The sequence below is a fragment of the Phodopus roborovskii genome, unplaced genomic scaffold (genome assembly GCF_943737965.1).
Source record: "Phodopus roborovskii unplaced genomic scaffold, PHOROB, whole genome shotgun sequence".
NCBI classification, from domain to species: domain Eukaryota; kingdom Metazoa; phylum Chordata; class Mammalia; order Rodentia; family Cricetidae; genus Phodopus; species Phodopus roborovskii.
This window is the reverse complement of record NW_026126599.1, coordinates 7,210,029-7,281,896: the sequence shown is the minus strand read 5'-3', so window position 1 is coordinate 7,281,896 and position 71,868 is coordinate 7,210,029. Positions and strand designations below refer to the sequence as shown.

The window sequence follows — 71,868 nt, the reverse complement described above, 5'->3', positions numbered from 1 at the left end:
GCAAGTAACAAGACAAAGCCATGGAAACCACAGAATGTTCCCTCTCAGCACTAACCAAAGAGAATAATTGATACATAGGTATTTCATGCCAAAAAATGACTTTGAGAATTTCTCCTGATTGTTCCCCAAATGTCAACCAATCAGAAACCAACCCGTGCCTACTGATGGAATCCTGTGATTTTTGCCTTTGAAAACCTGACAGTAGACAGGGAACTCAGTGGGTCTGTCCCCTGGTGGTCTCTTTGTGGATCTTTACAACTTGGGCACAACATTCATAGGTAGGTAGGCATACAAATGCCACAGTGCTAGAGAGGTCAGAGGACAACTTTGGGAGTTTTTTTTCCCTTCCCCCATGTGGGTCCTGGGGATTGAACTCAGGCCATCAGGCATGGTGTCAAGGTGCTTATAGCACTGGGCTAGCTGCTGGGTCCCAGGCTTTCTGAACTTATTATGCCTTTTCTTTGGGCTTCTGGAGAGAATATTTCAGCTCCAGCCTTGTTGGCCTGAGGTGATATGGCCCAGGAGTCACCTGTCTGTCCCAGTGTCTGTCAAAGAATATGGCATGGAGCAATACTTGGAAAATAACCATGTTTTTAAAAAGAATGTATGAGAGGCTACGCTGTCCCTTGTGGTCTTTTTGACATTTTAAAAGACTGAGCAAGGCTTTGCCCTGGGATGCTCCTGTGCCAACAGAGGAGGCAGAACCCATACAGTAGGAAAGTGAGGTTACATTTTATCCCAAGTTCACACAGGGAGGGCCCACCCACCCTGAAGTGGTACCCACACAGAGAGTACTTGCACAGCAATTTCTGGTGAGTCCCTGGGAAGTGAGGCACACAGCTTTTGGGTGAGTTGGGGAGGAGGAGAGAGGCATGTGATGGGGATATTGTTTTAGAGGGGGTGAGGGATAAAGAAGGAGTTAAGGAGTCACATGAGCTGAGGAAAACCAGAAGCCTGGGAGGAGAGCAGGTGCTTCCCTGGGTCCTCACAGGGATCTGTACCTTCATGACCTTGTTGCTTCGTTCCCTCGCAATTCAGAGTCTGAGGATAATTCTGGTCCCGTGCAATTCTCTAAGCAGTGGCCTTACTATATACGGTGCTTTGGTGCTCTTCTGTTCCTAGTGACTGGTAAGTATCCTGGACTGTAGCCCTTCTCTTTTGAATTTTTGCTGGTGTGTGTGTGTGTGTGTGTGTGTGTGTGTGTGTGTGTGTGTGTGTCCTGCACTTTGAAGATGCAGTCTGCCTTCACTGCTATTTCTTGACAATGCCTAAGAATACTGAGGGGGTACAAGGAGTCTTCTACCCAGAGAATTTGGACAATGTGGGCAGAGAACTCAGCTTGGTGCAGGAGACACTACTCAAGAAACAGTCATCGAGACAGGAAACCTGAGTTTTGTCCCCATCTATCTGTGTGAGTGCCTAAGTACACCCTACCATGACAGTCTTTACTGCCTTGGAGGGGCTTCATGGTGGGCCCGCTCTGTGTAAACTTGGCAGAACTTGGCAGTGATTGTGCCTCAGTTGCAGCTGGAATAAGATTAGAGGTCCTTGAACTACTGGTTGCTCAATTTCTTTTTTTTTTTTTTTAATCTTTTGTTTTTTTCTATTTTTGCAGATGTTTCTTAAAAAAAAAAAAAAAAAACAGAAGGAGAACCACTCTGTTGAACTGTTCTTCAAAATCCAAACCCAGAAGCCAGCGGAGAGAATGTATTACATAATCGAATGAAGGAAAATTTTTAAAGACTATAATCACAGTAGATATTTAAATTAATGACATTAAAGAGTTACATTCCAAGCTGGGTGGTGGTGGCACATCCCTTTGATTCCAGCACTTGGAAGGCAGAGGCAGGCAGACTTCTGAGTTCAAGGCCAGTCTTGTCTACAAATCTACTTCCAGAAGAGCCAGAGTTACGCAGAAAAATCCTGTCTCACAAATACCAAACCAACAAATAAAACAAAACCCCAAAAGTTACATTTCTGGATGAAGAGTGACTTGGTATCAAAAACATTTCTCATGGGTTTGGGGGAAGGGATGGGGGGAGGGGGACCTTCTCCAAGACTGAGCTTTGATTCAGCTGTGACACTGAGAGCCTCTGGAGAGACAGACAGGTCAGATACCAGTCTGTCAGCACTGCCTCATCTTATCCTGAAGTCAGAGGCCTCCTGAGTAAGTGGGTTCTATCTGCCTGTCATCTATCTATCTATCTATCTATCTATCTATCTATCTATCATTTATCTCTCTTCCTCTCCTCATTCTATGTAACCCACACTGGCCTTAAACCCACTATGTAGTCCAGGCTGAATCTGATCCCACTATATACCTTAGGAGTCTGAGCTCATTGGGATTACAGGCATACAATACCATGCCCAGGCTTCCTACTCCACTGATGAGTTTGGGGCACACAAAGTACATCAGCAATCTTCTAACATACCATCTCCTTCAAATATTGATGCTTTTCCAAGCACTGTTCTCTTTTCATTTTATTATTTATTTCTTGTTTACTTATTTACTTAATGTTTGAGACAGGGTCTCACTATATAGTTCTGGATGGCCTGAAACTATGTAGACCAGGTTGGCCTTGAACTGAGATCACAGAGATCTGCCTGCCTCTGCCTCCTGATTACTAATATTAAAGATGTGTACCACCACATCTGGCCTGAGCACCAGTTTCTGGTTCCAATACTCTTCTCTGTCTTTTCCTGAAAGGGAAAATCCCTTATATCTAATCCCAACAGTAATGTCACTTGCTCTAAGACAAACCTCTTATCACAAAATGTATCTGTTTTCCCGGAAAATCCAATATACATGTCTTTTAGAGTAATTCTGTTATATTAATTCTGTTAAAACATTAAACCACATAGTGGTGATATATGCTTTAAATCCAAGCACTCGGGAGGCAGAGGCTGGTGGATCTCTATGAGTTTGATTGAGGACAGCCTGGTCTACAGAGAGAGATGCAGGACAGCCAGGGCTGTTACACAGAGAAACCCTATCTCAAAAAAAAAAAAAAAAATCAAACAAACAAGTCATTACCCAGGCATGGCAGTGGTAGTATTTAATCCTAGCACAGAGAGACAGAGGCAGGCAGATCTCTGTAAGTTTCAGGCCAGCCTATTCTACATAGCAAGTTCCTGAACAACCAGGGCTACACAGAGAAAATTTGTCAAGCAAAAAGATCTTTCAGGGGATTGTGTTTATTTTAGCTCACAATTCCAGGTTACACTCCTTACTGTAGGGAAGTTGAGGCAGCAGGAACTTGGAGCAGCTGCTCACATCACAGGCACAGTCAAGAGCAGGGAGAGATGAATTAATGCATGCTTGCTCACCACTCAGCTCCCCCTTTCCCACTCTTTCACAGTCCAAAGCCCAAACCCAGGGAATGGTGCCACTCACAGCAGGCTGAGTCTTCCCCACATCATGCCCACAGGCCATCCTGACAGGGAGAGACTGTCAAACCGCTCACCGAGACTCTCTTCCTAAGTGATGCTAGATTGTCAACGTGACAGTTAAAACTAACCATCGCGTTTCCTTAAGGAATATATTGTCAAATCGCCTTCTAAATATTTATGTTCAGAGCCACTGATGGTTCAGCCCGATGGTCTGAGTTCTATCCCTGGGACCTACATGGTAGAAAGTGAGAGAACTGACTCCTCAGGTTGTCCTGACAAACACTAAATAAATACATAGAAAATGTTAAAATATTTATGTTTATACGCACAGACTAATGCATCTCTTAGCCTAGTTCAGAGAAGCTCCTTTTTGTAGAGATTCATTAAAATTATTTTTAATAAAAACGTTTGGCGGCAAGTATAGATGAGGAGGCTGGCACTGACCATGACCGACCATAGAGATACAACTTCTTCTGAGACCTCCGAGCTTCCTAGAGAGAAACCGGACACGGACCCTTTCCATAGGGCACCTGCCTGACAGCATCCGCCACCCACTTCCGGTCCGCGCAGGCCGGGGCAGGTGCTGAGCGCGCAGTCAAGGCCGCGGCCCGGTCTGGGCGTGTCGGGACGGAGCAGGCTGCAGCTTGGCCGGGAGCCTGCGGCCCGGAGGTCGCCTCTCCACGCACAGCCGTGGTCTCAGGTAAGATCCACGCTGATCGCGGCCGGGCCAGGCGAGGGTCCTAACGCCGGGTGTCCACGATCCGCGGGAAGACCTTGACCCTGCGACTCTGAAAAGCGACACGCAGCTTTTAGAGGCAGATGCAGGACAGTCAGTGGAAGAATAGGCACGCGGCACCTTCTGTCTGCCAGAGGCCTGCGGGGAAAGATCCACGAGGGCCTCTTGCCCCCAGGGCACCGGCAAAACGAGCTGGGCAATAGCCAGGACGTTCGAGAAAGCTTGGTGCAGCAGAGAGGCGAGTGCTATAGACGGACGATGAGGAGTCGGTTTAAGAGGCGTGTAGAGAAAACCACAAACATCCGATAGAATCTGTAGCAGAAGGTCATGGCCTCTCTCGCCCGCTAGTTGCGCCAACAATCTGAGCGCCTTAGTGCTTTGGGCTTGGGGCCTGTTTCTCCAGCCTGCCCGCCCGGAAGTAAACAAGACTCATTTTACGAGCTGCAGCGTCTTTTTCCCCAGGTGCAATGTTTGCTTCCCACCAGTTATTCCCTCCCGCCCTTCCTGTTTCTCCTCTCCTTTTCTTCCAGCCAGATTGGTCTGGAACTCACCATCTTCCAGCCTAAGCCAGGTTCCGGGATTACAGGCAACTCCTGTCATGGCTGTTAATCTTCCTTTCTTTTCGAGACAGGATCTCACTGTGTAAGTGTGACTGTCCTGGAACTCACTCTGTAGACCAGGCTGACCCCGAACTCACAGACAACCGCTTGCCTCTTCGTCCCAGTGCTGAGATTAAAGATGTGTGTGTGCCACTACACATAACTCGTTCTTTTTTAAAAAATGTATTTTTATTTTATGTGTATGGTTGTCCCCCCCCCCCCCCGCATATTTGTCTATGTACCACATGCATGCCCACAGTGTCCTGAAGACACCACAGACCTTCTGGAACTGGAGTTACAGATGGTTGTGAGCCACCATCAGTGTGCTGGGAACTGAACCCAGGTCCTCTGCAAGAGCAGTGGGTGCTCTTAATCACCGAGCTGCCTCTCCAGCCCCATCTTTCTTCTGTTTAAACCTTCCATGTTTTGGGAGGGAGACAGCTGTATATGCATGCTGCTTGCATGTCCTGTCCGTGCCTCCGCTTTTACTTACTCTCTTGACTATACCTACCATACCTCCCCTCCCTCACCCCTCCCAGGGACACCCAGACACCCCACTCCTATTTTCAGTCCTCTTCTTTTTTGTTGGGATGCTGACTGATTTTGCCGGCTTAGTCCCAGGCAGGACTTATGCAGGAGACCATGGGAAGTGACCATGTTGTATCCAGAAGACAGCATTTGACAGTACTATCTCCCGCCCACCTTCTGCCTCTTACATTCTTGCTGTCCCCTCTTCCACTATGTTCCCTGAGCCTCAGACATCCCATTTAGGGAAGAACACTCAGCAGTCACTTCTCAGCCCTTTGGCCAGTTATAAGTCTCTGCATTAACTGTAAGCACAAAGAGGCTTCCTTGACCAGTGTTGGGAGCAGCATAAATACTTAGCAGGTGGTTTGATACCATGTCTATTTCAGCAAAACCACAGTAGTAGGTTCTCCCTTAGGTCCGTAACCTCCCTGGCTATGGATTGTTGGCCAGGTTTACAGTACCAGGCATGGATTTCTTCTTGTGGAGCAAGCCACATAGAGTCAGAAAGCAGTTGGTTACCTCCATGCCAACCACTGTTACACCATTGGACATACTTTGTCTGGCAGGTCATTTGTGATTGTAGCATGCAAGCTTCACTGCTAGGTAATGCCAGCAGTGCGTTTTCTCCTGCAGTGGTCTATAGAGCCCCTTCCAGCACTGTGAAAACTCACTAACACGAAGTTTCCGGGTCTCTTCCAGCTTGATTTCCGAGTCCTGCTACCAAACTGTGTTGTGTTTTCCGCAGGAATGCTTTACCATCTAGTTACATGGGCCATCAGGAGCAGTGGCAATGGCCTGTGCGGCATTGTCCCTAGACTGAGCACACCATCACAGTCAACCCACAAGTGAATTTGTTGGTTTTGGCCACAAAGTTTGCCTCGATTTTCTCTGCTTCATTGTCTCTACCCTGACTAACCTAAGCCCAGGTCAGCTGATAAGATTTAGAGGGTGTATATTAGCTTCCTGAGAAGAGTTGCCGGTGCAGAAACAGCTGGGTGGGTTGACCTCCTGTGTGTCCTCTGTTCTCAGAATGAGACTCTCTGTTGTCACCCTTAGTTTTGCTGGAGCTTGAAGATGCTGAAAGAGCGTCTGGAGATGACAGATCCTCAGCAACAGATGGATGCTCCAGTAGTGAAGCTGGAGAAGGAGCTGCCATGGGGCCGGGCAGGGGAGGACTCAAGTCCTGAGGCATTCCGGCTAAGGTTTCGTCAGTTCCGCTACCAAGAGGCCGCTGGTCCCCAGGAAGCCCTCAGGGAGCTCCAAGAGCTGTGTCGGCGGTGGCTGAGGCCCGAGCTGCACACCAAAGAGCAGATCCTGGAGCTGCTGGTGCTGGAGCAGTTCCTCACCATCCTGCCCCGAGAGTTCTACACCTGGATCCGAGAACACAGCCCAGACAGCAGCAAGGCTCTGGCAGCCATGGTGGAGGACCTGATGGAGAGCACACCGGAGGCCAAGGCGGTGGGTGAGAAGAGGGTGTCCAGGCCTTGCGCGGTTGGTGTGGGAATTGAAAACAGAGAGATTAGGAAGTGGTGGGAGTGGATGAGACATAGAGCCTGCTCCATCGTCCCCCCGGCCCCAAAGGAGCTTTCCAGAAAATGGCTGCAGTTTTAGCAAAAAGAGTCGAGTTGAGATGGCACACTAGGTGAAGCGCTTGCCATGCAAGCACGAGGACCCGAGTTCGGATCTCTGAGGTCTATGTAAAAGCCACATGAGGTAGTGTGCATGTGTAATCCTAGTGGTGAGATGGGAGGCAGAGAGAGGAGAAGTCCCAGCAGTTTGCAGTCCAGTTAGCCAGGCATCCTCAGCAGGGTCAGCAAGAGTCCCTGTTACAAGATAGAAGGTGAGAACCAACACTGGACGTTGTCCTCTGCTCGCCACACATGCCCATACTCACATACATGGTCACACATACACAGCATGTACACTTAGAACATGTTTTTTAAGAGAGCCATCTTTAGGGAAGACATCTATGGGCAGGACGGCCCGATGCCATGGTTTTGGGCATTAGGCCCCCCTGGTGAGCCTCAAATCCAGTGAGAGCAGTTTTGATGGTTTTGGGTCCACTGTGAGCTCTGCATAACCTTGAGGAAGGGGCTAATGTCAGTGCTTCTGACAGTGGCACCTGGGATTCCTTATTCACCTTTAAGAACCTCTGCTCAGGCAACACCAGACTTGTGGCTTCACTTTGTTACAGAAAAGCAGTTTTAGGAAGAGCAGAATGCTGGGTAGCATGGTGGTCTACCCAGGAGATGGAGTTGGCATCCACTGAGTGAGCTGGGTAGATAGACAGTGAAATCAGCAAGCAACAAATCAGGTGACAGACTTTGCCTAAATACATTTAAGGTGCAGAGTGATAAAGGAAGATACTGAGATCACCCAATGTTCTCTACATATGATGCACATGCACCCACACACATGTGCAGACACCACACGTACCCATGCCATAAAAAAGACATTTTAAATATCTTTTAGATTTTTATTTTATTATGTGTGGGTGTTTTGCTGCAAGCGTGTCTGCCTCTAATGTCCAGATCCCTCAGAACTGGAGTTAGGACTAGTTATTAGCTGCCATGTGGATGCTGCAAATTGAACCAGGGTCCTCTGGAAGAGCAGCCAATGCTCTTAACCACTGAGCCATCTCTCCAGCCCTTAAATAAATACCTTCAGGCCAGGAGTTAGTAGAGAAAGAGAGATGCTCTCATTGTGGCTCACAGTTGGTTTAGAAAGTGTGTTGGCAAGAGAGCGAAACCTCTGTCCCCGCTACCTCCACCTTCAGGGAGCAGTGATAATGCTGATGCTCCCCTCACTTTCTCCCTTTTGTTTTAAAGATTCAAGCATACACGTCTTTGTGTTGTGTGTCTGTGTTAGCATGTGCACATATATTCACATATCCACAGGGGCTGGGAAAGGGCGTTGGATCCCCTGGAGCTAGAGTTCCAAGCGCTTGTGAGCTGCCTGGTGGGGGTACTGGGAACCGAACTTGGGTCCTCTGCAAAGGCAGTATGCACTCTGAGCTCCCTCTCCAGCCCCCACTCTCCTTTGATTGATTGTAGGGCCTCGGTGCATGGGATAGTGCCATCTGCATTTAGGGTGTGACTTCCTGCCTCAGCTAACCAAATCTAGACACATACCTTCACAGATATGCTTAGAGGTTTGTCTCTTGAGTGACTCTAGGTCAGTGTTAATTGTCAGTGTTAAAAACTAGGGGAGAGAAGAAAGGGGAATAGGCAGGGCTTTGTTTCTAGGAGAACGTCTCTGCAGAGTCCCACTTTCTGTAGAGCAGCTGTTTCTCATTTGCTAGTTCACTTGGGGAGAGTTTAGGGTTCTTCGTGTGGAAGAGGTCAGCAGCTTCTCTTTCCTCTTCCTTCTACCCTCTCCCCCTTCTCCCTCCCTCCCCCTCCTTTCCCTCTCTTCTTTCTTTTCTTTTTTAAACAGGGTCTACTATGTAGCCCTGGTTGGTCTGCAGTTCACAATTAGACAAGGCTTGCTTTGAACCTAGAGACAGAGAGAGAGAGAGAGAGAGAGAGAGAGAGAGAGAGAGAGAGAGAGAGAGAGAGAGAGAGAGAGAACCTCTTCCTTCTACTGAGTGCTAGGATTACAGGCTTGGAGCACCATACCGGGTTTAGTGGTGCTGGGAATCGAACCCAGGGCTTCGGGGCTTTATGCATTTGAGGTGAGCACCTCCAGCCTTGCTTTCTTTTTCAGTTTTAATTCGGCTCTCTTTCACAGCCTCCCACAGGTCCCATTCTAATTGGTGTGGGGTTCTTCTTAGGTTCCATGCCATGCCCAGGGAGAGCCGCTGGTCACAGCCCTTGGTGGAGGATCTTGGCAATCAGGCATCCCTTTAGGACCAGTGGAAGTCAAACCTGAGTGGGGGATACTTCAAGGAGAAGGAGTTCAAAGCCTGGGCCCAAGCACGGCAGGACAGCTGAGCCAGGGCCCTGGAGACGGGACACAGGCCTTCCAGGAGCAAGGTAAGATGCCAGTCATGAGATGGAAGGTCCCTTCCACGAGAGACTTTGTCATTATGAGCGTCTCAGAAGTGTGTTTAACTCTGAGAGGACAGGGCTGGGACAGTCTTCTCAGCCAGAACGGGACAGAGGACACCCAGACTCCTAGCTGTGGGTCATTGTGGTACTGAAGTCATTCTCTCTCTGTCTCCGTCTATGCCTATGTGTGTCTCTCTCTCCCGAGATAACATCTCTCTGTGTAGCCCTAGCTGTGCTGTGCTGGAACTCAGTCTGTAGACCATACTGGCCTCGAACTCAGAGATTCAGCTGCCTCTGCCTCCTGAGTGCTGGGTTAAAGGTGTGCTCCACCACTGCCTGTCCCTGAAGTAATTTTCTGTGGTTCTGAGAGCATGTGTGTTGGGGTGCAGTGCTTTTGAATTGTTGGACAACAGCCCTGATGCTTCTCTGTATTCTGCTCAGCACTGCCCATTCTTCATGGGGGTCCAGCTCTTCCCTCTGTGAGCACCAGAGACCAAGAGATTGCTGCTGGGTTCCTTGCAGCCACATCCCAGGTGAGCTAACATACCTGTTTGGGAGATTTTGCTGATTTGTTTATCTTTTGAGATGGGATCTTATGTAGTTCAGGCTACCCTCAAACTCAGCATGTAGCTGATGGGGTCAGAGAGATGGCTCAGCAGTTGAAAGTGTCTCCTGGGTCCACAGAACACGAGGTAGGGTTACAACATTCATGGCAGGTGGATCATAGCTTCCTGTAGTTCTAGCTCAGAGGAGCTGAGGCTCTTTTTCTGGCCTCCCTGAGGGCTGTACATATGTCTACCTCTCTCTCACACACACACAAAAGTAAACCATTTAAAAAAAAAAAAAAAAAAGAGCCTAGGAGGTCTTTAAGCTCTGGATCCTTGTGTTCCCACACACATCCGGAGTCTAGGTGCTGGGATTATGGGCGCGTGATACTGGTTTGTGTGATACTGAGGATGGAGCCCAGGGCTTTAGACATTCTAGGCAAGCACTCTACCAGCTAGCTCATCCTTATTGCTAAGCACCATACGCCCTTGTGCTTATTAAGCATGGCTTTATTCTTTCCCTTAATTAAAATGTATTATTTATCTTCATTGTGTGCATGTGTATACGATGGGTATGAGGGTGCCTGTGCCACTGCCTGTGGGAGGTCCGAGGACAACACTGTGTTGGTTTCCCACTTCCTTGGGGCTTGTCAGGCTTTACCTACTGGACAGTTCTTTAGGAAAGCATAGCCTTAAGGTGGGGCTTGAGGGGACAGTTCCCCCAGCGAGTCCAGGGTCCAGGTCCTTCCGTCTTTGCTGTGCTTGAGCCTTTTTTCAGTGTATTTAATGTGGTGGGGATGTACCACAGTGTTCATGTAGAGGCCAGAGGACAGCTTGCTGGCTCCGTCCTCTCCTCCCACCCTTGCACTTCTAAGAACTGTACTGAGGTCGTCTTGCTTGGCAGCAAGCACCTTAACCCACTGAGCTATTGCACCAGCTCTAGGGCTCTTACTTTTTTTTTTCTCTCTTATTTTTACTTTTCAGGTGTATGAATGTTTTGCCTGCGTGTATGTATGTGCATCACATGTGTGCCTGGTACACTCAGAGTCCAGAAGATGGCATCCGATGCCCTGAATCTGTAGTTACAGGCAGTTATTAACTGTGTGTGGGTACTGGGAACTGACCCCCCAGTCCCCTACAGGAGCAGCTTTCTTTATCTACAGCAATCCTGTCGTTTCAGGGCCTGGGGCCATTTAAAGACATGGCCCTGGCTTTCCCTGAGGAGGAGTGGAGGCATGTGGCCCCAGCGCAGATTGACTGCTTCGGGGAATACGTGGAATCACAGGACTGTGGGGTCCTTCCAGGTAAGACTGTTGCCTGCATGGGTGCTGCAGTTTTAGGAGTCTTGCCCTAGCCATGCTGCTGACAGGGTAGTGTGGGGAGTGTGGGCGAGTCTTGGAGAAGTGTGCCCCTGACGAATGGACATCGAGGGCTGCAGAGAAAGGAACTAGCAGAAAAGGAGTGTTTGACCTGGGTCATCCAGCAGATGGCTACTTAACAGTCACTGCTTGCAGGCCTGTGTGGCAGCCTTGTGTTGGACAGGGATGTGCTGGATGAGAGAATGCAGAGTGCGTGTGTACAAGCTAATAAGTGTAGTCTAGAGAGGGCTCACTGGCTACATCAACATAAAGAGACCAGGGGAAGAGAATCACCAGGGTGTGCTCTCATAGAAACCTCTGAGTTAGGTGTCTGTGTGTGCTGTATGTGCATACGTGTCTATGGATGCACATTATCTGTGCTCATGCCCAGAGGACAGAAGAGGTTATCAGGTTTCTCCCTTTGTCAGTCTGCCTTATTTCTTTGAGGCAGACTGGAGAGTGACTTTTTCAGCTGGACTGACAGTCCTAGTGATCTTGCTGTCTCTGCCACCCACAATGGTGGTGTTACAGGCATGCCTGAGACCACACTGTCCTTGTTTTATGCATGCTTCGATCTGAACTCGGGCCTCTGTTTGCTCAAATGCTTTTGACCACTGAGCCATCTCTCCAGCCCCACTGACTTAGATTTTGAAGGAACTGAAAAGTCTGAATTAGCAATACGTTAAGTGGGAGGGGATTTAAATCTGTCATGCAGTTCAGTATCAGGCAGGGAGGTGGTAAGGAATAAAGAAAGGTCAGAGTTCAGGGTTCATGGACATGAAAGGTGTTGAGGTTGTTGACCAAAGGAAAAGGAAAGGAGCCATTAATGAACATACCAGGAGGCTGAGTGTGGTTGTGCAGGACTGTGATTTCCCCCTTCAGGATTGCATGAGTTCAAGACCAGCCTGGATTACTATCTCAGAAAGCCAAATCACCACCACTACCACCAAGATAAAGGGATGCATTTGGAGAAGAAGACATAGTGCATGAAGTTCCTTGAGTGGTCACTATTAGAATGAGAGGAAGGCAGAAAAGGAAGTAAGAAGAGTCTCCTTTCAGACATGCCTTTCCAGGGGGCCACAGCATCACAGTGAGCAAGGAGGCCTCAGGCTGAGGAGGGGCGGCATTACACAGAACCATAGATATAACATCTATAACATGATGGAGCCTGAAAATGTAGGCAGCCATGGGGGTCTGGAGAAGAGAGATGGCAGCCTGTAGATCTATCTCTCAGTTCCTTTCAGATCCCCACAAAGAAGGAAGTTCAGTTTGTGTAGGTTTGGGGGATGGTGGGGGAAGCCCACGCCTTGTCTCCTCGACTGACCTAGCCCACCTGGCCTGTGGCATGCAGGAAACCCTAGAGAAGAGTGTAAAGATACAACAGGTGATTGCCTCTGTCTGCCTGTGTGTGAAAGGAGCTGGTCTTGCTCACATCTGCAAGTGGGAGAGAGGGTGGGGCTGAAAGGTCACAGCAGCTCTCTGGAGCTAGCAGAGAAACAAGGACAGAGAAAGGATGGTGCCTGGTTTCTGGGCATGAAGGAAAGCAGCAGTTGGAGGGTCTATGCTGGAAAGTCATCACCGTGTTGACCTCTTTTGCCACACAGGTGCTGGGAACAAGGAGAAGGAAGCCAAACCCCAGCAGGAAGACCTGAAAAGAGCATTTGTTGGGTTGACTTCTGATGGGTTTGGAGAAGCAGCCATCCAGGTTCCTGGGCCAGGGGGTGCCTGTGAGCAGGAACCTGGGGCCTCTGGGACCAATTTACCTGGGCTCCCTGCTCCCCAGCATGGGGTCCCCCTGCCCGATGCCCTCAACACTCACAATTCTTTCTGGAAGCCTTTCCAGTGCCCTGAATGTGGAAAAGGCTTTAGTCGCAGCTCCAACCTTGTCAGGCACCAGCGAACCCATGAAGAGGAGAAGTCCTTTGGCTGCGTGGAGTGCGGGAAAGGTTTCACTCTGAGGGAGTACCTCACAAAGCATCAGAGGACCCATCTGGGCAAGAGGCCCTATGTGTGTGGTGAGTGCTGGAAGACCTTCAGCCAGAGGCATCACCTGGAGGTGCACCAGCGTAGCCACACGGGGGAGAAACCCTACAAGTGTGCAGACTGCTGGAAGGGCTTCAGCCGGAGGCAGCACCTGCTGGTGCACCGCAGGACACACACTGGGGAGAAGCCCTACACCTGTGAGTGCGGCAAGAGCTTCAGTAGGAATGCCAACCTGGCGGTGCACCGGCGTGCGCACACTGGGGAGAAGCCCTATGGCTGCCAGGTGTGCGGCAAACGCTTCAGCAAGGGGGAGCGCCTGGTGCGGCACCAGAGGATCCACACCGGCGAGAAGCCCTACCACTGCCCTGCCTGCGGCCGCAGCTTCAACCAGAGGTCCATCCTCAACCGGCACCAGAAGACTCAGCATCGCCAGGAGCCCCCAGTGCAGTGAGCCTACCATGGGGACAGCTCTGTCTCGGCACAACTTGCATTATTCCAAGTGGCCTGGGCCTTGCCCAGTGAGGAACAGCAGAATATGTCCAAGCAGGAGGAGGGCAGAGCGTAGTGTATGGAGGGCTTCCAAAGAGCCCGGCTTCCTTCACCTGTTGTAGGGAAACACAATCCTGAGCTTCAGGTTTTTGTTTTTTGTTTTTTCCTCCCATAGCGGGATTTGGGAACCCACCTCCTGAGCAAGTTTGGAGGGAAGGGCAGAGTTTTGTTGTACATTGTCAGCTTGAAGCTCGTTTTTCTTTTTGAGGTAAGGTCTTGCGTTAGCTAAGATGATCTTGAACTTCTCATCCTCCTGCCTCCTTCTTCCCAGTGCTGGGACTACAGGAGTGTGCCACCGTGCCTGGTTTATGCTATTTTGGAGATGAACCCAGGCTTTGTGCATGCTAGGTGGGCTACTCTACTGACTGAGGTATGTGACCATCTTTGAAGTTCAATTTTTTGGAGAGAGCTCTCTCTTGCCTGTGAGATTATTAGCTCTGGCCTGCCCTCCCTCCATCTGTTTTTCATTTGCAAATATTTATTAAGCACCTATTATGCTCCTGGCTCTGAGAATACCCTGGTGATTGGGACCAGTGAGATCTTGGAGCTTGTGAGCAAAGCTGACTCAGTAGCTTGTAAGTATCCCAAAGCACGTGTTGTTGCAAGTGCCACATCCTGTGCCAGACTGTCCCTGTGTGGGAATCTCACATGCCCTCCACCTCAGGTGGGGCCTTCTCTCATGCAGCCTGTTTAATTTTCCTCTCTTGGCAGCCTTATTGTTGTGGACTAGAACATCTTACCCTTATCTGTAAAGTCTCCCTGTCCCATTACTCCTGCACACTGTAACCACAGCTACTAGAAAATTAATATTTTGCTACTGATCGTTGAATAAATGTGGAAATATTTTAAAACAATTAGTAACTTCCCTGAAAATAACTGATGAATTAATCTGAAAGACAGACTAGTTTTGCACTATATTTGATGGTACTTTAGTATATATAAGACCTCTGAGAGTGAGAGTTGGGGGGATTGCTGAGGTTTGAACCTATGGCCTGACACATGCTAAGCAAGCATCTTGTCACTGAACTATATCTCCAGCTCTATCCCTCCCCTTGTTTAGAAATTAATGTTGAGGCAAGGTTTTCATAAGTTACTTAGGCTGGCTTTGGAATTATTTTGTAGCCCATGCAAGCCTTGAACCCTCGCACTCTATCCCTCTGGAGTAGCTGGAACTGCACATCTGCTCCAGCAGGCTGGCTGTTCTCTTTGTTCTCACCTCTTTTATCCTATAAGTTTTATTGAGGTCCTGCAGTGCGGGTGGGAGTATTTCTGAAAGCTAAGGATGCATCAGTAAATCAAACGGGCCATCACTGAGCTTGGGCTGGAGAGATGGCCCCATAGTTAGAGAGTTGCTACTCTTGGAGAAGACCCAGGTTTGGTCCTGTCAGCTCACACCAGACTGTAACTGCAGCTTCAGGGGATCCAACACACTCTTGCAGGCTTCTGTCTCCTAACCCCTTCGGGCACCTTCACTGCCATACACAGACCTATGAATATGAACATAATTAAAAATAAGTCTTCACAGGCTGGAAAGATTGTAAAGCTATTAAGAGGGCATGCTGCTCTTGCAGAAGACCTGAGTCTGATTCCAAGCACCCACATTGAATGGCTCAGTACTTCTGTAACTCCTCTTCTGGCCTCTGCACACAGTGCATACCCACGCACACACACATATACTTGTAAATAACATTTTTGAGAAATCCCTGAGCTTGTAGGGCTTACATCTTAGTGGATAAACTTGATCTTCAGAGCCCATGGATAGCCTCTGGGTCTGAGGAATTTTTGTTGGTTGTATTTTTAAGATATGGTTTCACTATGTAAGCCAGGCTGGCCTCCAACTCAGAGAAATCTGGCTGCCTTTGCTTCCCAAATGCTGGGGTACAGAGTAGGGCTTATGCCCCATCAGCTTCTTGCTCTGAGTTACATTTCCCACCCACCTTATGAATAATCCCTCTCCACCAGCACTTGGACTCTTGTCATCAGATATGAGCACCAACTCTTCTATTTTCATTTCTGTTACTGTGATCAAATAATTTGACCAAAAAAAGGCAGGGGGGTGGGGAGGGATTTGGGTTACAGCTCCAGGTTATAGTCGGTTCCAATGGAAAGTTGCAGTAGGAGCTGGAAGCACTTGGTCTCATCCACAGTCGTGATGAAAGAGCTGGAGAGGTGGCTGTGGTTGACATCTGCTCTCAGAGGAGCAGAATTTGGGTCCCAGTAGCCTTTGTTGACCTTTGCAAGTACCTGACTACACACAGAGTGCTTTTTTTTTTTTTTTTTTTTAAACAAATCATAGAATAAAGAGCAAATAAGTTTAAGGCCAGCCTGGCCTAAAAAGTAAGTTCCAGAATAGCCAGTCTTGAAACCCTGTCTTAAAAAAAAAAAAAAAAAAAAAAAAAACAGAGGAATTCTCATCCAACACAGGCCCAGATCCTCTGACCAGGTAACAGTGTGGGCCACTGTGGCTTGCATTGTCCCATGTCAATTAATGTGTTATCAAGACAGTTCCCCACAGATATGAATACAGGCCAATCTGATCTAATTGAAACTTCCCATGAGACTACACTTGTCAGGTTGACAGAAATGGCACAGCAAGGGTGAGTCGAAACCCATTTTTCTTGTGTGCTGGCTCAGCAAATTTAGGTTGTCTGTAGACATTGAGAACATTTCCTTGTTTTTAGGGAGTCCTGGGAATCTCCCTAGCACTAGGCTTCTTCCTAACCCATAATGACTCCCTCCATCAAGACACCTCTTTAACTGCTCTCCCTCTCTGTCCCTCCCCCAACTCAACTGTCCAGTTCCCACATGCTTTCCTCCCCTCTCCCCTCACCCTCGATTTACTCAGGAGATCTTGTCTATTTCCCCTTCCCAGGGAGATCCATGTATGTGTCCTTTTGGGTCTTTGCTACCTAGCTACTCTGGGGTTATTATAGACTGTAGATTGACTGGCCATCCTTTTCTTTATGTCTATTATCTACTTATGAGTGGGTACCTACTGTTTGTCTTCTGAGTCTGGGTTACCTCACTCAGGATGATTTTATTTTCTAGTTCCATCCATTTGCCTGCAAATTTCATGATGTCATTTGTGGTGATATCTCTCTTGGACAAATAAAGTTTGCCACTAGCTGACCATAGAGGTCTGGAGGTCTGTACAGACAGACAGGAAGTGAGGTACCTGGGCAGAAACAGGATATAAGCAGGGAGAAAAGGGAAATCACTCTTCTCTGCTGAGATGCTTAGGAGGTAAGGTGTGCTGTGGCTTGCGCCTTCTCTCGGATTTTTCAGCATTTCCCTCTATATCTGACTCTGGCCTTTTATTATATAGACCAATTAAGAATTCCTTTTACATATTGGCACCCAACATGGGGCATGAACCCATGACCCTGATTATAAGAGTCTCATGCTCTACTGACTGAGCTAGCTTGTTTGTCTGTATAGACCTCCAGACCTGTGTCCTTAGCTAGAGGCAAGCTCCAATCTCTGACCCCCAGACAGGCTTTATTTGTGCAAGAAAGATATCACCACAGTAATTGGTTTTTATAGCTGAATAATACTCCATTGTGTAAATGTGCCTCATTTTCTTCATCCATTCTTCAGTTGAGAATCATCTAGGCAACCTGAGGCTGGAGATGTGACCCAGTAGGTAAATATTTGCTGTGTAAGCATCAGGAATAACGTTCAGATCTATCAATTTCCTGGAACGAAAGGATTTTCCTGCTGTTAAAGTCTTTGAATTTTGCTTTTACATTTATTCATGATTGCCAAGGTGCACATGTATCAAAGTCAGAGGACGGTTTTTAGGAATCGGTAAGTTTTGGGAATTGAATTCGCTGTTCACCAGGCTTGGTGGCAAGTACCTTTACCTGTCGAGCCATTTTTTGGCTCTTGCTGTTCATAAATTTGAGAACTGTAGATAGCATGAATAGCCCTTGTGCCATGGCTTTGACTGTGGACTGCTGAGACAGTCTCTCGTTAAGTGTGCTGTTACAATTGCAATCTATAGTTTTGCTCAGGGTGTCTCCTGATACCTTTTTACTGAGACTTCTCTTCCATTTTGAATTATAAATAAAATATGTAGAGGTAGGGAAATGGCTCAGTTGGAAAAGTATTTGCTGTGCAAGCATGAGGACCTTGGTTCAATCTTAAGAACCCACATATAAACCTTAGCTTGGTGGAGCTTACTGGCCAACCAGCTTAGTTAATAGATGAGATCCAGACTACTGAGTTACCATGTCTTAAAATACAAGGTGGGTTCCATGAGGAATGACTCCTGAGGTTAACCTCTGGCCCCTATACATATGTACATATGCACATGTATCCCTACACACATGAATGTGTGTGCCAAAGATAAATGGTCATGACTAACAGTTACATGTGATTTTATTTTCCATTTTCTTGGCAGGCAATGGCAGCATTTAATTTTTTAATTATTTGTATGCTGTGACACTTTGTGTGTGTGCGCGCGCGCATGTGTGTGTGCACACGCACACGAGCGCTGTGATACTATTCCTGAGAAGATGTAAACTAATGTCTACTCACCCCAGATAGGGAACCAACAACAGACCATAGTACCATTACCACCAAGGCCCAACCTGCCAAACAAATGAACTTACTGGGGTTACTTATAATATGGGGGAGGGGTGATTTCCATGAACAGTTACATCTCTGAAGCCTACCCCAGCATGGGTGAGGGATCATGAAGGTTTATCCATAGAGCTCACTGCAGGACTTGCAGGCATTTTGACAGACTGGAGAATTGCCTCTCTGCATTCCTTAAACTGAGTCTATAAGTTTGGGGAGCTAGGACTCTTGTGGATCTGGTCCATTTCAGGGACTTCCTGAGACTTTTGAGTTGCTTACTGAGTTTTAACCAGCTTCCCCTTAGAACTTCCTTAATCTCAATAAGCTTCTATCTGAGGTGGCATGTTCCATTTGGAGGTAATTGCTACACAACAGTATGTGCAGGCACACATATTTCACAACACCTGCTCAGAGGGCAGAGGATAATTTGTGGGAAATGGTGCTTTCTTTTACTATGAGACTAACAGATTAGACTCTAGTCAGTCTTGGTAGCAAGTACCTTTATCTAAAAACCATTTCACCAGCACCTTCAAATTTTAAATTTGTTAATTAATTTTATGCATATAAGTGTTTTGTCTGCATATGTGTCTGTGTACCATGTGCATACCTGGTTTCCTCAGATCCCTGAGGACTAGCATCGTTATAGGTGGTTTTGAGCCACCATTTAGATGCATGGAACTAAACCTGGGTCCTCTGGAAGAGCAGAGAGTGTTTTTAACTACTGAGCAATCTCTCCAGCCCTGCTCCCATTATTATTATGTATATGAGTGCTTTGAATGTATATATGTGCCCCGCATGCATGTCTGGTGCCCACGGAGGTCAGAAGAATGCACCAGATCCCCTGGGACTAGTGATATAGCTGTCTGGATGCTGGGAAGAACGTTACTTAGCCACTGAGCAACCTCTCCAGCTCCCATCATTGAATTTTTGTTCAGCAAACCCCATTCCTACCTTGTTTGCTGTGTCCACAGTCCATGTTAAGCAAGTGCAAACTTTATCTGAGATGCCCACAGCAAGCAATGCTGGAGTCTGTACAAAGGCAGTTCTTTCTGTTCCTGAGTCAGATTAGGCAATGCAGGTGGCTTCCTGCCACTCAAGCCCAGTGGCAGGCTTCTGATGGCAGGGCTGAACTGAACCTCTGTGAGACCTTCTTTATATTTCAAAGCCAGGCAGGGAGCAGGGCTTTATATACTAAACATAACTGTTGTATGTTTCTCTGAATGAATCATAATAACAATCAAAAATAATGTGTGGACACCAGAGGACAACCTTGCCTGTTGTTCCTCAGGTGGCCATCCAGCCATCCATCTTTTTTTTTTTTTTTAATAAAAAATACATTTGTTTATTTTGCATGTGTCTAAGTTAAAGGACAGCTTGAAGAAGTTGGTTTTTTCACTGTGTAGTAGTGGGGATCGAATTCAGGTTATGAAGGCTTGGAGGCAAGCACCTTTACTGCTGAGCCATCTTGATTTTCCCATCTTGTTGAACAAAAATCTATTTTTACATTTATCTTTATGGGTGTATATGTTTCTCCTGCCTTTATTGTATGTTCACGTGTGTTCCTGGCACCTCTGGAGGGCAGAAGAAGATGTTGACTCCCCTGAAACTGAGGTCATGAACAATTATGAGCTGTCCTGTAGGTTTGAAATTGAACCTGGGTCATCTTCTAGAACAATAAGTGTTTTTAACCACTGAGCAATCCAACTCTCCATTTTAGGATTGTAAGACGGCCTTTGACTGGTCAGGAACTCAACAAATAGGCTAAGCTGGCTTGCCAGCAAGCTCCAGGAGTCTTCCTGTTTCCCCTGTACCACAGCACTCTGGTTACAAATGTGTATGGAGTGATGCTCAGCTCTTTACCTGCATGTTGGGGTTTTGAACTCAGGTCCTGATGCTTACACAGCCAGGGCTCTTACCTGCTGAGCCATCTCTCCAGCCCCTACATTCAGTTCTTTCAAGAAATGCAAGATGTGGAGCTGGAGAAATGGTTCAGCAGTTAAGAGTTCTTGTTGCTTTTCCAGAGAATGTTCAGTTCCCAGCACCCACTGTAACTCCAGATCGGGGCTCTGATGCCTCCACAGGTACCACACATATGTGTGCCACTCAACACACAACTAAAAATAAATCTTTTAAAAGAAAACTGTGGACTGAGTGTTTGACTTCTTACCCTTTCTGGCCTGTTCTCACAGTAATCAACTTCCTGTGTAGGCAGTAAGTTTTTGTTTAGTACTTAGAATGGAATCCATACCTTGTTCATATTTGGTATTGCTACACTTGTAGTGCTAGGCCATAATTTATTTAAAAAATTATAGTGCATTCATGGATTTAAACATTTGATAGTGAACAGTCCACAGGGTTATAGAATTTGATCCTCAATATATTTCATCTTTGGCCAATGGATGGAAGCCTCTTTAATTTTGCTTTATAAAAAAATTTGTGTGTGCATGTGTGTTTATATGTGCATGTGTGTGTAGGCCTGAAGTTGCTATTATCTGTCTTGGTTCCTTTCCACCTTTATCATACTGAGGCAGGGTCCTCTACTGAACCCAGAGTTTACAAATCTGGCTAGCCTCAGCTACACAGCTTTCCCAGGGGTCCTCCACCTCTGCCTCCTGGGCTTTTTTTTTTTTTTTTTTTTTTTTTCCATTAAAGTTCCCCAGGTAAATAATTTCTTTTTTGAGGCAAGGCTTCTTTGTCCTGGAACTTGCTCTATTCCAGGCTAACTCCAAACTCAGTAGATCTGCCTGCTTCTGTCTCTTAAGTACTGGAATTAAAGGCAACTGTCCCAACACCAGACTCTCTGGATGACTTAATATGTGCAAATCTATTATTTTTTCCAGAAGCTTTCACAGAATGTCTTCTTTGGTAAATACATTTTTGTGTAAAGTGATTCCTTAAGATCACAGCTACTTTGTGTCTAGTCCTGCACTCTTGAGGAGAGCCCACTTCATGACCTTAACTTTCCTCAAATAGTCTATCAGCTGCACTTTGTAAGTTCCCTGTGGTCAGTTAAGGTCTTTGTTTAATAAGTATTAAAACATCAAAGCAATGCTGGGGAAACATCCTATACCCACCCTCCTTGGCATGAAAGCAACTGCCATGCAGGCTCCTGTGTGAAGAATAGAACCTGTTAGTGACATGTCAACATTTTCTGATAGGTATGAGGCTGTTCCTAACAGTATATTCCTGAAGTCTGGCAAAGTGTTGTTATTTGCCTGAAGTTGCCTGAGTGTAGTCTGAACATCCTAAAGTTAATGGGGTCGGATTGTAAGGAAACAGGGTATGTGTCATCATTGTTTTGTTGTTGTTTTGGTTTTTCCCTGTGAATCAATCACCAGCCCTGCCTTCAGTTTATCTTCTGTGTTAGCAATATTGGAAGTTTTCTGTTTGGCTCACAGAATGCTAATCTGCAAGCCAAGAGTATGTACTTCTGAGTGCCAGGTCAGATAACCAAGACTGCACTCAAGGGAATGGGAGGCAGGACTGGGGAGATGGAGCGGCCTATGAGATTAACATCACTTGCTTCTCTTCTAGAGGCTCCAGGTTTGGTTCCCAACATCTGCTTCCCATGGCTCACAACTGCGGGGAATGTGATGCCCTCTTCTGACCTCTGTGGGGAACAGCATCACACACACACACACACACACACACACACACACTAATACACATAAATAAAATTTTAAAGTCTTTATACATATATTTATTATTTTTTCTTATTTTACATATCGATCCCAGTTCCCTTTCACCCCATCCCACCACTACCCCACTCCACAGGGAGGATGATGCCTTCCAAGAGGGATCATCAAAATCTGCCCAGTCATTTGGAGTAGGGTCTAGGCCCTCCCTCCTGCCTCTAGGCTAAGGGAGTATCCCTCCGTGGGGAATGTGCTCCCAAAGCCCTTTTGTGCACCAAAGATACATCCTGGTTCCACTGTCAGAGGTCCCTTAGACTGCCCAGGGTCAATCCAATGCTGATTTCCCAGCTATCAGTCTGGGGCTCCGTGAGCTCCCCCTTATGCAGGTCAGCTGTCTCTGTGGATTTCTGTAGCCTGGTCTTGATCCCTTTTCTTATCACTTCTCCATCTCTGCAACTGGATTCCAGTTCAGCTCAGTATTTAGCTGTGTCTGCTTCTGTTTCCATCAGCTACTAGATGAGGGCTCTATGATGGCAGATATGGTAGTCATCAATCTCATTATCAGGGAAGGGCATTTAAGGTAGCCTTTCCAGTTTGTCAGTTGGGGTCATCCTTGTAGGTCTGCTCTGAACATTTCTCTAGAGTCAGTTTTCTCTTCAAACCCATAATGGCTCCCTCTCTTATGGTATCTCTTTTTTTCTCTCTCTCAAAAGATTGAGTGGTGGATCTGGGGTGGGGCTATTACAATTTCTTCTCAATAACCCGGTTACCCTCTGGGTTTTGAGACTATTTACTGAATGAATGTATAGTCTCACTTTAAAGATCTGTTTTGGATGAAACTAATGGTGGCCCATGCCTTGACCATGTGGCCTGGTTAGCTTCAATTGTCACCTTGAGACATACTCAAGTCATCTGCAGAGAGGAAAGCTTCAATTGAGGTGTTTCCTAGATCAGACTGATCTCTGGGAAGCCTGTGGGATGTTGCCTTGGTTACTAATTGATGCTGGGGCACCCAGCTCACTTTGGATGCCATTATTCCTATCCAGGTGGTCTTGGGCTGTATAAGAGAGCTAGGTAAGTGTGAGCCTGCAAACCAGCAGCCAGAGAACAAGTCAGCAAGCAGTGCTCCTCCATGGCTCCTGCCCTGGCTTCCCTCAGGGATGGACTGTGGCCTGGAAGTCAGATAAACCTGTCCCTCTCCAAGATGCTTCTGGGTAGAATGTTTTATCACAGCAATGGTGAAGCACGGCCAGCACCACACCTTTGCAAAGAACTAATGAGGAAGGTCAGGTTGTACTCGAGCTGATGTTGGAGGTTCCTGCAAGCTAGTTCCTGCTCCTTTTGACTCCAATTTGCTAGAGCTAAACAAGGTTCTCTCTTCCAACCTGGAAACTTCACCTGTCATTTTCCTGGGGGACTTTACTTCCAAGAATGTTCTGGAGTCCACAGAGGACACTTTAAGCCTGTGGGAGCAGTTTGCAGAAAGATCTAAGGCAGACGATTGGGAAACATGGACAACTGGCAGAGAGTGCAGTCCCACTGAAAATGCCCGCACTGACATCCAATTAGATCAGCACATCTAAGACTTCCTCAGCAGGTGTAGTGCATGAGGTGAAAAAAGTTATATTGGGGGCTGGAGATGTGGTTCAGCTCTCTCCCTCCCTCCTTCCCCTCCTCTCCCCTCTCCCCACTCCTTTTTTCTCCCCTCTCCCCCCCCCCTGTGTGTACACATGAATGTGTGAATGCAGGCATCCACTGAGGCTGGAAGACTGTGTCAGATCCCCTGAAGCTAGAGTTACAGACAGTTGTGAGTGGCCCAACATGAATGCTAGGAACCAAATCCAGGTCCTCTGGAAGAGCAGCAAGTGTCCTTAACTGCGGAACCATCTCTCCAGCCACATTTTTCAATTTCTTATTTATGAAACTCATTCTCCTGTGAGGTCTTTGAACATATACTCCAGTCAAAACAGGCGTGATGAAGGAAACGTGTTACATATCCATTGGAGATGACATTTACATCGACAGCAGAATCTTTCATCTGAACTTCGGTGTCCTGGATTTGTATTGGGTGTGCCTAATGTATGTGTAGCATCTTAGTTACTTCTCTGTTGCTGGAATCAAACACCATGACAAAGGCAACTTAAGAAGGAAGGGTTTATTTGGAGCTTATGGAAGAGTCCATCACCATCACAAAGGGGACCATGGCAGCAGGCAAGCAGGTGTGGTACTAGAGCAGTAGCTGGGAACTCATCTCCATCCATGGAACAGGAAGCAAAGAGAGCTAGCTTGGGATGACACACATCTTTTGAAACCTCTAAGCTTGCCCCAGTGACAAACAACCACCAATTGAGTACCAAATATTAAAGTGCCCAAGACATGTGGAGGGCATTCATTCAAATCACCTCACATGGAGTCTGCACCTGGCTGACTTTGGTGATTCATTTGATATGGATGTGAAAGTGTTGGACAGCCCAGCCTGTGTTGATGCCTACTGTTCACTCCCATTTCTGTCCTGCTGTTCAACACTCAGCACAATCAAGAACTGTAATTGCTTTTTTTTTTTTTTAACTCACCCAGCCCTCTGCTTTGGCAGCCATGACAGGCTGCAGAAAAGACCCAGCAAGATGTAGGACTCAGAAAGATGTGCTGAGCCTCCCCTGACCTTGCCCTAGCTGGCAGGCTCTGGGTGTACTTCACTGATAATAGTAGAATGCAGGGTGTAGCAACAGCCCTGGGATGGCCTCCAGGCATAGCAACCTTTCTGCAACTACGCTGATCAATCAACTCAGGACAGTCCCACCAGCCCAGAGTTGCGCCAATCCTGAGACTGTTACTATGCAACTAGCAGACCCTCAGACACCCCCTTACTTTACTCCCTCTATATGCCCTGCCCCACTGCTATTCAGGGTCCCTTCTACTCCACCTGTTGTGTTGGCTGGACAGAGGACCCCAGTTAACCACCTAAATTAGAAAGACTCTGCTTTTGCATCCGATCCAGTCTCTTGGTGGTTTGGGGGTGTTCAGCGTCTGGGCAGAACAGTCAGTGTAGGACATGTACATGTTTTAACACTTGTAGATGGTCTTTCTCCAAAAGGGAAATAACAGACAGAATACAATGTCTTGGTTCTATTTTAAATTTTTTTCTATTAAATGCATTGTGTGTGTGTGTGTCTAACTCTGCTATGATACACATGTAGAGGACAGAAGACATTCTGTAAGAGTTGATACTCTCCTTCTACCATGTGGGTCAAACTCAGGTCATGAGGTTTTGTAGCAAACACCTTTACCCACTGAGTAATCTCACTCACCATCTATCATCTGATTCTTATCACTACTCCTAAATTTTCTTTTTTTCCTCAAGATACAATCAAACAAACATCAATGGTCTAAAATACAAATAAAAACTTTAAACAATGCATCGAATATAATGCTATGCATAATTCACAAACTGCTTGGTTTATCCATTCACATTGTAATTTTCAGTGATTTTAAATATGGTTCTGTTATGGTGGAAGGTTCACCCCAGCACCTGGCATATACCCAAAGAGTCTGGACTATTATAGTGGAAGCTCCACCCAAGCCCCCTCCCCTATCTCCCTCCAAACTCTGCTGCATCTCAGAAAGCTGACCAAATTACGGCCTCTCCTCCAAAAATGCTCAAGACCACTCCCACAGGACATTTAAACTGTTCCCCAGAAAACAGACTTGAGGTTTTCCAGTCTCTCTGGGGGTTGGGGGGACTGGAAGGCCATCTGGGAGAATTGTATCCATTAAACGTTGGCTTTTTCTAGTTTGGTTTGATATGGTCTAATTTGGATTGCTGCATTGACAGGCTTGCCAGGGTGCAGAAAATTTTCATCTGAAAGTTCCACGGAAGGGGCTGCCCTTCCCCCACCAGCCCATGGCAATGTGGGAATACACCTTTCTCTGCACATCTGCAGAGGCTTATCAAGGTGCAGAAACTTTTCAGGTTCTATATGATTCTACAAACCTACACAGTCGGTGAGTTTTAGAACAGTTTCATCGCTCCAAAAAAGGTCTGATAGCAACCGATCAGAAGGATTTTAAAACACACACACACCACTTCATATTAGCTTTCTATACACTCTATACACTCTTTTGTTGTGACCCATAGCTGTCAGGGGCCACTTGCAGGCTTGAGCCTCACTTCCTCCCTTTGTAAAACACGACCTCATTGAACAATGCTGAGTGACTACTCCATTGGAACAGACTCAGCCACCTCTCCCAACTCAACTTGATTGCTTTGATTGGCCACTCTATTACAGAGCTATGACTAATGCCCAGAATATTCCTACTATATAGTAAGGTGATGAATAGCAGAGCTTCAGTGGTGGGATAAAGGGGTGGAGACAAGGCATGTGTGGGAGTCATGCCATGGAAGAAATGACTATATTTGTTAGGCGCATAGGTGAGAGATGCAAAGGGACATTTTTTTTTTTTGATGAGCTGTGTTATGAAAAACAATAAAGTACCTTTCAGGGAGGGTCAAAGATATTCTGTAAAGATCTGGATACAGATGGTAAAATTTCAGATTTATTTCATGTATTTTGGGACGAAGCCAGCAACAATGAGAGGACATCATATGTCAGTGAGTTTGCTTGAATTTTTGATTAAAAAAATTAAAAAGAACCTTTGATCTTACTGAAATGATCACATTGTGTATTGATTCCACACAGACTATAAACTCACAGGAGGTCAAAAGAGGGACTTCATGAATTTTATCATCTGTCAAGGGGAAGAGAATATCAAAGTCCAGAAGATGCAGAATGATCCTTCCATTGGCTGGAGCCCTGAACCACCCATCTTCCCAGATTATAAACGTGCAGACTGGGCACACTTCAGCACCATTGACAAGAAGGAAAGCCCTGCAAAGGGTAGCACACACAGCTGGAAGGAGAACACAAGGGTACATTGCTGACAGAGAAGCAACGATGGACCTGACTTCAGTTCTGTCCCTGGAAACCTGGGCCCTCCTGGCCATCAGTCTGCTGCTCCTATACAGGTGAGTAACCACCAAGTCCCTCCCACACTGTGTCATTGGATTGGGGTTATACTCAGACCTATGTTCTGGAAATGTCTGGAAGGTCACAAACGATATCAGAAGCAGGGGCTGGAGAGGTGGCTCAGTGGTTAAGAGCACTGGCTGCTCTTCTACAGGACCCGGGTTAGAGTCCCACCACCCACATGTGGCTCACAATCATCTGTATCTACAGTTCCAGGGGATCTGATGCCATCCACAGGCACTAGAATAAAAGTTTGAAAGTCATAGCAGAAGTTGAAATTAACTCTGTAAACATTTTTAAATTACATGTTTTAAATTTGGAGCTAGGGGCAGCACGTGAGACTCTCTCTCTCTCTGTGTGTGTGTGTGTGTGTGTGTGTGTGTGTGTGTGTGTGTGTGTGTCTGTGTCTGTGTCTGTGTCTGTGTGTAGGTCACAAGACACCTTTTGGGAGTCACTTCTCTGCTATCATGTGGGTCCTGGGTAATGCTCAGACTATCAACATTGGCAGCAGTGCCTTTAGCTGTAGAATCATCTTAAAGACCATAAATGAAATGACAACTGAGTTCCTTTGCATTTTTTTTCTTTGCAGAATGAGGGATCAAACAAGGAGCCTGTGTGTGCTAAGCAAGCACTTTGCTACTGAGCTATAGCCCCAGTTATACTAACTTTCATAGTTCATATTGATGTATGCAGATCTGCTGGGCGTGCACACACACCACACACACAACACACACACACACACACACACACACAACACACACACACACACGTCCCTCTTGTGAGATAGCACATTTACTGATAAGAATTACTCGTGTGTGACCTGACTTTCAGGTTACCCCTAGATACATCAGAACTCAGTAGAAATAGATCTGAGCAATGGGCTTGCATACTGGACCCTTCACCCATTCCCTAAGGAGGGGAAGTCAAGTTGTTGGTTTGTTTCATTTTTTTGGTTTTGGTCATGTTTATCTCCCATCTTCTGTATGTGTGGTCACAAGGCTTTCTATTTCACTCTATAGATTCATGACCCATAAACATGATGTTTTTAAGAAACAGGGAATTCCTGGGCCCAAACCTCTGCCAGTTTTAGGAACTCTACTGAATTACTACAAGGTGAGTATTGATTGAGCTACCCATTTGGCTTCTCTGATGATCAATAATGGGTTTAGTTCTATTAAATGGTCCCTGGGAGGAAACGCTGAGACTTCAGGCCTTCATACTATGTGTTTCCATGATACTAGAGAATGTCCAGTGGTTCCTTGGGTTTCTATCCTGATTAAAAACTATCAAATTGTGTGTGTGTGTGTGTGTGTGTGTGTGTGTGTGTGTGTGTGTGTGTGTGTGTGTGTGTTATAGTGTGTATGCATGTATTTGCATGTGTGTGAGTGCCCATATGTGTATAGATGCATATGTGTGGATATGTGTGTGAATAGGGAGGCCAGAGGTGGATATTGGGTGTCTTCTTGATAGTTCTTCACTTTGAGGCAGGACCTCTCACTTGAACCCAGCTCTTTGACTTGACTAGTTTAGCTGGCCAGCTTGCTCCATGGATCCCTTGTCTCTGCCTTCTGCAAGTAGGGACTACGAAGGGCTTTACCACAGCCTGGCATTTACACAGATGTGGGGAATCCAAACTCTGGTTTTTAGGGTATGCTTTTCCCACAGAACCATCCCTGCAGCTCCCTTTTCAATTCCCCCATATTATTAAATTTGAGGTGACTGTGTATATGAGCCACAAAATATATATGTACATCAAAGGACAACTTGTGGCAGTCAGCTTTCTCTTTCTACCATGAGTTTTAGGGATGAATTACAGGTTATCAGGCTTGGTGGCAAGTTCCAACTCATTTGGAGCCATCTCACAGACCCTAATGTCAGTTTATTCTGCCTCAAGTTTGCTATAGATGACATGCACAGATCTCCAACCCATTTAATCTTGATATTGAGGACATGATGCTCAAACTTTGTGAGCAAAAGAGTTTTGTTTCTAACCCAGTGCAAATTCTAACAGTACTGCTGTATTTATTTGAAGAAAATCTTGAAGGGTTTTCCAGCTACTAGGACATCAACCTGTTTGCACTAGATTAAAATTCTCCTTTTTGTATCCAGGTTCATGAGCAACCTGAATATTTCTGAAGCATCAGTTTATCACAGACCTACGCACACACATTTGGGGGACTTTTCATGTACTTGGGTTCTCTACATTGTCATTGAACCGTGAAATTATGCCTCACCATTTCCTATTCATGGCATGTTTTGGCTCTTGAAACTAGAGTATTTTGCTTTCATCTCTTCCTGTAGGAACTGGGGTCCAAGTTAGTGATTACTTCTTTTAGAAAGAAAATTTTATGTGTGTACGTGTGTATCTGTGTGAGGGTTTGTGCATGTAAGTGCAGTACCCACAGAGAGCAGACGCTAGATTTCCTGTAACCAGAGTTACAGATGGTTGTGAGATGTTGGATGTGGGTGCTGGGAATAGAAGTTGGACCCTTGGCATGATCAGCTAGTGCTCTTAACTACTGAGCCACATGTATAGCCCTGACAGATTTTTCACTTCTATTTTGTTTTGAGAGGCTGAGAATGTAATCCAGGACCTTCTACATGCCAGGCACTGCTCAAATGCTCAAATGTACTGACAGCTGTTTCTCTTCCTGAGTGTGAATACCTGAGACAGAATGATGGCTGTCAATCACCTCAGACAACTGACTACACAATGCATTTTGTAGTTTCTTTTCAAGATTCAGTAAAGGCAGAATCACTAGGAAAAGGATGATTTAATAAAATTACTAGAGACTTCAGGGATGAGCATGTAATATGCCACATTTAAATCTAGGTGAACCATTTGTTAAACCTGTTTTGACCCATGGTCCAGGATCAGTCCACTGCAGACATTCCCATGCTCACATCCTGAGGGTGAATGGCAAAGCTTGTGTTGAAATCAATCGAGTTTTTCCCCCCCAGAGTTCCTGTGCTTACCTCACACATTCTTTAAAACAATTCATCATCATCATCGTGTGTGTGCTGTGTGTATCTGGTGCAGTACACGTGTCCATCACTGTGTATGCAGAGGTCACAGGAAGGGGTCAGGTGTCCTCCTCTATCACTCTGCCTTTTCTCACTGAGCCATCATGCTGGTGACACTCAACATTACTGAAGAAGTTTTCTCTGTTAGAAACAGTAAACCTCAATTTGTAGGATTTGTGGGTTTCGTTCCCTGGCTATAAAAGGGTTGGTATATACAGGATAATGATGGGTTTCCTACTATTTCTCTCTCTAGGGTATATGGAAATTTGATATTGAGTGCCATGAAAAGTATGGAAAAATTTGGGGGTGAGTATTCTGGAGAGTTCCATGGAGCCAACTCTTTTTAGGAGGATATGATCCACTTGTACAACGACAATGCCTGCCCAGCATTGTCGTAATGCACCTCTCTGTTGTAAAGGTGAAGCCATGTGTCATTAGTGCAACGGATTACAGGTCTTATTCTCTGGAGAACATTACATACTGAGGATTTCTGATAAGCTTTTATGTTCTATGAACTCTATCCAGGACCTTCTGGCATTGAGAGTTTCCATGGAGAAGTCGGGTGTAATTTTGATAGGTCTGCTTTTATATGTTACCTGGCCTTTTTCCTTCACTGCCCTTAATATTCTTTCTTTATTTTGAATGTTAGGTGTTTTGATTATTATGTGGTGAGGGGACTTTCCCTCCCCCCCCTTTGGTCCATTCTATATGGTGTTCTGTAAGCTTCATACTTTCACAGGCATGTCTTTCTTCAGATTGGGAAAGTTTTCTTTAATGATTTTGTTGAATATGCTTCCTGCAACTTTGAGCTGGGCTTTTTCATTTTCTTCTATGCCTATGATTCTTATATTTGGCCTTTTCATGGTATCCCACATTTCCTGGATGATTTGTGTTAAGGATTTGTTGGATTTAAGATTTTCTTTGGTGGATGAATGTATTTCCTCTAATTTATCTTCAGTGCCTGAGATTCTTTCTTCAATTTTTTTTCTTTTCTTTTCTTTTCTTTTTTTTTTTTTTTTTTGTATTCTGTTGGTTATGCTTGCATCTGTAGTTCCTGATCATTTACCCAGTTTTTCTATTTCCAGCATTCCCTCAGTTTGTATTTTATTGTCTCTATTTCAGTTTTAAGGTCTTGAACTGTTTGAATTGTTTCCTTCATCTATGTGATTGTTTTTTCTTGGCTTTCCTTACTTTCTTTAAGAGATTTGTTCATTTCTTGCATTTTTGCTTATTCTTTTCCCCTATTTCTTCCAATTTTTTGTTTGTTTTTTCTTCCATTTCTTTTGTTGTTGTTGTTGTTTTGTTTTTGTTTTTGTTTCCTGTATAACTTCAACAAATGACTCAGTTCTCTTTTCAAATTTCAATTCTATCCTAAGCTGCCTGGTTAAGAGGCAAGGTATGGTCATCATACAGAAACTGTCTTAGTATGTTAACATACTCTCCCTCTCCAAGAAGTTGGTCTTGGGAAATTTCAGTACCTCTAGCCCTATTCTAATGTTCAATGGTCCTAGCCTCATCTTTCTACCAGTTCCTCCACTGCAACTGAGGACCAGGTTCCAATATGCTGTAACCAAGTCTTTCTAGTTTTGTGGGATAATTCTCTTACTATTTGACCATGAATTTAACATCTTCTTCACAAAAGTGAATGCATAAGTTATGAGACTATCACTTCTTTAAATTTCCTCATATCTAACATTTTCACAGGAATCCAGTCTGCTCCTACATAGCCGTGGGGATACCTGCCATTCGGCATTGGTCCCATACGGTGACTGGATGAATTAAGTTGGTTATTTGACAACCTTGGGCTCTTCTTCTCTAATTTTATAATGTAATGGTGTGGTGTGTTCCCCTTTAAACTCCTCTGTCCTTGTCTGAATATTTCTATTATCTATTTTAGTAAGTTTTTCTAAGGTTTGTAACTTATCAGTCACAACAGCAACATTTTCTCTAGTAACTTTTTCTAAGGCCTGTATCGTGGCCCTCATATCAACCAACTTGGTGGTACTCACACCAACCAACTTTTTGTAGGGATAAAACAAGAATTATCAAACTGATAATTGACATTATGTAAATCACATCTAAGTTAATTATCCCTGATGGAGGATGTATGTTGTAGCCATGGTTTCTTGTCCCACCAGGTCCCACTGCAATTGCTTCAGCCCTAAATAAACATATGAATGCTATATTAATCATAAAACTTTTGGCTGGTTGCTATGGCTTCTTATTGGCTAACTCTGTCTTAATTATTAGCCCATAACTAGCAATCTATGTATTTCCACATGGTCTTGGCTTACCAGAAAATGCCTGGACCTGTTACTCCTTTAGGATCCTACATGGTGGCTGTTCTGGCAAGCTCCCTCTGCTTACCTTTCCCAGAATCCTCCTCATCTCTCAGTCCCACCTATTTTCCTGCCTTATTGGTGAACGGTGTTTTGTTCATCAACCAATAAGAGAAACAAATATACAGAAGGGAGATATCCTTCTCTATTTCCTTCACCTGTTTGATTGTTTTTTTTTCTTGGCTTTCCTTGCTTTCTTTAAGAGATTTGTTTATTTCTTGCATTTTTTTCATGTGTCATTTCCTCCATTTCTTGCATTTTTTGTTTGGTTTTACTTCTATTTCTTTAAGGGGTCTTCTCATTTCCTCTTTGAGGATCTCCATTATCTTCATAAAGTTGTTTTAAGGTCCTTCTCTTCTGCTTCATCTGCTTTGGGATGTTCATTTCTTGCAGGTGTAGAGTCCCTAGACTGTGGTGGTGTTATATTAGTCTTTTTGTTGTTGAATATGTTCTTATACTGTCTGTCATCTTCCCATCACTTCTTCCAGTAGGTTCAGGTAGAGTCTCTCCCTCTCCCAGTGGGTACAGGTTCAGTCAAGGCTCTCTCCTGGTGAGTGTAGGCAGGTCCAAGACTCCAATGGTGGCAGATGCTGGATAGTTTGGTCTGTGCCCATTTATCTGGGGGATTTGGTGGGTGGAAGGTGACTGCATGAAGTCCCCATGTCAGGAGACTCCAAGGAGGGGGAAGGGAAGATGGGCTGGAGAAGGCCCCACACTCACCTCTCCCAGTGGGTGCAGGTGGGTCTTCAGAAATATTTTCTACATAGTTTTTCAACTTTTCATTCTGTTTGTGGATTAAAAATATTCAAGAATATTCTTTTCCCTTTGAATACTGAATGACTAGAAGCAAAAATTATTAAAAATACATTCCATTTGTAAGATCTAGTTGATCTTCGTAGACATCATACCATTTCTGGTCAACTTGGACCAACTCCTTTTCTGCTTCAGTTGTTAAATTTGTGGGACTGTTTAAATGTGAGTCACTTTGTAAAATTTGAAAGAAATTTCTTAATTCTTGAGTAGTCAGTCCAAATTAGGCTACAACTAACTTATATATTCCAATATATTTTGAAAATTATTAAGCATGTGTAATTCATCTCTTCTAATCTGTATTTTTGTGGCTGGATCCTCTGTTTACTTTATTTGAATCCAAAATAATTAAGAAGTCTCCTCTATGAATTTTTTCAGGAACAATTTATAATCCCCATTGATATAAAGTCTGTTGCTCCTCAGCAAACACTTTTTCAAGGATATTAAAATCAGAAGCAGCTATTAAGACAGTATCCATATAATGATGTTGTTTTTTAAACTAAATCTCAAGTTTACCCCGAGATTGATTTTATTTAATAAACAAAATCTCAGGGTTCACAGTGTGATCAAATATCTGGCAACATAATGATAAATATTGGATTGAGGAAATTGTTAATGAATTACTTCCAGTGATTTATTTATAAAATATTGGTATATCATGTTGGGCTATTTAGCATTCCCTGGGGAAGGATTTTCCATTATAACATTTTAACAGCAAACAAATAAACAAGAACATTCTAAATTCTGGGCCAGCTGTGCTAGCTCAGACTGTGGCAATGGAGCTCCACCGTCATTCTTTGGCACTCAGGTGTTGGCTCTCTGCTCTTGCTGGCCCTTAGGAGAAAACACTGACAGGTATCAGACAGTCAAAGAACACTAAGACCCAGCAGACATGAATTCCTTTTATTCTATCAGAAAAGGCCTTTCTCCTTCTTCCCAATTTCTACTGGGAAGACACATTTTCTCCTTTTATTTTTCATTTCATTTCTTGTATGTGTAGGCTTTGATTAAACAATTTCCTTCCCTTCTTCTGGGAAAATCCTTTTTTCTTGATTAAACACTTCCCCCCCCCCTTTTTTTTTTTAACCAGGAATTTTTAAATGTCCTTTCTTTCCCTCTTTTCTGCCGGGAATACTCATATTTTAATTTCTATTATTCTTTGTCTCTGGATTCTGTCCATTTGTATCCTTAATTCTTGCAGCTGTGTAGCTTGGTGTTTCAAACTTGCACAGCTCTAAATCTGCTTCCCCTAAAGAAGGAAGAGGGAAGAGGAGATTCATCTCCATTATTCTGACCCTTCTCACTTTTCTTTCTTTCTTTCTTTCTTTTTTTCTTTCTTTTTTTTTTCTTTTTTTGATTTCTTTGATATTTTTTTAAATTTGAAACAAGCTTGTTTTTCATATCAATCCCAGTTACCCCACCCTCCCATCCTCCCCTGTCAATCCCCCCAACCCCTATCTCATCCCCTTTCTGCTCCCCAGGGAATATGATGCCACCCATAGGGAATCTTCAAAGTCTGTCATATCATTTGCAGCAGGGCCTAGGCCCTCCCCCATATGTCTAGGCTGAGAGTATATACTGAGAGAGTATCCCTATATGAGGGATGGGCTCCCAAAGTCCATTTGTATATTAGGGATAAACACTGATCCACTACCAGAGGCCCCATAGGCTGCCTAGTCCTCCTAACTAACACCAACATTGAGAGTGCCTGGGTTGGTCTTATGCTGATTTCCCAGCTATCAGACTAGAGTCCATGAGCTCCCTTGTTTAGGTCACCAGTTTCTGTGGGTTTCTCCAGCCTGGTCTTGGCCCCTTTTCTCATCACTCCTTCCTTTCTGCAACTGGATTCCAGGAGTTCAGCTTAGTGTTTAGCTGTGGGTATCTGCTTCTGCTTCCATCACCTACTAGATGAAGGCTCTAGGATGGCATATAAGGTAGTCATCAATCTCATTATCAGGGAAGGGTATTTAAGGTAGACTCTCCAGCATTGATTAGATTGTTATATGGGTTAACCTTTTAGGTCTCTGGACATTTCCCTAGTGCCATATTTCACTTAAAACATAGTGGCTCCCTCTATTACAGTATCTTTTCTTGCTCCTCTATTCTTTCCCTGACCCAATCTTCCTGCTCCCTCATGCCCACCTTTCCCCTTCTCTTCCTCCTAACTCCCTCTCCTCTCCCCCCAAGCTCCCAATTTGCTTGGGAGATCTTGCCCCTTTCCCCTTCTCTGGAGAACCATGTATGTCTCTATTAGGGTCCTCCTTGTTTCCTAGCTTTTCTAGTGGTGTGGATTGTAGGCTGGTTATCCTTTGCTCTATGTCTAAAAAACCATATATGAGTGTGTACATACTGTGTTTGTGTTTTTGTGACTGGGTTCCCTCACTCGGGATGGTTTCTTCTAGTTCCATCCACTTGCCTGCAAATTTCACGAGTCCATTGTTTTTTTCCACTGAGTAGTACTCAATTGTGTAAATGTACCACATTTCTCCATTCATTCTTCAGTTGAGGGGCATTTAGGTTGCTCCTAGTTTCTGGCTATTACAAATAATGCTGCCATGAACATAGTTGAAAAAAAATGTCTTTGTTGCACAGATGTACATTTTTTTGGGTATATGCCTGAGAGTGGTCTTGCAGGATGTTGTGATAGACTGATACCCATTTTCCTGAGGAACCGGCATACTGCTCTCCAATATGGTTGTACAAATTTGCACTCCCACCAGCAGTGGAGGAGTGTTCCCCTTTATGCACATTCTCTCCAGCATAAACCGTCATTGGTGTTTTTTATTTTAGCCATTCTGACAGAGTTATGGTATCTCAGAGTTCTTTTGATTTGTGTTTCCCTGATGGCTAAGGATGTTGAGCACTTTCTTAAGTGTCTTTCAGCAATTTTGGATTCCTCTATTGAGAATTCTCTATTCAGTTCTGTACCCCACTTTTTAATAGGGTTATTTGGTGTTTTGGTGACTAGTTTCTTGAGTTCTTTGTATATTTTGGAGATCAGCCCTCTGTCAGATGTCGGGTTGGTGAAGATCTTTTCCCAGTCTGTGAGCTGCCTTTTGGTCTTGTCCTTTGCCTTACAGAAGCTTCTCAGTTTGAGGAGGTCCCATTTATTAATTGTGGATCTGAGTGTTTGTGCTACTGGAGTTATATACAGAAAGTGGTCTCCTATGCCAATTTGTTCAAGGGTACTTCCCACCTTCTCTTCTAAGAGGTTCATTGTGGCTAGATTTATGTTGAAGTCTTAGATCTATTTGGACTTGAGTTTTTGTGCATGGCGATAGACATGTGATGGGAGATGCACCTTACTCCCTACAGACATGGGTCTATCTGCAGCCTTCTACACACCATCATCCAGTTGAGCACCATTTGTTGAAGATGCTTTCCTCCTTCCATTGTATAGTTTTAGCTGTTTTGTCAAAAATCAGGTGTGTGGGTTAATATCAGGATTTTCGCTTCGATTCCATTAGTCTACCTGTCTATTTTTTTTTTTTTGCCAATACCAAGCTGTTTTCAGGACTATTATAGCTCTGTAGTAGAGCTTAAAGTTGGGGATAGTGATGCCTCATAAAGTTCCTTTATTGTACAGGGTTGTTTTGGCTATCTTGGGTCTTTTGTTTTTCCATATAAAGTTGAGTATTATCTTTTCAAGATCAGTGAAGAATTGTGCTGGGATTTTGATGGGAATTGCATTCAATAATGTAGATTGCTTTTGGCAAGATCGCCATTTTTACTATGTTTATCTTAACTATCCAAGAGCATGAGAGATCTTTTCATTTTTCTGGTATCTTCTTTAATTTCTTTCTTTAAAGACACAAAGTTCATGCTATTTCTTGCTATATAGGTCTTTCACTTGTTTGGTAAGCCTTACCCCCAAGATACTTTATGTTGTTTGTAGCTATTGTAAAGGGTGATGTTTCTCTGATTTCTTTCTCAGCACCTTTATTGTCTGTATATAGTAGGGCTACTGATTTTTTTTTTTTTTTTTGTTTTAGTTAATCTTGTATCCTGCTAGTTTGCTGAATGTGTTTATCAGGTGTAGGAGTTCCCTGGTAGAGTTTTTCAGGTTACTTATGTAAACTGTCATATCATCTGCAAATAGTGACAGTTTAACTTCCAATTTGTATCCCCTTGATCTCCTTTTGTTGTCTTATTGCTTTAGCTAGAACTTCAAGTACAACATTATGGAGAGAGTGGGAAGATTTTTCTTGTTCCTTATTTTAGAGGAATCGCATTGAGTCTCTCTCCATTTAGTTTGATGTTAGCTGTTGGTTTGCTGTGTTGTATTATGTTTAGGTATGTTCCTTTTATCCCTGATCTCTCCAAGCCCTTTATCATAAAGGGGTGCTGGATTTGTCAAAGGCTTTTTCAACATCTAGCGAGATAATCAAGTGGTTTTTCTTTTTCAGTTTGTTTCTATGGTGGATTACATTGATGGATTTTCATATGTTGCACCATCCCTGCATCCCTGGGATGAAGCCTACTTGGTCATGGTGGATGATTTCTCTGATGTGTTCTTGGGATTCGATTTGCCAGTATTTTTGCATCAATGTTCATAAGGAATATTGGTCTGTAGTTCTCTTTCTTAGCTGTGTCTTGGTATGGCTTGGATACTAAGGTAATTGTAGCCTCATAAAATTAATTTGTCAATGACCCTTTTGCTTCTATTGGGTGGAATACTTTAAGGAGTAATGTTCTTTACATTTCTGGTAGAATTCTACAAACCATCTGGCCTTTTTTTTTTGGTTGGGAGGATTTGATGACTGTTACACTTCTATCTTATTAGTGGTAATAGGGCTATTTAAATTGCTTATCTGTTCTTGATTTAATTTTGATAAGTGATATCTATTCAGAAAATTGTTCATTTTTTTTAAATTTTCAAATTTTGTGGAGCACAGGTTTTCAAAGTATGACCTGAAAATTCTCTGGATCCTCAGTGTCCCTTGTTATGTCTTTCTTTTCATTTCTGATTTTGTTAATTTCCATGTTCTCTCTCTGTCTTTTGGTTATTTTGGATAAAGGTTTGTCTATTTTGTTGATTTTCTCGAAGAACCAACTCTTTGTTACATTGATTCTTTGTATTGTTGCCCTAGTTTCTACTCTATTGATTTCAGCCCTCAAATTGATTATTTCCTGGCATCTACTCCTCTGGGTTGAGTTTGCTTCTTTTTGTTCTAGGGCTTTTAGTTGTGCTGTTAATTCTCTAGTATGACTATTCTCCAGTTTCTTCATATGGGCAGTTAGTGCTATGAACTTTCCTTTTAGCACTGCTTTTAAAGTGCCCCATAAGTTCGGCTATGTTGTGTCTTCATTCTCATTGAATTCTAGAAAGTCTTTAATTTCTTTCTTTATTTCATCCTTGACCCAGGAATAATGAATTTCTCTCTGTTCAGTTTCCATGAGTTTGTAGGTTTTCTGCAATTTGTGGTGTTGTTGAATTCTAACGTTAAAGCATGGTGGTCTGATAAGGTACAAGGGCTTATTCCAATTGTTTGTACCTATTGAGGTTTGCTATATTGCTGAGTATGTGGTCAATTGTAGAGAAGGTTCCATGTGGTGCTGAGAAGAAGGTATATTCTTTTGTGTTTATATGAAATGTTCTATAAATGTCTGTTAAACCCAACTGGGTCATAACTTCTGTCTTTGTTTCTTTGTTAAGGTTCTGTCTGGTGGACCTGTCTAGTGTTGAGAGAGTGGAGTGTTGAAATCTCCCCCTATAAGTATGTGAGGGTTTTTTTGTTTGTTTGTTTGTTTGTTTTGGTTTTTGGTTTTTTGAGACTGGGTTTCTCTGTATTGCTTTGGAGCCCGTCCTGGAACTAGCTCTGTAGACCAGGCTGGCCTCAAACTCACAGAGATCCACCGGCCTCTACCTCCCAAGTGCTGGGATTAAAGGCATGCACCACCAACACCCAGCATGGGTGAGGTTTTATGTTTCTTTACTTGGGGCACAGATGTTCAGAATTGAGACTTCATCTTGGTGAATTTCTCCTGTGAATTTCTCCTGTGATGAATAGGAAATGACCTTCTCCATTGATTTTGATTGATTTTAGTTTAAAGTTTAACTTGTTAGCTATTAGGATTGCTACACCTGCTTGTTTCTTGGGTCCGTTTGATTGGAAAATCTTTTCCCAACCCTTAACTCTGAGGTAATGTCTGTCTTTGAAGTTGAGGTGTGTTTCTTGTATGCAGCAGAAGGTTGGATTCTGTCTTTGTATCTAACTGTTAGCCAGTGTCTTGTATAGCGAGTTAAGACTATTAATTAATATTGAGGAAAATTAAGGACCATTGATTGTTAATTCTTGTTTGTTTTGGATTTGTTCGTAGTGGTGGTATTGCATGTGGATTTCCCCCCATTTTTCTTTTGGCTGTTGGTAAAGTGAGATTATCTGTTGCCTATGTTTTGCGGGTGTAGTTGACTTCCTTTGGTTGGAGTTTTCCTTCCACAACTTTCTGTAGGGCTGGATTAGTGGGTATGTATTGTTTAAATCTGGTTTTGTCATGGAATATCTTAGTTTCTACATCTATATTTATGGAAAGCTTTGCTTGGTATAATAGTCATGGCTGGCATCCATGATATCTTAGTGTTGGTAGAATATCTATCCAGGACCTTCTGGCCTTCAGAGTTTCCATAGAGAAGTCAGGTGTAATTCTGATAGATTTGCCTTTATATGTTGCTTGGCCTTTTTCCTTTGCTGCTGTTAATATTCTTTCTTTATTTTGTATGTTTGGTGTTTTGATTATTATGTGGTGAGGGGACTTTTTTTCATGTGATCTACTCTATTTGGTGTTCTGTAAGCTCTTCTACTTTCATTGGCATGTCTTTCTTCAGGTTGGGAAAGTTTTCTTCTTTGATTTTGTTGAATATATTTTCTGCACCTTTGACTTGGGCTTCTTCACCTTCTTCTATACTTATTAATCTTAGGTTTGGCCTTTTCATGGTGTCCCATATTTCCTGGATATTTTGTGTCTGGGATTTGTTGGACTTAAGATTTTCTTTGGTCAATGAATCTATTTCTCCTAGTGTATTTTCAGCACCTGACATTCTCCCTTCCATCTCTTGTATTCAGTTGGTTTTACTTGCATCTGCAGTTTACTTGCATTTGCCCAGTTTTTTATTTCTAGAATTCCCTCAGACTGTGTTTTTTGTTTGTTTTTGTTTTTTATTGTCTGAATTTCAGCTTTCAAGCCTTGCACTGTTTGAATTATTTCTTGCGATTGTTGGTATGTCTTTTCCTCCCTTTCTTGGGTTTTTTTGTTTGTTTGTTTGTCTTTTCTTCCATTTCTTTAAGGGATTTTCTCATTTCCTTTAGGGTCTTTGTCATCATCATAAGGTTGTTTTTAGGGTCATTCTCCTCTGCTTCCCCTGTGTTGGGATATTCAAGTCTTTCTGGTGTGGAGTTTTTCGATTCTGGGGGTGTCATATTGATCTTTCTGTTGTTGTGTACTTACACTGTCATCCATCGATCCCTTTTTCAGTGTGTACTAGTAGGGTTTCCCCCTCTCTTGGTGGGTATAGGACCAAGGTTCTCTTCCGGTGGGTGCAAGCAGGTCCAATACTGTAATGGCTCTCCTCTTCCAGTGGACAGTGGCAGGACTCCTCCTGTGGGTGTAGGTGGTACCAGGATGCTAGCATCTGGATGGAACAGTCTGCTAAGGCAGGCTCCCTGCACATAGTCCCTAGTCCTCAGGATGCTCAGCTGAGTAGGGCCCTGAAACCACCCTCCTCACTTTTATCTTCTTCTGCCCAACATTTCTATTTTCCTGTGAGAAACCATTCTCGTCTTCTGACTGACAATTTCTAGCCAGAATGTTTCCCTTTTTACTTCCCTGTTCTATATCAGATGGAGCATTTGAAATCAAATTACATAAAGGCCAAATCCGTACTCATCTCTCAGATGAGCTGTTATTAAACTCTCAACTTGCTTCCATACTGTCAGTTTTAATTGAACATGAACAGTTGCATGAAACTAATAACAATGACTTTAAATAATACCAAAAGCTCTGTAAGCTGCTTTTCTTTCTCATTCACTCCATTTCCATTTAACAAACACTTTAAGTAACCATATGTATTTCTGTTCCTGAGATGGGGAAATCCCCATGCCCTCATCCTATCCTGGAATATTGTCTACACTAAGCATCCTTTACCTCAAGTCCTGCAGTGTCCAGACCTCTCTTAACTGAGCCCATGACACTGAGCACCAAATGTCTGGTGTTTCCTGTGGCATGGGATGTTCTAAGAAGGAAAGAGTCTCCAGAGTTTAATTTTAGGCCCACTACCAGCAGGGAGGAACAGTTCCTATGAACTGAACCTTGAACCTCTGTTCAGGTGCATATTTACAGATTGTACACAAAGGTTGTGTTTGGAGTACAACATACCAAAGCCCCTTTGATCTAGTCTATGTTTCCAGGAGGAAATCATCAACCTCTGCAACTTCAGTCCTTTTGTGCACTGATTGCAGTATCCAGCAATTCAAGACTTCCAAGCAAACCTCGATAGTCTTGTGACTAAAGTCATGGAATGGATGGAAACCCCATTCAGAAAAACAACTCCTTAAGTCAAAGAAAACAGTCACTATTCTCAAGGTCTGGGTACCTTACCCAAGGTCTAAGTACCTTCAACAAACAACTGATACTTTCTGCCATTACCCTAATACAGTGAGAAGCACCTTATTCATTCTAATGTTTACCCAAGATACAATGACTCTACTAGATTCCCATTACAAACCATTTTGTCTCTAAGTGACCCATTGTGTCTTGAATGACATCCCCTGTCACTTTACAAAGACTCCATTGTCATACCCCTAAGCTAGATTGGGACCTCCTGTGACAACATACTGTATAATCAGAGTGAGGGTCACATAACATGAAAATCAAGGTCTGGATTGGGGGCTTCCACTTCAAAACCTGGCTAGGGTTAATCAGCTGTTTCCCACACACAGGTTGTTTGAAGGTCAGACACCTGTGTTAGCCATCATGGACACAGAGATGATCAAGAATGTACTAGTGAAGGAATGCTATTCTGTCTTCACAAACAGAAGGGTAGGAAACATTTTTCTTATTTAAAAAAAAAATTAAGGTTTGATTTTTTATTTTTATTTTTGTGTATATATGTGTGTGTCTACATGTATAAATGTCATATGTGCGTAGGTTACCGAGGAGGTCAAAAAAGTGGGTGCAATCCCCTGGCACTGGTGCTTGAAGCATTTGGAGGGGCCTGACATGAGTGCTGGGAATTGTACCTGAGTCCTACAAAAGAACAGCTTAAGTATTGAATCATCCACCAAGCCTCCCCTGTTTAACAATGCAAAATTTTATATTTTACTTATTGCATTTATTTCATTTGTTTGGTTTGGATTGGATTTTCAAAGACAAGAGTTTCTCTGTATAGTCTTGACTGTCCTGGAACTCACTCTGTAGACAAGACTGTCCATGAACTCATAGAGATCTGCCTGCCTCTACCTCCTGAGTTCTGGGATTAAGAGTATGCATTGCCAACTCCTGACTAATTACTAGTTTTAAAAAATGAAATACGTATAGATTCAGAGTGGCTTCCACAGTAATGTACAAGCATGGTCTGGGTTTTCACTTTGCTAATACTAATGGCTTGAGAAGCATAAGTATACTATATTATTGTAATCTAGTTAAGAAGGACACTTTCTCATCTAGATTGTGTTTACATTTCCTGTCATGGGTCTTTTCCTATGTCTGTGTGGTGCTGTACAGTTTCTCACAGGTCTATATTTGTGTGGTGACAAACTCTGAGAATACAGAGTGGCTCCTTGACCATGCAATGTGCACTTGCTAGCCCATTAGCTACCATGTATGGCCTATCTTCTTATTGCATCTCCATTTTCCTTCTCAAAGGAGTGTGTGGTCTATATTAAGTCCCATAACTATTTACCTGGCCCTTCTGTATGGGTCTGCTTCTGTACAAATTATATCCTTTCAAGATTAACTCTTAAATCTAGCTTTCTTTATGTTAACTTTGTGTGATGTATATTAATTAGTTCAATGTTCTCTTTTATTTAACCATCCCTACCCCACAGTTCTATCTGAAAATGCCTATTGGTTCTCTATTTCTACATTGTGGGTACTGGGGATTGAACTCAGGATGTTGGGCTTGGCAGCAAGCACCTTTATGTACTAAGCCATCTCTCTGGCCCTTGTTCAGCCTTTGGTCATTTGGTGAAGTTGGCTGAAGACCTAGTTTGCAGCTGCCTTTCAGAAAGTGGAAGCCACTTCCATTTCTTCCTGTTGTGCTAATTGCTTTAATATAAGGGCAGCTGGAAGACTCCACATTAGTATAAATTATAAGTGTGGAACACAGAAGGAAGATCCCACCAGGGAAATAGAATTATGTTTTCCCTTTTATCACTGCATAAAGAATTAAGAAAAAAAATCTACAGAATTATTTCTAAAAAAAATCCACAAAGAAAACAAACTAGGGACAGTGAGATGACATGGTAACTGTTGCTTATGCTTTAGGAGATCCAACTCCTCCTCTAGATTCTGAATGCACTGCACACACGTGTACATACATTCATACACACACCACAAGATATACACACATACACACAACATATATACATACACAAATACATACACCTATACATAATACATACATACAATACTAAAATAAATCTTGAAAAACCCAAAACTTCACAACTTTAAGTGTCTCTGGGCTAGGGAGATGGCTCAGTGGGTAAAGTGAGATGCTCAGCACCCAAATAAAAGCTGGGCATAGCATCAGGCATTATTTCAGAGCTGTGTTTGGAAATAGGTAGATCCTGGGGCTTGCTGCCTACCTTCTCTAGCAAAACCAGAGCCTTCAGTGAGAAACCCTGCCTCAAAAAAACCCAGTAAAACATTATAGAGGAAGATGCCAGACCTCTAGTCACTAAAGACCACACATGAGCATGCACTCTGGTACTCTAGTCTACACACACACACACACACACACCATATCAAGATATCCCTTTTTACATCACTTATGTTGTAAATACTGAGCTGGAGAACTTGTCTGATGAAAAGTTAACTTTCTAGCTGTTCTCAAGCTATTTGACATTTGCATAGCTCTGGAGAATCTATTAAGTCTTGTTCCAATCTTCATCCCTCACCCTTGGAACTAATTTTCCAACCATAGAGAGATTTACAATTAGAAGGATCCTGGAATATAAGTTTGAAAGCTCAACAGGCAGCCCAGTGAGCACCTGATCTCTTGTAGATTGTGAGGAAATTCTGACCTTTTTTTGTATCTAGCATGAGGCTTGATCCATGTCAGTAACTAATTGTTATACAGAAATCTCCACTTAGCACTTTTGCAACCATGGGAAATTCTGGACTTACACAGAGCACTATTTGTATTTTTTTGGGGGGACTGCAGGATTTGGGCCCAATGGGGATAATGAATAAAGCTGTTTCCGTGTCTAAGGATGAGGAATGGAAGAGAATTCGAACCTTGCTGTCCCCCAACTTCACCAGTGGAAAACTCAAAGAGGTGACTAAAAGGACTTCACATTGAAATATTTGTGCATCTGGAGTCTCCACTCCTAACTGTGGATGCCTTTGTGTTTTGTGCTTAGATGTTCCCCATCATTGAACAGTATGGAGATATTTTGGTGAAATACTTGAGGAGAGAGGCAGAGAAAGGCAAGCCTATCATTGCAAAGGAGTAAGTAGTGGTACACCCTCGGTGGTTCTGGGAGAGGAAGGGTAACCGGGGCAGAAGGTCATCCTTCTGTTGTCTCACATGGTCCAGCTGCTCCTTCTAACCCTTTTAGACACTAGATGACAAAATATACAGTTGAAAAAGAAACATGATAGTACCAAGTTCGCAAAGGCAGAGGATGGGTAGGAGGGGAAGGTGCTTGGTCAGTACTGAGGTGGTTGTGCCTGTCTTGCCCAAGAATGTGAATTATTCCTGGCTTCTTGCTGCAAGTGATAAACTTCTATGTCTCTCTCTTCTCAGAGTGTTTGGTGCCTACAGCATGGATGTGATCACAAGTACATCATTTGGTGTAAACGTTGATTCCCTCAACAACCCAAAGGACCCTTTTGTGGAAAATGCCAGGAAGCTCATAAGATTTGATTTTTTTGATCCAATAATAATGACAGCAGGTATGTTTGATGGTTCTTCTGCCTTTTGACCCACTGATCTTGAATGTGGCCATGTTTATCAATTCTGCCTTTGTCTTCCACACTTACCAAAAACTAATAGCTCTATTGATATACAATTCACCTGACTTGTTATTCACAATCTTATTGGGTCATTCTTCAAGGCACAGCCTAGTTTCAGGAGGTCCCATTTATTAACTGTTGATCTCAGTGTATGTACTCACTGATACATGGATTTTAGACATAGAGCAAAGGGTCACCAGCCTATAATACACACTGCCAGAGAAACTAGAATACAAGGAGGATTCTAAGAGATTCATACAAAGTCCCTCACATAAGGGGAAAGGATCAAGATCTCCTGAGCATATTGGGAGAGGTAGGGAGCAGTGCGTGGAGAGGGAGTTAGGAAAAAGAGAAGGGGAGGAGAGGAGAATATGTGGGACCAGGAAAGGGACAAATAGACAAGAGCAAAAAAAGAGATGACATAATAGAGGGAGCCATTATAGGTTTGAAAAGAAAACTGACTCTAGAGAAATGTCCAGAGATCTACAAGTGTGACCCCAACTAACAATCTGAGCAATAGTGGAGAGGCTACCTTAAATGCCCTTCTCTGATAATGAGATTGATAACTAACTTATCTGCCATCATAGAACCTTCATCTAGTAGCTGATGGAAACAGAAGCAGACACCCACAGCTAAACACTTAGCTGAACTCCTGGAATCCAGCTGCAGAGAGGGAGAAGTGATAAGAAAAGGGGTCAAGACCAGGCTACAGAAGCCCACAGGCAGCTGACCTGAACAAAGGGGATCTAATGGATCCCCAGACTGATAGCTGGGAAACCAGCATTATACCAACTCAGCCCCCTGAACATGAGTCTCAGTTAGAAGGCCTGGGCAGTCTAAGGGACCTCTGACAGTGGAACCAGAATGTATCCCTGGTGCTGGAAAGGACTTCGGGAGCCCATTTCCCATGGAGGAATACTCCCTTAGCCTAGAGGCAGGAGGGAGGGCTTAGACCCTACTCCAAATGACTTGACAGATTTTGATGGGCCCTCCTGGAAGGCATCACCCTCCCTGTGGAATGGGTGGAGAATGGGATGGGAGGGGGTCAGAGGGAGGAGCGAACAGGAAGAAGGAAGTGAGGGAGAAAGTACTGGGATCAATATGTAAAATAAGAAAAAATAATGAATATACGTATTTTTTAAAGGCACAATCCAATGTTTTTAGTGCATTCAAAAAGACATGCGCCCCTTACTTTTGTTTTAGAACTTCATTTTTCTTTTAGACAGGATCTCATTGTGTAGCACCAGCTGACCTGGACCTTGCTGTGTAGACTGGACTGGCCTAGGACTCACAGTGATTCACCTACCTCTACCTACAAAGGTGTAAGCCACCACTCCTGGCTTTGTTTTAGAATTCTTTTATATATCCTTTGACAATATCATATAGGTATACAATCTATCGTGATTATACCCACCAGTAACACTCAACTCCCACTTCCCTCCGACAGCCCAACACATCTTCCTCTCAACTTATTTCCCTTCCTCTTTTTGGTCACCCATTGAGTCCAATCAGTGCTGCCTGCTAGGATGCTGACCAGCATGAGTGGGCCATGCAATGTCCAGGACATGGCATTTCACACCAACCCTCCCTGGCTCTTACTTTATTCCCACATTCTCTTACATGATGCTCCTTGAGCCTTGAGTGGTGGGATTGTTGATATATATAGATGCTCCATGTAGCACTCAGCACTCAGCAGTCACTTATTCTCAGCACTTGGATCACTCAAGAATCTGCTTTGACGATGGTCTACATGGCTCATTACCAATGTCACCTGAAGGGAACTTTGTTCTAGCCATGTTGTACATTTGCACCATCATCCTTCAATCAGCCCTGACCTACACGACCACCAATTTATTTTCTGTGTATCTGCATATTCTGGATATTTCACATCAATGGGATCATAGTCTATGCCATCTCTGTGGCAGGTCTTTGTCATTTAGCTAAATATTTCATGAAGCAAGCATCACTGTCTCCCATGTCTATCAATGAGTAACATTCCACATACATTGATGGACACTGAAGTTAGCATTATATGTCTGCTGTGAAATTTGCTGCTATGAGCATTTGAATACAAGGTTATGTTTGAATATTTATGTTTTGAAGGTATAGTTTCCTAATTGTTGATCCTGAGTCACAATATAACCCATTTTAACATATTAAACAATAGAGCATGCATTTTCCACAGTAACTGCAGCATTTTATATGTCTTCTGGAAAAGCAGAAGAGTTCCAGGTCCTCCATGCTCCACTTGGCTCTCCCATGACTTTGATCATTTCCATTAGTGGATACCCTGCAGATTGGACTTGAGGTTTTGATTAGCATTTCCCTAGTCCTAATGCAATTATAAAACAAAGTTAGATGATTTAATATCTGCCTTTCTACCATCTCTCTTGCACAGATGAAATGTTTTAATATTTATGAAAGATTTACTTATTTTTATGTTATGTGTATGAGTGTTTTACCTGCAGGTATGTGTATGCATGCATGAAGTGCCTGTCTAAACCATAAGAGGGCATTAAATCCCCTGAAATTGAGTACCAGATAGTTGAGAGCAGCGACATGGGTGCTACTCAAAACCTGTGATCACTCAGCAGTCAGTGCTAACTGCTGAACCATCTCTCCACCCCTGTAGTATTTTATTGTGTATGTGCTGGGTACAATTAGCAGTGGTGCATCCTTTATAATTTTAATACTTTCTCTGTCAATTACTTTTCCATATATAGCTCATGTGTCCTTCTGCCTACATCCATCTTTCCTCGACACCTAATATCATACTCCCTTGGTCTCCTTTTAAGAATCATCCCATATCCACACTTATATGTGCTCACATATTTACATTTATTTATTATAGGCTAGACTCTGGAAGTGAGGGAGATTGAGTGATTTTTTTTTCTTTATTTCTGAGTTTGGGCCACCTGTCTTTGAGCTTGGCTTTAAAGGGGTGCTGGGTACAGAATTCATGTTTTGTACTTGCATGGCAAGCATTTTATCAATGAATCATCTCCCCATTTAGTTGTTTTAATTTTTTATTTTGTAATGCAAAGTTTGATGATTTTAGATTTTAAAAATGAAGGCTGTAAACCTAAGGTTATACTCTACTTGGTCCACTAAAACACAAATAATGACATGGAGACTTGTTATTAGTTATGAAAGTTTGGCCTCACTTTAGGCTTGTTTCCAACTAGCTCTTATAACTTAAATTAATGTGTTTCTATTAATCTATGTTCTGCCATGTGACTCATTACCTCTCTCCCATACTATAAACCAACTCCCCATTCACAACCCCCAACCCTGTGTCTTGCTGGTGAAATCCACCCTTCTTCTTCCCAAGTTTACTCTCTCCTTCCTGTCCTCTCTATTAACCTGTCCTAGCTATTAACCATTCAACTCTTCATTAAACCAATCAGAAGGTGCCTAGGCACTTTGTACAAAAAGATTATCCTGCAGATAATCGGTTTCTGTCCTACCGAGTCCCACTGGCATTTAGTCCCAAATAAACACACAGAAGCTTTTATTAATTATAAACTGTTTCGCCAATGGCTCAGGATTCTTACTGGCTAGTTCTCTCTTAATTATTAATCTGTGTATCTCAGTGTGGTTGTAGCTTACTGGTGATGCCCAGGCCTCTTGCCTCCTCGGCAGCTACATGACATCATTCTGACTCCATCTACTACCTTTCGCGATCCCTGTTTGGATTTACTGCCTGGTTAAATCATGTCTGTCAATTGGCCAAAGCAGCTTTTTTCATCAACCAATACAAGATAATATGCATTCACAGCATACAGAAGGACAACCCCCATCATTATCCTCCCTGGACCTTTTCTCTACACAATCTTGATTATCTTTATTTCATACCCTCTCTCAAGACATTTTCCATTCTTTTCCTCCTTCAAAGAGATCCCAAAATATCATAATGCTAGCCAAGCACTCCACAATGAAACTATATCTCAACAAATTTTCCAAACATCTTCTGGAGTTCTTCGACCTATTGGTTATTTAATACGAGTGTATAGATTAATTTGCACATACTTCTGACTTTCCAAATATCCTTTCTAGTGCTAGATTTGATTTTATCAAGCCAATTGACACCAAATGTTATCTTGGCTTAACTTTCTTTATTATTTATGTATATGCTTTTAACTTTTATTTATTCATTTATTTATTTCTGTGGCATGTGCAGACCAGAGGACAACTTACAGTAGCTTGTTCTCTCCTTCCACAGTATGGAATACAGGATCAAACTCAGGTTATTAGGCTTGTCTGCAGGGACCTTTTAGCTGTTGAATCATGTCAAAGGACCTTGTCTGTACTTTCTGAATCCACAAGCACTACAGGAACAGAGTTAAATCCCAAGAGTCAGATTTGTTCCTCTGGCTATTCCAAAGCACAGAAGGAGCATTATGGTGGTGACACATTGTGAACAAGGTCACAAAGAGAATGGCTTCTTATTGAGACACTAATAACTTATTCTTTAGATTGCTGCATGATTTCTCTAGATGAAACTTGTGTTTCCACTAAAATTTATTTTTTAATCTATCCTTTCTAGTACTCTTTCCATTCCTCACCCCAATATACGAGAGGTTACATATATCAATATTCCGAAGAGATTCCATAGCATTTTTCAAAAAATTCGTGGAGAGAATGAAGGAAAATCACTTGGACTCTAAACAGAAGGTAAAAGTAGTGGTGTCATGAGAGGCCAGGGTTTGATAACATGTTGGGCTGTGAATATGTGAGCTGTGGGCTTCCTTTCAGCTGTCACTAAAGCAGATAGAGAAGGCTAGATTGAGAGAGTAAGGGAGAGAGAGTGTGTGTTGAAGAGAATTTTAATATTTCTGAGAGAGGAGAAATTGGAGTTTTGGAAAGCTAATTGTGAATAATCCAGGAATTAACACTTAGCAAAAGGAATGAAAACAACAGTGCCCTGCATAAGGACTGAAATTAAGAAGAAAGACACAAGACCTACACAAGATCAAGACCACCAAATCTCCAGCATAGGTGAGAGAGGGCAGGTCCAAGCCCCACCCCTTACTGGAAACTATTGGTAGTTTATGGCTGCAGAAGGAGGACACCAGTAGTTTGTCCATGCGCCAGTGGATGCCCCATAACCAGACACATATGGGCAGCACCAGTTGGACTCAGTGGGTTATTTATAAAGAAGACGTCATGAGGTTTGGAGAAAGAAATGTTATGAGGGATACAGAAGGGTTCAAATGGAGAAAATGGTGGTGTGGGTATGACCATATCTCATTATATACATGTATGGAATTCTCTAAGAATAGATAAAAATGATTAAAAGGGAGGGAAATACTATTTTAATCTCCTTCAAAAACATTTTCAACAAATCAAAGTTATTGTTTAAAATTGTGTCTATTGTAATTTACTGGAAAAGTGGTTGATGTGGTAGCTGGATTGCTTCCTGGTTTAGACACTGGTGCTTTTGTTCTTTGATGCCTTAAGCAACACTAGGCATGTCTGTGAATTTAAGGGAGCTATGTTCTCAGAAAGGAGGTTAAGCTTCTGCCACCCCGATCCACCTCTGACCTCTAACCTCACCATTGACCTTCTATTTCTGCAACTTCTCTTTCTGCTTCCAGCACCGAGTGGATTTCCTTCAGCTGATGATGAACACACATGACAATTCCAAAGACAAAGAGTCTCACAAAGGTAATCAAGGACTCCCTGCCCTATGGACAAGGAAGCTCTAGAGGAGCGGTCAGGTCTCTCAGAAAATCTGTGGGAAGGTTTTCTAGCAGAAGAATACCTCTGTCAAGTTGCTGAAAGGACACGGCTATTATCTACATGGAATTTTCTAGAAGCACATGGGCATAAGTTTGTTCCAAACATGAAGGGTAGTCATGATGGAAGTCATCAGTGGTCTCTGTGTGTTACCTAGGTCTGCACAGGTGCTGTTTCTGTCTTTCCCAGCATACTGACTGGGAACTCTGCCTAGATATCCCCCATCCAGGCAGGAGACACATACCCACACAGTATTGATGATTTCTGGGAGCCCCTGGTGGACATGTGTCATCTTCCTTAATCTATGGTAAAGATTTGCTTTTCTTTGTGCATTGAATAAGTGGCATCTGGTAACTGCCTCTTTGTACAAACACATGCTTTATCCTAATTGTTTTACACACCTAAAAATCACTTATAGATTTTTTTATCTTTTTCAAGTGGTATATGCATTATGTGCATGTGTGTGTGGAAGGCATCAAGTATCTTCCTCAATCACTCTCTGCCTGATTCCTTCAAGACAGGGTCTTTTTATTCAACCTGGAGCTAGGCTGAGAGCCAGCCAGTACCAATGATCCACAGAGTTGGGGCTACAGGGGAGTGCTACCACACTTGGCTTTTTACTTGGGGACTGAGGATTCAAACTCAGGTCCTCTTGTTTGTGCAGCAAGTGCTTTTACCCACTGAGCCATCTTTCTAGCCTCCTGTCCACAGCTGTTTTAATTTAAAATCATTATTACTATTATGGTTGCAAAAATTTGCAGACCTAATTCTACCAGTGTGCATTAGTAGCTAATGTAAAGGGAGTATTCTATTCTTACATATTTGCTTAATTCTAGTATATACCATTGCATGCATGCATATATATATACATATACACACATATATGTATATATATATTTATTACATAATCTTCTATGTCCCCAAATTTGTTTTATAAAGTCATCATGTATTTTGTGTTTCGAATTCTCTCCAGTTTGTACATTTGAAACCCTTTCATGTGATCACCTAACTTCAAATTCTTCTATTCCTCCTTCTCCTTTAGAGACTGGGCCTCATACAACCCAGGCTAACTGCACATTCATAGTGTGCCTGAGGATGACCTTTTAAATTCTATGCTACCATGCCTGGTTAGAACACTGCTGGGGACTGAATCCTGGGTTTTATGCTTCCAGGCTAGCTCTCTACCTACTGAGTGATGTATCTTCAGCCCTTCTGTTTCAATTTTGGTTGTTAAAATAGTTACTAATTTTTAAAAAATACCAACTGGTTGTTAGTTTCTAGTACAGATTTAATTTAGTACCAAGGACTTACACTAATTGGGAGGAAAAAAATTACCAATAACTGAGTCACAGCACCCATGCCTGTGGTTCCAGTCTATGAGCTCCAAAGCCATCTTCTGCTCTCCATGGGCACTTGTACACCTGTACATGCACACACATAAAAAATAAAAACTAAAGCCAGGTGGTGGTGGCACACACCTTTAATCTCAACACTTGGGAGGGGAAGACAGGTTGATCTCGGTGAGCTCGAGGCCAGCCTGTTCAACAAAGGAAGTTCTAGGACTGCCAGGGCTACATAGAGAAACCCTGTCTCAAAAAATTTTTTAAAAAATCTTAAGATCTAACAGAGGACTGGAGTTCAGTTCCCAGCACCTACAGCTCACAAACTTCCAAAACTCCACTTGTAAGGGATTAGATGCCCTCTTCTGGACTCCATGGGCACCCCACACACACATACGGCAACCCTCCAGACAGACACAAATACACATAAATAAAAACTAAAAATGAGTCTTGGAAACAGAATGAACAACACATCTCAAAGTTGCCCACTGATGGTGAGGATCAGAGCATAAACCCTGGGGTGTCCTGGCTGAAGCAGTCTTCCCCTTCTCTGGCTGTGTCACATGGATGGCAGTGTGACAACAGTCCCAGGGTACTGAACTGCTTCTCCATATTTATCTCTGGGGAACAGGAGCCTCCTTTCATGTTCTCCTCATCTCTTCTGTGATGGTCCATTCTGACTTTTCTGAAATATTTTCTTACTTTCAGCTCTATCTGACATGGAGATCCTAGCCCAGTCAATTATCTTTATTTTTGCTGGCTATGATACCACCAGCAGCACACTTGCCTTCGCCCTGTATCTACTGGCCACTCACCCTGATATACAGAAGAAACTACAGGAGGAGATTGACGTCACTCTGCCCAATAAGGTGACTGGATGGTGATTGGAATAGGAGGGAGGAGACACTTTCTCATCTCTGGCTCTGTGTGTGTGTGTGTGTGTGTGTGTGTGTGTGTGTGTGTGTGTGTGTGTGCGCGCGCGCTTTCTCGCTGAAATTGGAGATCATCAATTTGGCTAGACAGTCTGGCCAATGATCACCAAACATGCCCAGTATCTGCTCCCACACATGCCTCTTTCACTGCTGTTATTATAGATGTGTGTCATCGTGTCTAGCTTTATGAATGGTGTGTATGTGAACTCACACATTCATAGTAGACATGTCACTAATTGAGACATTTTAAGCCCCAAGTGATAGTTAAGTATTCTAACCACCTTGAAAGGGCTGGTAGATGACTCTGTGGTTAAGAGCACTGGCTGCTCTTTTGGAATATCCAACCAGGTTTGATTCACAGCACCCAAATGACTGCATTGCCAGTTGCAAGGGATCTGACTCCCTCTTCCAACTTCTGTAGGCACTGCTCTCATGTGCACAAATGCATATGTATGCAAAAATGCCTACACATATAAAAAAAAACAATTTAAAACTATAAAATGTGTTGTAAGTGCTTAGGACCTTTGTAATGCTGGTGTCAGAAACTTTGGAGCTACTGAGAACTCACAGATCCAGCCAAAAATTAATCTAAACTCCCAGAACAAATCTTTTTTGTTTCTTCCCAGGCACGTCCCAACTATGATAAAGTGATGGAGATGGAGTACCTGGACATGGTGTTGAAAGAAACCCTCAGATTATACCCAATTGCTAACAGAATCGAGAGAATCTGTAAACAGGATGTGGGAATGGATGGTGTGCTTGTTCCCAAAGGTTCAGTAGTGACTATACCAGTTTTTGCTCTTCACCATGATCCACAGTACTGGCCAGAGCCTGAGGGATTCCACCCTGAAAGGTACCAGGATCCCAGGAGTGGGAGCCCACTCTGACATACTAACCTGTTTATGCTAAAATATCTTGTGGGAAGATGATCTAAATGTAATTTTACATCTATTTGCATTCTATGGAGAGACTGAAAGAGAAAGCAAAGAAAAAAGAGGAGAGGGAAAGAGAAAGACAGGAAGAAAATGTGAGGATTACATACAGACTGTCTTATCCTCCTTCCTCAAATAAAACATGACCAACTTAAGAATAAGGAAAGAACCCACTTCCTTCAGCTGGCTCACATGAGATTTTCTGTCATGTCATGGAGACCAACATCATCCTGAAAGGACTTTTCGAGTTTAAAGATATGTCCCCTCCATTTTTACTTTTTATTCTTTGGCAATTGCATGCATGGATGCTATATTTTGGTCATTTTCACTTCACCTTGCCCTGTCTCTTCTCCCTCCCACTCACGTTGAATCCTACTTATCCCCATGCAATCTTCCTCCTCTTTTCATGGCTCCTGTTCCCTTGTGACTCAGGAATTTAATTAGGGTTGCTTGCATAAGCAAAGGTATAGGAGTTATTTACTGGAGAATGGACAACTCACCTGTAGATACACAATTGAAGAGAAACTTCCCTCTACCCCAGGAATCATTTATTGTCAATAGCTCTTTAGGGAGATGGCACCTCATGAACTCCCTCTCCCATCCATGATGGAATGTATCTACATGGGTCTAGCCTTGTATAGGCAATCACAGCTCCTGAGAGTTCGTGAGTACAATGGATTGTCATGTCCAGTTGATAATGTTTCACACCACCCCTTTCATTTCCTGGCTCTTACATCATGTTGCCCCCTCTTCTGAGATGCTCTCTAAGTCTTGTAGGGAGTGATTTAGATGTCCCATTAATCAGTGAGCTCTCCACCAATGCACACTTTCAGCAACCTGACCAGGTATGGGTCTCTGTGTTAACGGTCTCCCATTGCAAGACCAAGGCTGAAAGCAACACTAATGTTTGCATATAAACATAAATATTTAGAAGACAGTTTAATACCATGTCCTACTTAGCAAAACAACAGATTCTCTGACAGACCCCATGACTACCAAAGCTATTGGATTTCGACCAGATTTTCAGTACCAGGCATTAATTCACCCTGTAAATTGGAACTCCAATCAGACAGTTGGTAGGTTACCCCTGCCACAAAACACCACTATTACACTAGTGGGCACATAGGGTGCATTTTCTTTCAAAAAAACATTTGTCTTATCTACCATATAGAAACTCTTTTAGGAAAAGGGGGTGGAAAGGACCTTTAGTGTATAATTTCTTAGAGCCAAATACCTAGAAGCACAAGTTCAGTGACCATTTCCCAAACTCTTTATATGTTACTGGTTAGACATCTGAAGGCAAATTCATGTATGTAGCTCTTATGCTTGTACCCTTTCTTGACTTATCATTACTGTGTGTCTCCAGGTTCAGCAAGGAGAACAAGGGCAGCATTGATCCTTATGCATTCCTGCCCTTTGGGATTGGACCCAGGAACTGCATTGGCTTCAGGTTTGCTCTCATGAACATGAAACTTGTTCTCACGAAAGTCCTGCAGAACTTCTCCTTCCAGCCTTGTAAGGAAACACAGGTGAGGGAAAAACTATCTCTGTAAACAATATTGGGAGGGGGACATTTTTTTTTAACTGAAGGGTCTGTGTATAAAAACAAATTGCTTGTTTGAGGTTTGCTAATTTGCTTTGTAGCCAAATGAGATATTTGTATCTAGGCAGAAGCCAAGAGACCTTTGGGTGTGTGTCAATATAGAGTAAAATTGTAGCATTATGGGGAGTTAGTGAAGATCAGTATGACAGGATTATATGCATTCTGTTTGAAGCTCCAGTCATGTCCACTGGAGATTGGATATGTCATGTGCCATCAAGAGGTGCAGTGACCATGTCTTCGTGTTTGTTGGGTGGTGCACTCTTCTTTATGAACTCACAGAAGCTGTCCTCTAACAGTCTTGTCAACCACTGGCCTCACATCAGAATCACCTGAGGAGATTTACAACTCATATGTGAGGTCTGAGAAATTTCTCAGTTGGCAAAGTGCTTACCTAGCACAGCTTTGGTGCCCATCCCCACAACTGCATGAATTAGCTATGATGATGCATACCTGAAATCTCTGCACTCAAGAGATGGGGACAAGAGGATCATAAATACAAGTAATCCTTGGCCACTTATTGAATTTGAAACCAGCATGGGCTACATGACACCCATACCAAAAACAAAAACAAAAACTCATGATGCCTGGTCATTTCTGAAATCCTAAAATAAGTTAACCAGAGTGTGGCTTTGAAAGCTCACCTCTGACTTCCCATATGATGCTGAGTTGAGAATTGTTTCCTTAAAACACAAATGCTAGGGCTCAGTGGTTAAGAACACTATCTGCTTTTACTAAGAACCTGAGCCCAGAGCCCCATGGTGGCTCACAACCATTTGTAACTCCAGTTCCAGAGCCCCTGATAATCCTTCTCTGGCCTCTGTTGAGACCTCAGACATATGGTATACATACACATATGCAAGTAAAACACTAAGGAACATAAAATAAGAAGAAATAAATATTTGAAAGTTTATGTTTATGATGAACTCCAACTTTATGGGGCATCTTGATGGTTCTGCCTCACTTCTCATGAGCTCTGCTGCAAAATAAAAGGTTGCTGTAATATTTCCATAAATCATGTATCCTTCCCCCCCACTTCATATTCCACTTTCATACTTCAAATTCTTGTTCATTGCCCAAATAAATATTTCTCTTAGGTTTCTTTCCTCATTTACATTATATGTTACTTTTGGCTTCTACTACTTTTATCACCTATGCTAATATTTTGTTCTTTTTATATAAATTTTTATTTAAATTTGAAACAAGCTTGTTTTACATGTCAATCCCAGTTCCCGCACCCTACTGCCCTCCCCTTTTCCCCACCTCCACCAACTCCCCTCTCATTCCCTTTCTGCTTCCCAGGGAGGGTGAGGCCTTCCATGGGGAGGCTTCAAAGTCTATCATATCATTTGCAGCAGGGCCTAGGCCCTCCCCCATGTGTCTAGGCTGAGAAAGTATCCCTCTATGTGGGGTGGGCTCCCAAAGTCCATTCGTATACTAGGGATAAATACTGATCCACTACCATAAGCCGCATAAACTGCCCAGTCCTCCCAACTAACACCACATTCAAGGAATCTGGGTCAGTCCTATGCTGGTTTCCAGGCTATCAGACTAGAGGCCATGAGCTTCCACTTGTTCAGGTCAGTAGTTTCTGTGGGTTTCTCCAGTCTGGTCTTGACCCCTTTGCTCATCACTCCTCCCTGTCTGCAACTGGATTCCAAGAGTTCATTATCAGGGAAGGGCATTTAAGGTAGCCTCTCCATTATTGTTTAGATTGTTAGTTGGTGGTCATCCTTTTAGATCTCTGGACATTTCCCTAGTGCTAGATTTCTCTTAAAACCTAGAATGGCTCCCTCTATTATGGTATCTCTTTTCTTGCTTTCCTCTATTCTTTCCCTGACTCAATCTTCCTGCTCCTTCATGCCCACCTCTCCCCCTCCTCTTCCCCTGGACTCCATCTCCCCTTCCCCCATGCTCCCAATTAGCTTGGGAGATCTTGTCCCTTTCCCCTTCTCTGGGGGGACCATGTACGTCTCTCTTAGGGTCCTCTTTTTTCCTAGCTTTTCTGGTGGTGTGAATTGGAGGCTTGTGATCCTTTGCTCTATGTCTGAAAACCATATATGAATGAGTACATACCATGTTTGCCTTTTTGTTACTGGGTTCCCTCACTCAGGGAAGTTTCTTCTAGTTCCATCCATTTGCCTGCGAATTTCACTATTCCATTGGTTTTTTTCGGCCGAATAGTAAGTACTCCATTGTGTAAATATGCCACATCTTCTTTATCCATTCTTCAGTTGAGAGGCATCTAGGTTGCTTCCAGGTTCTGGTTATTACAAATAATGCTGCTAATATTTTGTTCTTACAGCCTCCAGTTTAGTTATTCTCTTTCTCCCAGTATTGAAGGGCACCCACTCTCTTTTCTACATCACCTCCCATTATTCCATCTACAAATTCCAAATGGTTCTTTGTGGAGAGTTTGAGCATTGAAAGCCTTCAGAAAATGTTCTGAAGTATAGTTTACAATTATAGTATTCTGTTATGAAAACATTAGACTAATTAAACAATGAACAGATAACACTTACATATTTATTTTATGCACATCATTTTCTATGCATCCACGGAAAAAAACATGTATACTACTTAAATTTTTAAAACAAGGTGGTACAATTAGAGAAAGCATTTACATTTTCCTGAACACATGTTCTTATTTCTTGCAAAGGAATGGATATAATATTCGGGATGTGTGTATTTAGAATGTGGCTTCTCTTTGTCAATTAGTTTTATTCCTGGGATGGGACTGTTTGTTCTGTGAGTTGTGGTTAAGGCAGTTATGTGGCTTTATGCACACACAACCTCACTTATGTTACTTCCTGCTCAGTAAGCACTTGTGTATGTGGTTATGTTTGTTTGTTTGTTTGTTTGTTTGGAGGTTTTTGTTTTCATTTTTTGAGACAGGGTTTCTCTGTATTGCATTGGAACCTGTCCTGGAACTTGTCTGTAGACCAGGTTGGCCTTGAACTCATAGAGATGTGCCTGCCTCTGCCCCCTGAGTGTTGGAATTAAAGGCGTGCACCACCAACACCTAAGCATTTAAATCATAAGCATGTACAGGGATTTAGACAGACAAACCAAGACTCAAGTTTTGAGAGCAACCTGTCATGGGGAAGATACTCTCTCAAGTTCCAGTCATCTTAAAATTGGCACTTCTCTATCTCTATAACAATTTTGTTCCCCTTCATTCTCCTATATGTCCATAAGATTAATCCACTGGAGGCTTTCCCCCTTCATCAACAAATAGCATGAGGCTAAAGCATCATTGAAAACACTGTAGGATTCAGAATTCTTCATTCAAATCATCCTTGAAAGCAAAGAATAAATGCTGGGAAAGCAAGCAAATATTTGAGTCCTCCTAAAGATTTGTCCAACTGTAGTGGTGGCATATGATCTAGGAGCTGAGGACTGTTCATAGAAGTGAAATGTATTCATGCAGGATTAATTTGCAAGTGTCAACAAACCAAAAATCACTTTTCAGAACTAAAAGAAAATTACATAATAACTAAGAATAGGGCTCACATACTTAAACTCACCAGGCTTAGTGACACATGAATTTAGTCCCAGACTCAGTAGGCAGAGACAGTTGGATCTCTGTGAGTTCAAGGCCAACATGGTCTACATGTTGAGCTGCAGGTCAGCACTAGCTACAGAATAAGACACTGTCTTGAAAAAAAAAATCAAACCAAAGATAAATTGAACTAGTCTGTTTTAGTTTAAAGTGGCACAGAATGTGGGTCCTTAGATAGCTCAATTGGTAAAGTGGAGGACTATAGTCAGATCTTCCAAGTATCCTTAGATCAGTGGTGGGGAACACACATTTAATCCCAGCATGTGGGAGACAGAGGCAGGTGGGTCTCTGTGAGTTTGAGGCCAGCCTGGTCTACAGGATGAATACCAGGACAGGCTCCAAAGCTACACAGAGAAACCCTGTCTCCAAATAAATAAATAAATAAATAAATAAATAAATAAATAAATAAAAATAAAGTAGCATAAAACAGAAATAATATAAACAAACATGACTTCATCTCAGGCCCTGTATATAGTAGATTCTCAATAAATATATTACCTTATCCATATTTGGATGCGTGTTTTCACCATCTAATTGACACAGCTTGAAAAAAATATGGAAGTCAAAGCATATGACCCAAAATTCAGCTTAGAAATACCTGCAAACAACATCATCATGAATATCTTCTACTTTACTTTAGGGGTTGTTGTTGGTTCACCCAATGATTCTCAGTATTTTCCTCCACTGTTGTAGATACCTATAGAATTAAGCAGAGAACTAATTCTACAACCAGAAAAACACATTGTTCTAAATGTTGTGCCACGAGATGTGATCACAACCGGAGCATGACTTTCCCTCAAGAACTTCTCCTATGTTCCTTGAGAAGGTGGTGTCTAAGAACATTGGAAACTTTAACTTACTTCATGAGTCAAATCCAGATGAAGATGAGGCTAATCAACTGACTCTGATGGATGGTTATGGATTCAGTACACCCATTGATCTTTCTCGGTGTCAATACAGAGTACCATCTAAAGTAAAGGAAATGACTAAGTCAATTGACAGAATGAGAAATTCATCTTCTCTGGACCTCATGAGACCATCTACATCCATATCTGGTTGTCTCCATCAAATTATTTGAGTTCTTTGAAAAGTAACCATGTCTCTGCAATTTGATCAATCAATTTTTAATGAAAATGTGAAATATTGTAACATTTCTAATTGTAAAATTGTTATATCTTCTAGTGCCAATATTCTACAATAATATTATACTGAAAATATAATATCTGTTTTATTTTTTAACCCAATTTAAAAATATTTCATATTCTTTGAGAGTTTCATACAATGTATTTTAATTATATTAATTCCTTCCTCCATCTTCTTCCAGATAATTCTCTACCTCCCCTCCTATACAGCTTTACATTATCTCCCACTGTTTCAAGACAAAATTAAACAAAATAAAAAACCATGGAGTCCATTTCATGTTAGATAACAATTCCTGAGGGTGAGGCCTACCCTGGAGTATAGTTGACAAACCCAGTGTCACCCCATTGATGAAACCTGACTCTCCTCATCTCAGTAACTATCAATTGACAGTACCTCCTTGGCTAAGGATAGAACTCTGAGCTCCTCTACACTAAGATTTTGCATGGTTTGAGCTTGTGCAGATCTTGTGAATTCTATCCCAGCCTCTGTGAATGCATATGTGCATCTGCCATACTGTGTCTGGAAAATGATGTTTCCTTGAAGTCGTTCATTACCTCTGGCTCTTACAATCTTTCTGTCTTCTATCCACATAGATCCCTTGAGGGGACAGATATCATATAGCCAACCTCGTCTGAGCTGAGCTTTCCAAAGTCTCTTCCTTTCTTCATGTTAACAAGTTGTAGTTTTCTTGCTGATTATTACCTACTACAAGAAGAAGCTTCTCTGATGAAGGTTAAGTGATTCGCTATTTGATGGATACAGCAGTATGTCATTAGAAACCTCATTACTGCTATGTTCATTTAATAGATTAGTAGTAGTAGGAATTCTCCTTGGACTCAGGATTTCTCTAGTCTCAGGTTCTTGGCCTTATTGACAGTGTTGGGAATGGGTTTCCTCTCACGGAGTTGGCCTGAAATCCAATTTTAAAAGTGGTTTGTTATTCACATAGCATTTGTGCCACAATTTCACCAGTTCTCATTACTTTCAGATAGGTCATTATTATAGCTTACATGGTTTTCAGTTGGGTGAGAATGTTAAGTACTATTCTCATCCAGTATTGTGTACAACATCTTCCAGTACTATGAACACACCCCAGTGAATTGATGTTTTTACATGTTTGAAAATGGGGGACAGAAATCTGAATGGAGGATCTGAAACAAAGTAATTTTAAAAAGTATAATTAAATCTTTATTCTATGAGAATTTCATGCATATATACAACATATTTTGTTCCTATACATTCTCTACAACCCCATTCGGATTCCTTGGATGCCCTCCCAAACCCCCCTCCCAACTTCAGGTATTCTTTTCCGTTTACAACCTGCTAAGTGGGTTGGGCGGGGAGGTTGGTGCACACCTTTAATCCCAGCACTTTGGAGGCAGAGTCAGGTGGATCTCTGAGTTAAAGGGCCTTCCAGGACAGTCAACACTCATACACAGCCAATTAAATTTAAAAGTCTAAAAAAATTAAATTATTTTTATTTCTCTGTGTGTGAATGTGCACAAATACCATGAGGTGCCTGTGGAGGCCAGAGGACAACATATGACATCAGTTCTAATCTTTCCACTATGTGGGTTATGAGGGATCAAACTCAGGTTATCAGACTCAACAGCAAACTCCTTTACCCTTGGAGCCATCTCTCTGGCCCAAGAACTAAATATTTGAGATCTAAGAAGAGACTATTTTCCTGTAGAGTGAAGTATTCTGCCTGAGTCTCCATGTCAGGTATCCTCTTTCCCTAAAACAACCACATGGCAGGGTTCTGGTGGATTCATGTTTCTCTTGAATATCTGACTCTGAATTTTTATTATTAAGACCAATTAGAATTCCTGCTACATCTGGTGCCCAACTTTGGGGACACAAATTCATAAAAAAAAAAGAAAAGAAAAGAAAAAGCCACTTGCCTGTGGCTTTGCAGCCACCATCACCAGCCAAAGCTGCACATGCAGGATGAGCCCAAATATATCACTGTCTCACTAGTTGGGTTATCCTCTCTTTTTTTCCCTAAGACTCTAAGTAAGTTTGAATTTTTTTTTCTGCTGCAGCCTTCTGCTGCAGCCTCTCTCCAGCAAACTCTATAGGTGTTTAGACTCCAAATGCAGCAAGAATTAGATGCTTTTGCACATTCCCCCGTGCAGATGGCTGGTTCTTTGGCTTCTTTTCTTCTAGTGGATTGTGGACTTTCCCTGGACCCCCTTCTTGGGCTATTAAAAAGTGGGGTACAGAACTGAATAGAGAATTCTCAACAGAGGAATCCAAAATGGCTGAAAGACACTTAAGAAAGTGCTCAACATCCTTAGCAATCAGGAAAATGCAAGTCAAAACAACTCTGAGATACCATCTTACTCCTGCAAGAATGGCTAAAATTAGAGACACCAATGACAACTTATGCTGGAGAAGATGTGGGAAAATGGAACCCTCCTCCACTGCTGGTGGGAGAGAAACTTGTACAGCCATTTTGGAGATCAGTATGGCGGTTCCTCAGGAAAATGGGAATCAGTCTACCACAGAACCTGGCAATTCTGCTCTTAGGCATATACCCAACAAAGACAGGTGTTCAACTATGTTGATAGCAGCATTATTTGTAATAGCAAGAACCTGGAAGCAACCTAGATGCCCCTCAACTGAAGAATGGATAAAGAAGATGTGGCACATTTACACAATGGAATACTTCTCAGTGGAAAAAAACAATGGAATCTTGAAATTCACAGGTAAATGGATGGAACTTGAAGAAACCACCCTGAGTGAAGTAACCCAGTCACAAAAAGAGGAACATGGTATGTACTCACTCATATATGGATTTTAGACATAGAGCAAAGGATCACCAGCCTATAATTCACACTGCCAGAGAAACTAGGATACAAGGAGGAACCTAAGAGATTCATACAAGGTCCCTCACAGAAGGGGAAAGGAACAAGATCTCCTGAGCATATTGGGAGTGGGGGTGCAGTGAGTGGAGAGGGAGTTAGGAGAAAGAGAAGAGAAGGAGAGGACGGCATGTGGGACTAGGAAGACTGAGTCAGGGGAGTAATAGATGAGAGCAAAAAAAAGAGAGAAAGGCAGAGATACCATAATAGAGGGAGCCATTATAGGTTTGAAGAGAACACTGACTCTAGAGAAATGTCCAGAGACCTACAAGGATGACCCCAACTAACAATCTGAACAATAATGGAGAAGTTACCTTAAATGCCCTTCCCTGATAATGAGATTGATGACTAACTTATCCACCATCATAGAGCCCTCATCTAGCAAATGATGGAAACAGAAGCAGACACCCACAGCTAAACATTTAGCTGAACTCCTGGAATCCAGTTGCAGAGAGGGAGAAATGACAAGAAAATGGGGGCAAGACCAGGCTACAGAAGCCCACAGGCAGCTGACCTGAACAATGGGGAGCTAATGGATCCCCAGACTGACAGCTGGGAAACCAGCATTGTACTGATTCAGCTCCCCTGAACATGGGTCTCAGTTAGAAGGCCTGGACCGTCTAAGGGATCTCTGACAGTGGAACCAGGATGTATTCCTGGTGCATGAATGGACTTTGGGAGCCCATTTCCCATGGAGGGATACTTCCCTAGTCTAGGGACAGGAGGGAGGGCCTAGTCTCTACTCCAAATGAGTTAACAGACTTTGTTGATCCCTCCTGGAAGGCATCACTCTCCCTGTGGAGTGTGGGGGGGGGGTGGGGATTGGTACATAAGATAAGAAAAAATAAAAAAAAAAGTTTTTAAAAAAGAAGCTTATTTTACATACCAATCCCAGTCCCCTTTCCCTCCTGAACTCCTATTCCTCCCATGAATCCCCTTCATACCCATCATCCACTCCTCAGGGAGGGTGAGGTCTCCCATGAGGGATAATCAAAGTCTGTCACATCATTTGGGGCAGGACCTATGCCCTCCCCTGTGTATCTAGCCTGAGAGAGTATCCCTCCACATGGAATGGGCTCCCAAAGCCCATTTGTGCACTAGGGACAAATACTGGGTCCACTGCCAGAGGCCTCATAGACTTCTGAGACCCCCAAACTGATACCCACATTCAGAGGGCTGGCTTGGTCCTATTCTAGTTCCCCAGCTGTCAAACCAGGGTCCATGAGCACCCCCTTCTCAGGTCAGCTGTTTCTTTGAGTTTCCCCAGCATGGTCTTGACCCCTTTGCTCATCACTCCTGTCTATATATAACTGCATTTCAGGAGTTTGGGTCAGTGCTTAGCTGTGAATCTCTGCTTCTGCTTCTATCAACTATCAGATGAAGGCTCTATGATGGCATTTAAGATAGTCATCAATCTCATTATAGGGGTAGGGCATTTAAGGTAGCCCCTCCATGATTGTTTAGATTCTTAGGTGGGGTTCATACTTGTGGATCCCTGGAGATTTCCCTAGTGCCAGATTTCTTGTTCAGCCCATAATGGCTCCCTCTATCAAGGTATCTCTTTCTTTGTTCTCCTTCTCTGTTCTTTCCCCCAACTCAACCTTTCTGATCCTCATGTTCTCCTTTGATAAATATGAAATGTCCTTTCTCTATCACTTTTGGTTAATTCTGGTTTGAAGGCAGTTTTTTATATATTAGGCAGAAATACCAGCTTGCTTCTTAGATCCATTTGAAAAATCTTTTTCCAGCGCTTTAATCTGAAGTAAATGTCTGTCTTTGAAGTTGAGTGTGGTTCTTGTATGTAGCAGAAGAACAGCTCCTGTTTTCATAACCATTCTGTTAGCCTGCCTTTTTATTGTTTGATTGAGTCCATTAAGAAATAATGATGACCAATCATTGATAATTTCTGTTAGTTTTTGTTGGTCAGGGTTGGTGGTATTGTATATGTGTGTGTCCCTTCTTTAGTTTTTCATTATGTGAGATTAACTATTGCCTGTGTTTTTGTGGGTGCAGCTTACTTCTTTGGGTTGGAGTTTTTCTTCTAGTACCTTCTATAGGGCTGGACTTTTTTATATGTAGTGTTTAAATTTGCTTTTGTCACAAAACATATTGCTTTCTCTGTCTATGGTGATTAAAAAGTTTTGCTGGGTATAGTAGTCAAAACTGGCATCTGTGGTTTCTTAGTGCCTGAAAAATGTCTGTTCAAGCCCTTCTGGATTTGGAGTCCCCATAGAGAAGTCAGGTGTAATTCTGATAGGTCTGCCCCTATATGTTACTTGGCCTTTTTCCTTTGCAGTTCTTAGTAGTCTTTCCTTATTTTCTATGTTTAGTGTTTTATTATGTGGCTTTAATATACTCTCATTATTCTGTATGAATAGTGTTTGATTGTTATGGGCTATGGGAGTTTTTGTTGTTGTTGTTTTGGTTCAGTCAACTTGGTGTTCTGTAAGCTTCTTGAACGTTTATGTGCATGTCTTTCTTTAGGTTGGAGAAGTTTTCTTCTAAAATTTTATTGACTATATTTCAAGTGCTTTTTAGCTGGGATTCTTCTCCATCTCCTATTCTTATGTTTGGCCTTTGTATAGTATCCCAAACTTCCTGGGTATTTTGTGTTAGGAATCTTTCAGATTTAACATTGTCTTTGGCTAATGACTCTCCTTCCTCTGTCATATCATTAATGCCTGGGATTCTCTCTTACATCTCTTGTATTCTGTTGACGGTGCTTGTATTTGTAGTTCCTGTTTGCTTACCTACATTTTCCATTTCCAGGATCCCCTCAGTTTATGTTTTCTTTATTGCTCCTATTTCAATTTTCAGGTCTTGAACTGTCTCCATCACCTGTTTGAAAGGTTTTTCCTTGGTTTTCCTGGAATTCTTTAAGGGGTTCATTGACTTCTTCTAATTTTTGCTTGTCTCCTCTTCAAATTCTTTAAGAGAATTGTTCATTTCATCTTTAAGGGCCTCTGTCAACTTCATAAAGTTATTTTCAAGAACATTTTTGTGCTTCAGCTGTGTTGGAATGCTCATGTCTAACTGTCATGGTATCACTGGGTTCTGGTGGTGCAACATTGCCCTTTTTGTTATTGTGTATGTGTTCTTACACTGGCTTTTAGGCATCTGGATTGGGATATTTATAGGTCTGGATATTCTTTTGTTTATCTTAGTTGTATGAGTGTTCTGTTCCTTCATTTTCTGTTTCCTTTATTGTCTTATGACCTAAATGGCCAAGGGTTCTGGTGTCTGGAAGGTCTTCAGGTACAGTAGGGTGCTTCAACTGAGGTTTGTGGGGATTTGAGTACTTAGATCCAGCCTGACCTCATGGGATTATGGAGTCTGATGGAGATGTGGGTAAGGTGTGGCCTGGAGAGGATGATGAGATGGATGGGTTGGGCAGTGGAGTGAGTCATTGGGAACAGAATCCAGTGGGTGTAGTACAGCTGTTAGGCAGGTCTTTTATGTACTTGCTGGCTGATGGGGATTGTACCAGAGCAGTGGGATTCCACCAGTTTGGGGGCAGGGCTCACCTGCCTTGCCGATGTTCAGATGGGAGGGGGAGAGGCACGGGAAGTGTCCTGGGCATCTGGAAATGACAATTGGGGTATCTCAATGAGAGGCCAGTCCCTCAGCTGTTCTTCTGTCCCCTATGGGCTGTACCTGTGCCTATGGAGTCTGCTGGAGTTTTGGGGAAGGGATGGCCACAAGAGGATGATGGGGGTGGGTGGGATTGGGTAGTAGAGTGAGCTGCTACGTGGGTGCTGGAAATTATACCCAGCTCCTCTGGAAGATCTGCCAGTGCTCTTAACAACTGAGCCATCTCTCAGGTACTAAGTGGGTACAATCATATGAGTCTGCTTAGTCTTAGTACTTCCCTCTGTCTATGTGTTCATTTCACAACTGCTGGACATGGGTTCATCTTTGTGTTTTACACTCTGTTTATTAAATTTTTGCAGGTGTGTGACCCTGCAGAAAAGGCTAGCTATTAGTAATTTTCTGCTCTAAACTTATAGTTTGTGCATAGCTATTCCTATTTCAATAATTTAAATCCCAATTTATTATTCTTCTCTCATACATTACATCCAGCCTACTTTAACCTCCTTCCATTCCTCCCAGCTCCTCTCCCCACCGTAACATATATTCAAGACCTAGGTCAGACCCATACATGGTCCATGTTTGTTTCTTCACTTTCTGTGAGCCGTATGACCCCCACTTAGTTGGCACTCTAAGCTATGTTCTTGTGGCGTCCTTGCCCCTCCAGCTCCTACCGTCTTTCCTCCCTCTCTTCTATGGGTGTCCTGGCTCCACCTAGTGTTTGTCGGTCCCAACTTTGATTATTTCTTTCTGTCTACTGTTCTTGGTTTTTGCTACTGTTTGCTCTTGTTTTTCCAAGTACTTCATGTGCATCACTAACTTATTAATACTAGTTCTCTTCAGTGCATTGATATATGAATTTAGTGCTGCAAACCTTCCTCTTAGGATGCTTTACTTGTGTTCTACATATTTGAGTATGCTGTGTTTTTATTTTCATTCATTTCTAGACCTTTTAACTTTCCTTCTTGATTTCTTCTTTGACCCAATTTCCATTCAGTAATAAGCTACTTAGTTTCCATGAGTTTGTGTCCTTTTGTAGTTTCTGTGGTTATTGCTATCCAGTTTTATTCCATGGTGGTCAGACAGAATGCAGGGTGTGATTTCAGTTCTGTATTGTTGACTCTTGCGTGGGTCTGCAGCTTTCCCTGTCTTCTTGCCTGTGGGCCTTACCTTGAGTCAGGTATGGTTCCCATCCTGGTTCCTCAGTTACCAGGAGAGCTGCTTAAGCCACAATCTCACTTTGAAGTCCCTATAGAACATTCCATGAATCTGTGAATTAACTCTTACCCCTGACCTGGGTTTACAGCAACTGCTGAAATGGCTGGGGGCTGTAATTTCCTGAGCACCTATGGACCTAAGGAGGAGCTGCATATAGTCATGTCTCCTTCTCTTCCTCAGTTTCTTCTTTTATATTGAAGAAAAAAACTAAAGCAGGGCAATGGTGGTGCACACCTGAAATCCCAGCACACTGGAGGCAGAGTCAGGTGATTCTCTGAACCCAAGGTCAGTCTGCTATACTGATTGAGTAATAAGACATCCAGGGCTACAACAAACCCTTTTTCAAAAGAAAAACAAAACAAAATGTGGATAAACATTTCATGTGCATGTATGTAAGTGCATCATGTCTGTGCCCAGTACTAGCAGATGTCAGAAGGGGTCATTGGGTCCCCTGGAACTGGAGTTACATGGTGTTGTGAGGTAATGCTCTGAGTTCTGGGAACTACAACAGGTCTTCTGCAAGAATGGCTAGTGCTCTCAACTGCTGAGACTTTCTATCTTTTCTTGTTGATAAACAAAATACACCAGCTAATCTGATGTTACTCTGTTACTTTTCTCTCTCTGAATTACTGGCTGAACTTGTTTACTAAAGTCAAGTGGCAAGCAGGTTCAAATTCTGCCTAATAAAAGGTGGCATGGCCAGGTTGGTGGATCTAGCTCCCAAGCCCCTGACAGGTCATAGGCCAATGTTTGACACCTCTGGAAGGGAAAGGTGTAAACATTACAGCATCCATGTCCTAATTAGATCACTGATCATGAGGAAGTTTGTATCACCCAAGGTTCTTCCTGTCAATCATATTCTAGGATTTCGACTCACCAGCTGCCCATAGAGCAGATAATAGCTGTCTTCAGAGCACACAGAAGTCCAGGAGCCACCTACACCAGAATCCCAGCCCCACTTCCTTTGTGTTCTTGTGGCTGTGACACAATACCTGAGAAGAGCAACTTAAGGAAGAAGGGTCCATTCTAGTTCACACTTCATAGTTACAGTTCATCGTGGTGGAGAAGTCATAGTGGCAGAAGTATGAAACAGCTCTTCACAGTGCATCCAGAGGGGGGGAGAGAGAGGAAGAGACAGAGACATAGAGAAAGACAGACAGTCGGAGAGAGAGATTGAGAGAGGGGGGGCACATTCAGGACCCCATCCCATGGGATGATGTCATTTACACTTGAGATGGGTCTTCCTACCTCACTTAGCAGAATCTAGAAACTCCTTCACAGATATGCTGAGGTTCGTTTCCATGGTGACTCTAAAGCCTATTAGGTGCACAGTCAAGACGAACCACTGTCATCTCTGTCTATCTCTGGTATGTCTTCCTGAAGCTCCATTTAGTAGACAGACATGGTGATTGTACCATATTGTAAATGCATTAACTTTTGCATTCATCAAGGAAACAGAGGAACTACCTAGGACAATTCCTCTACCTAGGACAGGTATATTATAGCATTATTTTGCCATATTAAAAAATTGTGTGAGTGGTGATGTGGCTCAGTTTTATTGGTATAGCTAATTCATACACTGCATGATTTACCAATATATGGTGTGGTTTTCAGGGTTTTTAAATATGGTTCTATATGGTCAGGGAGTTTTAGAACACTCCAAAAAGAGTTCTCTAACATTTACTAGCAACTGATCAGAAGGATTTTAAGATACACACACACACACACACACACTTCATATTATGCCTGTGGTAATGTCAGAGGAGCAGCAGGTGGCAATTGATTTCAGACAATTGGCCCACCAGAAAACAAACCCTGACAGGTAAATATGGGATAGAAAAGGCCCAGAGACCACAGAATGTCTTTTGCTTTTTTGTGGCTGCCATCTTTCTCTGGTACCTGACATGGTGTGAATGGGTGTGGGGAGATTCCCCACTGCCTATAATGTAGTGTGTTTATCTCATGGAAACATCCCATTCTACTGGGAATTTTAACTGTGAACTACTATGAAGATGAGTTCTTTCTAGGCTGTACTATCTAATTGATAATGATGATAATAATAATAACAATGGTAGTTTATTCAAAGTTTGGGGGCCTGTGAGTTTCACCTAAGAAGCTGCATAGATCACAGGTCAAGTTAATGATTAAATAAACCAACTGAATCCCAGGGGCCAGGCAGCTCGAATTCTTTTAAAGATGAAAGATGAGTTCACAGATTTTGGAATGCATCGTAGCTAAATCAAAGCTTTGAAAATAACTTAAGGTTAGACTATATGTCTTTGTCAAATAATTTTAAGGTGAAAATCCCAAGAAAGCAATCTAAAGTTTAGAAAGGCTATAGGTGAATGCAGAACTTGTTAAGGTTGGAGAACAAGAACAAAGCAGCCCAGTTCTCATTAACTAATGTGACTTTCTTGCTAGGATTGGTTGATGACCACAGGTGATAATTAATTCCTTACACACATTTCTGCCCCCAATCTCCTGATATAAAAACTATAATGAGTTGGTATGCACCCTAAAGATTTAAAGTAGAGTTGACTGATTCTTTTCAATATATAAAAGTTTAGATTTGATTTGTGATTCCTTTAAGATTCCTTATAAGATTACCTTTCAAGATAAGTAATAATGTAACTTGTCCTTTCTTTGTAACCACAAAACACAGCCTGCCAATGTAAGAATATCTTCCTTGCTTACATACTGTTAATATATACCAAGTTGCCTGGGTCTAAATGTATATAGATCCTTGGGATAATGTGTTTTTCACCTGAAATACTTAAAATGTTTAATCATGTAAGAGATATGGAAAACACACTGTTTTTATTGTATTCATTGTCATCATTCACTTGCAAACAGAATGTAACCACACTGTAATTTTTATATTACCTGAAAGATTTTGCTGGGGTATGTAAGCTGTAAGGAAAAGAATAAAGAAAGAGTTAAAATAAGTTAGAAGGAAAACATCAAGAACGACAGAAGGAAATCACCAGGAAAATAAAGAAGGGAATGCAAAAGAAAAATAAAGAAAACATCTGAAGGAAACCCTCAAGAGAATATGTGAGTGACTTTTTTCCTATCCCCCCAGATAATCAGTCTGGTATGCGCCCTTTGATCTGTGCTGTTGGAGTTTGGTCCCCCAAGCAGCAATAATATTAGCTGTATACCCAGTCTTTTGTTGTGATCCATAGCATCAAGGGACACTTGCAGGATTGAGTCTCATTTCCTCCCTCCATAAAATATGACCTAATGAGCTGGGGCAAGCAAGTCATTCATCAGAGCATACTAGACCCAGCCATCTCTTCCAACTCAACCTGACTGTGGGCTAGAATCTCTCTCTGACTGTCTGTCTGTCTCTCTCTATGTCTCTGTCTCTGCCTCTCCCCCACCCCACCCCCCAGATGCACTGTGAAGAGCTGTTTCATACTTCTGCCATTATGACTTCTCCACCACCTCAGACTGAAAGGTGATCCTGGCTCCACCAAACCTCAGTCTGCTGACTCTCCTTAGCATGGCTGAAGAATCCAGAGACAACAGTGTCTTTCTATGCTCAATGTGGCTGGAGAATGAATGCCTGATACTGAATACTGAAGACCCTCTATTGCTGGGATTAAAGGGTGTGATCCCAGGTGCTGAGGTCATCTTTGTGTAAGCTGTTTCTCTTTAGAAAATGGGTCAACTTTTGTACA

General features: G+C 42.8%; 2 protein-coding genes across 2 annotated transcripts; both read left to right on the top strand.

Moving 5' to 3' along the window:
• The first annotated feature begins 3,926 nt into the window (after positions 1-3,926).
• On the top strand, positions 3,927-14,531 carry Zscan25 (zinc finger and SCAN domain containing 25). Its single transcript, XM_051205469.1, has 6 exons — positions 3,927-4,090; positions 6,310-6,711; positions 9,026-9,227; positions 9,684-9,775; positions 10,968-11,091; positions 12,750-14,531. Exons 2-6 carry the CDS (start codon positions 6,328-6,330, stop codon positions 13,577-13,579), a joined length of 1,632 nt encoding a protein of 543 aa, XP_051061426.1. The 5' UTR covers positions 3,927-4,090; positions 6,310-6,327; the 3' UTR covers positions 13,580-14,531.
• Positions 14,532-26,747: 12,216 nt separating this feature from the next.
• Positions 26,748-60,581, top strand: LOC127237293 (cytochrome P450 3A31). Its single transcript, XM_051205485.1, has 13 exons — positions 26,748-26,916; positions 27,937-28,030; positions 30,195-30,247; positions 42,027-42,126; positions 44,471-44,584; positions 44,670-44,758; positions 45,056-45,204; positions 49,811-49,938; positions 50,862-50,931; positions 53,052-53,212; positions 53,902-54,128; positions 55,574-55,736; positions 60,063-60,581. The coding sequence occupies exons 1-13, from the start codon at positions 26,846-26,848 to the stop codon at positions 60,156-60,158; spliced, it is 1,515 nt and encodes a 504-aa protein (XP_051061442.1). The 5' UTR covers positions 26,748-26,845; the 3' UTR covers positions 60,159-60,581.
• The last annotated feature ends 11,287 nt before the right edge of the window (positions 60,582-71,868 follow it).

Bases quoted from the DNA above. Each gene is read 5' to 3' on its own strand.
- Zscan25 (XM_051205469.1), top strand. From the start codon at position 6,328: ATGCTGAAAGAGCGTCTGGAGATGACAGATCCTCAGCAACAGATGGAT. The intron at 9,776-10,967 runs GTGAGCTAACAT...CTGTCGTTTCAG, and splicing joins TCCTTGCAGCCACATCCCAG to GGCCTGGGGCCATTTAAAGA. The intron at 11,092-12,749 runs GTAAGACTGTTG...TTTGCCACACAG, and splicing joins GGACTGTGGGGTCCTTCCAG to GTGCTGGGAACAAGGAGAAG.
- LOC127237293 (XM_051205485.1), top strand. From the start codon at position 26,846: ATGGACCTGACTTCAGTTCTGTCCCTGGAAACCTGGGCCCTCCTGGCC. The intron at 26,917-27,936 runs GTGAGTAACCAC...TTCACTCTATAG, and splicing joins AGTCTGCTGCTCCTATACAG to ATTCATGACCCATAAACATG. The intron at 44,759-45,055 runs GTAAGTAGTGGT...CTCTCTTCTCAG, and splicing joins AAGCCTATCATTGCAAAGGA to AGTGTTTGGTGCCTACAGCA.